Source organism: Pristiophorus japonicus, chromosome 6, assembly GCF_044704955.1.
Source record: "Pristiophorus japonicus isolate sPriJap1 chromosome 6, sPriJap1.hap1, whole genome shotgun sequence".
NCBI classification, from domain to species: domain Eukaryota; kingdom Metazoa; phylum Chordata; class Chondrichthyes; family Pristiophoridae; genus Pristiophorus; species Pristiophorus japonicus.
The window spans coordinates 35,958,827-36,030,915 of NC_091982.1; the positions used below are offsets into that span (position 1 = coordinate 35,958,827).

Sequence of the window (72,089 nt, forward strand, 5' to 3'; positions counted from 1 at the left end):
AATTTCTTCTCTCAGAGGGTTGTAAATCCATGGAATTCTCTGCCCCAGAGAACTGTGGAGGCTGGGTCATTGAATATATTTAGGACGGAGATAGACAGATTTTTGAGTGATAAGTGAATATGGGGAACGGGCAGGGAAGTGGAGCTGAGTCCATGATCAGATCAGCCATGATCTTATTAAATGGCGGAGCAGGCTCGAGGGGCCAGGTGGCCTACTCCTGCTGCTATTTCTTATGTTCTTATTCCCGGCCCCACGGGAAACCGCAGTGTATGTATATTGAACCTAGGGCAGAACCAGTGTATCCGGGTGCCCCACAAATTTCTGCCCATTCTGAATCCACTGAACATCGCAGACTTTTGGGATCCAAATTCTCTGCCATCTTGTCTGTGTTGTTACTAACTGAAATTAACACATGTCAGAATCCACCATATGAAATAAAAGTTGTGCACATTTTGAAATTTGAAAGGGGTTTTCAACAGTCAGCAAATCCAAATGCTGAATTATAAACAATAGCAGCAGTTTCTTTTTACAGCCCAGTTCATGCAATTACAATTCAGATGGCTCAACAGATTAGGCGGGTCGGGGTGGGGGGGTGGGGGGTGATGCTATAAAACAGCCCCCAACTTTGTCCTGTAACAGGTCATATCCTCAAGGCAATTAAATTGCTATTTGAGGATGCAACTGTTGTGAATCATAGAATGGTTAGAGCACAGAAGGTTACAGCCATTCATTACGTCGAACCCGTGACAGCTCTCTGCAAGAGCACTCCAACTCGTCCCACTCCCCTGTCCTTTCCCTGTAGCCTTGCAAATTATTTTCCTTCAGATCTAATTCCCTTTTGAATGCAATGATTGAATCTGCCTCCACCATCCTTTCAGGCAGTGCATTATAGATCCGAACCACTCGCTTCGTAAAAAGGTTTTACCTCATGTCGTCTTTGGTTCTTCTGCCAATCACCTTAAATCTGTGTCCTCTGGTTTGTGACCTTTCTGCCAAGGGGAACAGTTTCTTTCTATCTACTCTGTCTAGAACCCTCATGATTTTGTCCTCAACAAGGACCCTGATGCAAGCGATTGCTGCATTGTACCTCTCCTCAAGTATTGTGCTTGAGTATACAGTGCATATCTTTGGTCTCTCAGCAGCTATTCCTATAGTCTTCATGATCTTTCAAATAACATTGGCACCATTGATTACAGGATGAAGGGTCATGGGAGCTTCCAAAAGAAAGTTTACCGGAGTCTGCTGTGTTCTACACATTTTTAGCCAACAAAGGAATGATAGCCTTGGAGCAGGCATGCGAAGAAAGGCACCAGCTACTGAAAGAAGATTACTCAATCCCGTTACAGAAGAATTGCTTGCGCAAGAAACCACTCAGTTAACAAGAGTCATCAGGCAGAGGTCTAATAGACCAAACCTTTAATTAAGTGCCTTATATCACCAATGGACAGCAGTCATTTCCACATGTACCCAACCCCCTCACTTTCACTGGGGCCAAGCGTTTATCAATACCCATGAATACATCATCAATTTTCCCAAATTACTTTAATTGGCCTCACACCAAAAGAATGATGGAGACTCATTTCTGTGCCACTCAATCCAACTTTTATTCATTCTTACAATGTGTGATGCAAGCGTACTCAGTTTTTACCCAGTGCCACCCCTTAGTGAAAGTGTAGGATGTATGTTGTTTACTTTCTAATCATCTGTTTGGTCGAAGTGTTTCCCAGTAGGCAGAGAAAATGGGGTGGCTAGGTGTCCGTGTCTGCCTCTAGGGATGGAGGTAGCACAGTCCCTCCTTGTGCTGGGTCAGAAAATGGCCCTGCAGCCACATGTGGCACATGGATTGACATCATCATCATCATCATAGGCAGTCCCTCAAAGCGAGGATGACTTGCTTCCACACCAAAAAGGGATGAGTTCACAGGTGTTTCAATGAAGGATCTAATATTCCAGATCCTGAACTAAATCTTGAAGGGTGGAAGATGCCTGTGCGTGGATTTTTTTTCAAGTGTGGTGGCCATTGCACACCAGCCACACACAGGCTTGATAGAGCTAGGTCTTGGTCCAGTGGCAAGGATTACCCAAGACAACTGGAGACCTGCTCTGCTGCACGGACCTAGTGCGCACACATATCGCAGTGTGGGCTGGCCCGTGCTGCCCCTGGGCCCTCACCTGTTCTGAGCCCCAAACTCGCACCTCTCCTGAGCCCCGGTCACTTCCATCTACAAACTCATGCTGCTCCTTCGCCCCTCCTGTTGTGCCTGCCCGCACTGCAATCAGCGTCGCCCTCCTGCAGCAGCACGCTCTGCTCCCTGAAGTGGCATGCCGCCGCACGTTGCTTCCTCTAATGCCCCCCGCCTGCTGATGGTCTTGATGTAGTAGCCATCTGGCCTGTATGCTTGGAGACACATCTCTAGTCATTTGAGTAAAGTGGATGTTGCATCAGCCAAGGGACACCTCCACCATCCATGCACGTTCTGTGATTCCCTCGCTGTTGATCACTCCCTCAGCAGGGCTAGAAGTCTGCAGCAAAGCCACGATACTGTTGAAGCCTGCGTTTTGGCTAAAATCTGATTCCCTAACATGATGAATCCAAAGTACATTCTAAATTGACCCTCTGAGGTCTGAATCCCTGATCACATTAGCTGAAGGAGACCTTAAGCTGGGCCTCCAGCTAGTCGTTTGTGTCTTCACTGTGGGAGAGGGATATCTAGGATGCTGTGAGGCATTAGCTTGCCACCCCTCCTTCCCTTGATCACCAAGAAGTAGCAGCTAGATATATTTTATAATGCTTGCAGTAAGACACCCCTTGCAACATAACTTTGCATGGTAATTTCAGTGTGCTAAGCAGAAATGCTGCAACTTCTACTTGTGTGCGAGGGAGTGAATGAGGAGATAAAGAATGAAAAACAAAGAATACGAGCCATTAAATTGGGAGAGATCGCCAATCTCTTTATCTTCTACTCTGTCGTTTGTCGTTAGAACTAGAAAATCCTTTTGCTTACAAGTGTATGACAGTAAAAAGAAATTAAAAATACAGCTTTAAGGCACAAATTCCCGATACAGGAGGATCTGGCTGACCTTTAACATTCATTTAAAATAGATGAGATTAGTGAAAAGTACTTGATTTATAATATCAGAAAACTTATTTTCGTCCTCTCTCCTATGCAGCACTTAGAATCAATCTCAAGGCTAATGTGGGCCTTGCACATTTTATTAAACACAGCATGCTACTGATAGGCAACAAGGTCAGTAATTTGCAGGCAAAAAGTTACATAGAATTTATAGCACAGAAACAGGGCATTCAGTCCAACTGGTCTATGCCAGTATTTATGTTCAACATGAGCTTCCTCTCACCTTACTTCATCTCACCCTATCAACATATCCTTCGTCCCTTTATCCCTCATGCTTATCTAGATTCCCCTTAAATGTGTGAGCAAAAATGAGCAAGTGAAAGCACTTAAACTTGCAGGAATTTCCAGGACACCAAATCAAAAGAGAGCTGTTCACCTGTCGGCATTATTACTCCCCAAGTAGTCATTTTTAATGCGCACATTTGTTGCCAAATAATTATTTGTTGACTGTGTACACCAAGAAAGATTACACTACAGCGTGCAGCAGAGTAGATTTTATTTGACCGCTGGCAAAATGGAGGTGCTTCTGCCTGAGGTTGTAAATTACTGACCTTGTTGCCTATCAGTAGCGTGCTGTGTTTCATAAAATGTGCAAGGCCCACATTAGCAATTGAAATTGATTCTAAGTGCTGCATAGGAGAGAGGACGGAAATAAGTTTTCTGATATTATAAATCAAGTACTTTTCAATAATCTCATCCATTTTAAATGAATGTTAAAGGTCAGCCAGGTCCTCCCTTTATCGGGAACTTGTGCCCTAAGCTGTATTTTTAATGATAACCCTGTTTAGCACTCCAGACCACCCTTCCCAGAGAACAGCAGTGTGGCATGCCTGGGATGTGGTTTGTTCTTCAAACAAGAGGAAGTGAACAAGAGAGTTCGGGAGGTCTGAGATTTCGGGAGGTCTGAGATTTCGGGAGGTCAGGAGTCTGAGAGTTTGGGAGGTCTGAGAGTTCGGGAGGTCTGAGAATTCGGGAGGCCTGAGAGTTCGGGAGGTCAGGAGTCTGAGAGTTCGGGAGGTCTGAGAATTCGGGAGGCCTGAGAGTTCGGGAGGTCAGGAGTCTGAGAGTTCGGGAGGTCTGAGAGTTCAGGACGCCCGGAGGTCCGAGAGTTCGGGAGGTCAGGAGGTCTGAGAGTTTGGGAGGCCTGAGAGTTCGGGAGGCCTGAGAATTCGGGAGGCCTGAGAGTTCGGGAGGTCAGGAGTCTGAGAGTTCGGGAGGTCTGAGAGTTCGGGAGGCCTGAGAGTTCGGGAGGTCTGAGATTTCAGGAGGTCAGGAGCCCGAGAGTTCGGGAGACCCGGAGGTCTGAGCGTTCGGGAGGCCCAGAGGCCCAAGAGTTCGGGAAGCCCGGAGGTCCAAGCGTTCGGGAAGTCTGAGCGTTCGGGAGGTCAGGAGTCTGAGAGTTCGAGAGGTCTGAGAGTTCGGGAGGTCTGAGAGTTCGGGAGGCCCGGAGGTCTGAGAGTTCGGGAGGCCCAGAGGCCCAAGAGTTTGGGAAGCCCGGAGGTCCGAGCGTTCGGGAGGTCCGAGCGTTCGGGAGATCTGAGCGTTCGGGAGGCCCGAGAGTTCGGGAGGCCTGAGTGTTCGGGAGGTCTGAGTGTTCGCGAGGTCTGATCTGAGCGTTCGGGAGGTCTGAGCATTCGGGAGGCCCGGAGGTCTGAGTGTTTGGGAGGTCTGAGCGTTCGGGAGACCAGGAGTCCGAGGGGTAGGAGGCCCGGAAGTCGGCGAGGGGTTCACTTCTGGCGAGGAGTTCACAGCCCTCGTCCGGGCAGGGAAGTGATTAGCTGTTTGATTGGTAAGTATCTCTCTTTCTCTTTTATAATCAGATAAGTCTAATTAGAGGGATGGCAGGGCAGCTGAGTCCTGTGGAGTGCATGTCCTGTGGCATGTGGGAAGTCCTGGACGCTTCGCGCAGCCTAGACAACCATGTGTGCAGGAGGTGTCTCCAGCTTCTACTACTCGAGCTCCACGTTTTGGAGCTTGAGTGGCGGCTGGAGTCAATACAGTGCATCCGCGAGGCTAAGAGCTACGTGGATAGCACGTTTCAGATGGTGGTCACCTCACAGCTTAAAAGCATGCAGATAGAGGGAAGGTGGGTGAACACTAGATGGAGGAAGAATGCTAGGCAGGTAATGCAGGAGTCCCCCTGTGAGGCCATCTTGTTTTCCAACCGATATTCTCTTCTGAGCACCGGTGAGGGCGATGGTGCCTCTCGGGAGTGCAGCCAGAGTCAAGTTCAAGGCATCATGGGTGGTTCAGCTACACAGTAGGGGGGGACAAAGAATAAAAGAGCTGTAGTGGTCGGGAATTATATAATTTGGGGAAGAGAGAGGCGTTTCTGCGGCCATAGACATGGCCTCCCTCGAGCCAGGATCAAGGGTTGTCACAGAGCGAACGCAGGGCATTCTGGGGGAGAGGGTAAACAGCTAGCGGTCGTGGTCCATACCGGGACCAATGACATAGGTAGAAAGAGGGATGAGGTCCTGCAGGCAGAATTTAGGGAGATAGGAGAAAAATCAAAGGTAGTAATCTCCGGGTTACTACCGATGCCACGTGCCAAATAGAAGGATAGAGAGGATGAACGCGTGGCTGGAGAGTTGGTGTAGGAGGGAGGGCTTTAAATTCCTGAGGCATTGGGACCGCTTCTGGGGGACCTGTACAAACCAGACGGGTTGCACCTCAACAGCGCCGGGACCAATATCTTCGCGGGGAGTTTTGCTAGTGCTGTTGGGGAGAGTTTAAACTAGCTTGGCAGGGGGAATGGAACCTGAGAACAAATTCAATGGGGAAGGAAGTAAAGCTGAAATTGGAAAGCAAGAATGTAGAAAGTTAATCCGTAAGACAAAGGAAACAAGGGTTAGTAAATAGTAATCAAGGCGGTCTTCCTGTGCTAAATGGTGTATACAGGTTGAGTGTCCAAAATCTGGAGTTTTGGAATCCGAAATGTTCCAGAATTAGGACTCCGGATCGATTGGTGGCAGGGTCGTCCGAAATCCCTAAAATGTTCCGTAATATGGACCCGCCGACCCTGCCGACCTCGGGCCTTGCCTCACCTCGCTTGCCGCCGCTGCTCTTACCTCGGGGCCCCGCCGCTGCCTGACCTCGCCTCACCTTGCCGCTGCTGACCTTACCCCGCCACCCCTTGCCTCGCCCCGCTTGCCGCCGCTGCCCTTACCTCGGGGCCTCCTCACCGGCCCGCCCCAACACCTCCTCTGCGACGGGGCCCGCCAGCCCGAACACTTCCTTGGCGACGGGGCCCAGCCCGAACACCTCCTTGGCAGCGGGGCCCGCCCAAACACCTCCATGTTAGCTGGATCCCGCCCAACGATCTCCTGGACGAAGCCAGCGACCTGAACAGCTCCTCGGAGAGCACCACCCCCCTTTCTGACGTTCCGAAATCTGGAAATACCCGAACCTGAGCTCGGATGCTTCTGGATTTCGGATGTCAGAAACACATTCCAAAGTCCGGAAAAACACGAAAACCGGCTTGGCCTCGGTCCCCGAATTTGGGACGCTCAACTGTACTTCAATGCAAGGAGTATAGCGAATAAGGCGGATGAGCTGAAAGCACAGGTAGACACTTGGGAGTATGACATTAGAACCATTACAGAGACAAGGTTGAAAGAGGGGCAGGTTTGGCAGCTAAATATTCCTGTTTACAAGATTTTTAGATAAGACAGAGAGGGGGGTAAAAGGCAGGGGGGGTTGCGTTATTGATTAAAGAAACTATTACAGCTGTGAGGAGGAATGATATGTTAGAGGGATTATCAAATGAGGCCATATGGGTCGAACTGAAAAATAAAAAAGGGGCGATCACACTGCTGGACGTGTATTATCAACCCCCAAACAGTGGGAGGGAGATAGAAGAGCAAATATGTAGGCAAATTGCTGTGAAGTCCAAAAACCACAGGGCAGTAATAGTAGGGGATTTCAACTATCCTTATATTGATTGGGACAAATATAGTGTGAAGGGTATAGAGAGTGCAGAATTTTTAAAATGCATGTAAGAGAACTTTTTTAGTTAGTATGTAACAAGCCTAACATGGGAGGGGATGGTTCTGGATTTAGTTTTGGAGAATGAAGCTGGGCAGTGGGAGAGGACTTGGGTGCCAGTGATCATAATTCAGTCAGATTCAAGGTAGTTATGGATAAGGACAAGGATAGACCAGGAATAAAAGTTCCGAATTGGGGAAAAGCTAATTTTGCTAAGTTAAGGAGTGCTTTGGCCACAGTGGACTGGAACCAGCTACTTGTGGGTAAATCAGTGTCGGAACAGTGGGAGGCATTCAAGGAGGAGATCTGGAGGGCTCAGGCCAAACATGTGCCCTTAAAGAAAAAGGGTGGGAATAACAATTCTAGAGTCCCCTGGATGTCTAGGGACTTATAGGAGAGGAAAAAGAAAAACAGGGAAGCGTATATCATATACCGATGGCAAAATATTGTGGAATCTCTGGAGGAATATCGATAGTTCAGAGGTAAAGTTAAAAAAGATATTAAGAATGCTAAGAGAGAGCATGAAAGTTTTTTGGCAAGTAAAATTAAGGATCACCCAAAGATGTTCTATAAATATATTAAGAGTAAAAGGATAACTAAAGAAAGGGTAGGGCCTATTCGAGACCATAAGGGTAATTTCTGTGTGGAGGCAGAAGATGTTGGTATGGTTCTTAATGAAAACTTTACATCTGTTTTCACAAAGGAAAGGGGCAATGCAGACACTGCTATTGAGGAGGAGTGTGAAATCCTCGGTGAAATAAACATAGTGAGAGAGAGGAGGTATTAAGGGGTTTAGCAGCTTTTGAAAGTAGATAAGTCCCCAGGCCCGGATGAAATGCATCCCAGGCTGTTGAGTGAAGCAAAAGAGGAAATAGCAAAAGCCTTGACAATCATTTTCCAAACCTCTTTAGATTTAGGCATGGCGCCGGAGGACTGGAGGACTGCTATGTGATACCCTTGTTTAAGACAGGAGAAAGGGAAAGGCCGAGTAATTACAGGCCTGTCAGCCAACCTCAGTGGTGGGAAAATTATTGGAAAAAATCCTGAAGGACACGATAAATCTACATTTCGAAAGGCAAGGATTAATCGGGGACAGTCAGCACGGATTTGTTAAGGGAAGATCGTGTTTGACTAACCCAATTAAATTTTTCGAGGAGGTAACCAGGAGGGTCAATGAGGGTAATGCATACGATGTAGTGCATATGGACTTTAGCAAGGCTTTTGATAAGGTCCTACATGGCAGACTGGTCACGAAGGTAAAAGCCCATGGGATCCAGAGCAAAGTAGCAAGTTGGATCCAAAATTGGAAGAGGTTGGAAACAAAGGGTAATGGTTGATGGGTGTTTTTGTGACTGGAAGGATGTTTCCAGTGGGGTTCCACAGGACTCAGTACTGGGTCCCTTGCTTTTTGTGGTATACATCAATGATCTAGATGTGAATATAGGGGGTGTGATTAAGAAATTTGCAGATTACACTAACATTGGCTGTGTAGTTGATAATGAAGAGGAAAGTCATGGATTACAGGAGGATATCAATCTACTGGTCAGGTGGGCAGAACAGTGGCAAATGGAATTTAATTTGGAGAAGTGTGAGCATTTTGGGAAGGCTAATAGGGAAAGGGTATACACATTAAACAGTAGGCCACTTAGAAGTGTAGATGAACAAAGGGACCTTGGAGTGTTTGTCAACAGATCCCTGAAAATAGCAGGCCAGGTGGATAAGATGGTTAAGAAGGCTTACGGAATGCTTGCCTTTGTTGGACAAGGCATAGAATACAAGAGCAGGGAGGTTATGATTAAATTGTATAATACACTGGTTAGGTCACAGCTGGAAAACTGCATGCAATTCTGGTCGCTGTATTATAGGAAGGATGTGATTGCACTGGAGAGGGTGCAAAGGAGATTTACGAGGATGCTGCCTGGAATGGAGAATCTTAGCTATGAGGACAGATTGGATAGGCTGGGTTTGTTCTCCTTGGAATAGAGGAGGCTGAGAGGAGACTTCATTGAGGGGTCTGGATATAGTGTATAATGGATAGCAAGGGCCTCTGATGGAGGGGACGATTACGAGGGGGCATAGTTTTAAAGTGGCTGGTGGAAGGTTTAGAGGTGATTTGAGAGGAAGCTTCTTCACGCAGAGGGTTATGGGAACTCACTGCCTGGAAGGGTGGTCGAGGCAGAAACCCTCACCACATTTAAAAGGTGCTTGGACGGGCACTTGAAGTGTCATAACCTGCAGGGTTACGGACCTAGAGCTGGTAAGTGGGATTGGAGTGGATAACCTCTTGTTGGCTGGTGCAGATACGATAAGTACTTCAAGGAATCGAATATGACCAGAGTGATCGCCTGGACTAGTTTCAATCGTCTGGATGGTTTGGAGAGGAATTTTCCCAGATTATTTTCCCCAATTGGCCTGGGATTTTATCTGTTTTTTTGCCTCTCCCAGGAGATCGCATGGCTCCGGTTGGGTTGGAGTGTAAAATGTTGCGATGCATGGTGTATTGCAGTTCTGTGGGGCAGACTGGTTGGGCCGGATGCTCTTTACCTTTCCACCATTGTTCATTGTTTTATATGTAACCTTCAGGGCTGCGGACCGAGGGTCGTTTGGCTCTTTGTCAGCCGGCGCAGACACGATGGGCCGAAATGGCCTCATTCTGCACTGTGGATTTTTATGTTTCTAAGAGGCAGTGCCACCCTTACAGTATAGGTTGGTTGCAGGTATTCTTACAGTTGGTGGCACTGATCTACAACTGGCTCTGTGCTGACCTGGACCTATCAGAGGACATTGTCCTCAGGTCATTACCAGGTAGGGAATTGCGAGCCCGACAGACACAGTTGGTGGCATAATGGCATGTGCAGGAAGTCTGGCTTTGGTGATCTCATTGGCATGCTGTCTACCATCCTTCACCCCTGAAACACTGTGATCAGGGCATTTCTAAACTAACCCCATCATTAAGAGAACGTCATTTGCCATCTGCCTGGGACTTCACTTAGATGTCTTGTAGGTCCCATTAACATTTGTCATGTATGAGCTCCTTTTCACATCCCTTTTCTGTTCAGCTGTTCCAGTTCTGCTAATGTCTTGCAAATGCTTCATTTATAGATGGTTTTATGGGAATAGTCAGCTAGCCGAGGTCTATATAAATATACTGTTCAGAGAAAGAAAATAAATTCTCAAAATAAGGAAAAATTAAAAAGGGTGATGAAAATTATTTTCATAAATATGCCAAAAATAAACCGGTAGCCTCTATTAAAAACTGAAAAAGCTAAAAGCCTTGCTTCATCCCGATGGACTAAGTGAGCAGATGGAAAGTTGAGCTGAGCTTCATTTCAATGCATAACAATGTTGAAATGAAGCTGCGGTTAATTGTTGGCAAGATCAATTTAGGCAGCTCTAAAATGCCTGCTGGAAAATTGTGCTTGGTGCAAAAGTGGCACAGATTTGGCTATACCTGTATAGCTGTTCACCAAATTTTCAGTTCTCCGGTGTTTATTTTGTCCCTGCATCACTGGTTGCAGGGGGCAATAAAATCTATCTTACTGCGTATTGTAGTGTACAGATTTGCAATTCGGGTTTTGTATTGCTGATCTGAAGCATTTTGCTATGGCGACAGGTCAGGTATGTTTCAAAAGTATAACAGAATTGAACTTTTTTTAAATTCTGGACCGACATAAGAAAAAATCAATAAGAATGATATTTGCAGCACGTATAAAGGGCAATTACTGTGATCAAATCAAACCCAGAAGAAGTGACTGTTGGTGATGTTTAAGAGTCATGTTACATTGTTTCACTTTTACTATTGACCCACACGACTGAACAATGAGATTTGTCTCAGTCCGACAGTTCATGCAGAAAAAGTTATGAAGTGTCAATCTGTTTTTGTATTCAACCGAAATTCATTCTGGAAGTAGAATATTATTTAAATATCCCTCTGGACTGCTTTACGCTTCTGTGTCATAAAAGGTTTTCGTTTTATTTTACCAGATAGTCTTTTTTAAATTACCTTAGAGGATTAGCTTTCTAATCCACCACATGTAATAGACATCAGAACAGCTCACTTAGGAATAATTTCCTATTGCAACGGACTTATATATGTCTGAGTAAAATATCCTGGAAATATGTTATCCTGCTGAACTTTCGATCCCATGTGTATTAGTCATCGTAAGTATGCTGTGTGGTGTGGTATGGAGCTATGAAAACCAGGTTCAATGGCTGATCTGTGCTGTATTAGCTAATCACAGCTGGAGCAGCATGGAGGAACTGCAATTGGTTGCGGTACACCTGACCTGAGAAGAGAAATACAAATTAGTCAGGATTCTGACTCCTGTGTGCATATGTGGAAGTTGAGGATCAAGGTTTGGCTATAATGCCTGCCCCAATCTCTTCTCCCCACCATGGTAAAATATCCTTTCTTTGACTCACATATGAAGAATGCCCATTTAAGTGAATTAAACATTCCTTAATCTTTCCAATCCATCATTGTAATGTATGCACCTGTAAGTATGTTCACAGGTTAGCTCAGTTGGTTCGAGCATGGCGCTAAAAACTGTAAAGTCGAGGGTTCGATCCCTGTACGGGTCATTCAAATGTTATTCATGATTTTGAACCAAAAAGAGTTGTAGAGCTGTTGCAAATCCCCTCCATGCCTTTCAGTTCTGCGCGGAGGGGTTTCCTGTACAGGCTGTTCTTGCACACTCTCCACCTTGCCATCCTCGTCTGCCGTCTGGATACGCCATGGCGCACCATCTTGTCGTCTGAAGGAGGCGGGGGTCCCCAATGGAGTGTACTCTACGTGGGAGTCCTCCCTCTATTTATTGGGGGCTTGGCCTGGAAGGTGGTGCACTGAGCAGTCCCGTGCAATAAGTTTTTAAAGTCGATTCACGGGCTCCCAGGCCGCCTGAAATTTCGGCGGTCTGGAGGAGTCCATGTTCCATGTTTTTATGGAGTGTGTGAGGTTGCAGCCCCTATTCCATTATTTGAAGGGGCTGCCCCTCAAATTCTGGTTGCACTTCAGTCCCACATTCCTGATCTTTGGGCACCCTGTGCGGAGGGGAGCGGACGGGTCGGAAGGCCTCCTCGTAGGACTGCTCCTGGGCATGGCCAAGGGGGCCATCAGCCGGTCCAGGCAGCGGGCGGTCGAGGGGATCGTTCAGTCTGTCTGCCTGCCTCTCTTCCGCGGTTACATCCGAACCAGGGTGACCCTGGAAAGGGAGAGGGAGCATGCGGTGTCCACCGGTACGCTCGCGGCCTTCCGCGAGAGGTGGGCGCCAGAGGGACTGGAATGCATCATCACCCCCGGCAACCAAATTTTAATTTGATTTTAATGTCTAAAGTTAAATTTGTTTAAGTTGTCAGTTTTAGTTCCCTGCCCCCTGCCCTTTTAGCCAGGGGGCACTTGTATAATTTGTGTTTTAGTGTCCTAAAAAAAAGGAAAAAACAAAGAAAAGGGGGCACTTGAAAATTTTTTGGAGTGTGCCCCCCCCTTTAATCAGGGGGGCACTTGATTATTTGTTTCTACAAATATAGTTGTAGAGCTGTTGCAATCCCCTCCATGCCTTTCAGTTCTGCGTGGAGGGGATTCCTGTACGGGCTGCTTGTCATGTATCCTACATGGTTACTGCTTGCACTATTACAAGGTGTGCCACCAGAGGGCACCGCAGTGGGAGACTTGCAGGTTACCTGTACAGGTGTGACTGGCCTAGTATAAAAGGCAGGCCATCATGTGTGATTCTCACTCTACAGTTTTCAATAAAGGACTAAGGTCACTACAGTTCAAGTACAACACATCACCTCGTGGTTTGGGCGCCATCTTTCCTCCCATCCACAATGTCGACTGCGGTGATCCTCTTCTCCCCGGGCTGGCCTAGTATAAAAGTCAGGCCACCGTGTGTGATCCTCACTCTGGAGTTATCAATAAAGGACTAAGGTCACAACAGCTCAAGTACAACACATTGCCTCGTGGAGTCATTATCAGAGCATCTAAAGACATAACAATTGGTGACGAGATTACGGACTTTCACGTGAAAATGGCTACCCTTGGTACGTTGCAGCAGTTCGCCAATGGTGATGATTGGGATGCCTTTGTAGAGAGGCTCAGCCATTTCTTCACAGCAAACGACCTGGCAGGAGACAACCCAGCCACATTGGCTGATAAGCGCAGAGCTATCCTGCTAACCAGTTGTGGGCCCACCGTCTATGGCCTCGTCAGGGACTTGCTGGCACCAGCGAAGACAACGACCAAGACATACGAGGAGCTCATAACGCTGATCCAAGAGCAACTCAAGCCCAAGGAGAGCATCCTCACAACCAGACACCGGTTCTACACCCAACAACATCCCGAAGGCCAGGAAATCGCGAAATATGCTGCAGACCTCAGGAGACTGGCGGCACCATATGGTTTCGGCAACCACCTCACCAAAGTGCTGCGGGACATTTTTGTCATTGGAATCGACCATGAGGGCCTCCTTCATAAGCTACTGCCTGCGGATACCACAGTCACACTGCAGAAGGCCATTTCTGTGAGCCAGGCACTCATTACAATCATGGCTTGAAAAATTCTATTAAATTTGGCAAACACACCTTGCCGTCAACAGATGCATGGTGGCTGTCTTTGATTACCTCATGCATTTCTAAATGCTCACCAATTTGATCTTGAATTCCAATATACTCCTGACCGGTCACCCATTTTTCATCCTCCATGAACTTGAGCTCATACAAAACTCTGCTGCCCATATCCTAACTCGCACCAAGTCCCGCTCACCCATCACCCCTGTGCTCGCTGACCTACATTGGCCCCCAGTCTTGCCACGCCTCGATTTTAAAATTTTCATCCTTGTCTTCAAAACCCTCCATGGCCTTGCCCCTCCATATCTCTGTAACCTCCACCAGCCCTACAATCCTCCAAGATCTCTGCGCTCCTTCAATTCTGGCCTCTTGCACATCCCCAATTTTAATTGCTCCACCATTGGCGGCAGTGCCTTCAACTGCCTAGGCCCCAATTCTGGAATTCCCTCCCTAGATCACTCCACTTCTCTACCTCTCTCTTCACCTTTTTTGAGGATGTTTCCAGTAGAGTGGATAAGGGAGAACCAGTTGATGTGGTATATTTGGACTTTCAGAAGGCGTTCGACAAGGTCCCACACAAGAGATTGATGTGCAAAGTTAGAGCACGTGGGATTGGGGGTAGTGTACGGACATGGATTGAGAACTGGTTGTCAGACAGGAAGCAAAGAGTAGGAGTAAATGGGTACTTTTCAGAATGGCAGGCAGTGACTAGTGGGGTACCGCAAGGTTCTGTGCTGGGGCCCCAGCTGTTTACACTGTACATTAATGATTTAGATGAGGGGATTAAATGTAGTATCTCCAAATTTGCGGATGACACTAAGTTGGGTGGCAGTGTGAGCTGCGAGGAGGATGCTGTGAGGCTGCAGAGCGACTTGGATAGGTTAGGTGAGTGGGCAAATGCATGGCAGATGAAGTATAATGTGGATAAATGTGAGGTTATCCACTTTGGTGGTAAAAACAGAGAGACAGACTATTATCTGAATGGTGACAGATTAGGAAAAGGGGAGGTGCAAAGAGACCTGGGTGTCATGGTACATCAGTCATTGAAGGTTGGCATGCAGGTGCAGCAGGCGGTTAAGAAAGCAAATGGCATGTTGGCCTTCATAGCAAGGGGATTTGAGTACAGGGGCAGGGAGGTGTTGCTACAGTTTTACAGGGCATTGGTGAGGCCACACCTGGAGTATTGTGTACAGTTTTGGTCTCCTAACCTGAGGAAGGACATTCTTGCTATTGAGGGAGTGCAGCGAAGGTTCACCAGACTGATTCCCGGGATGGCGGGACTGACCTATCAAGAAAGACTGGATCAACTGGGCTTGTATTCACTGGAGTTCAGAAGAATGAGAGGGGACCTCATAGAAACATTTAAAATTCTGACGGGGTTAGACAGGTTAGATGCAGGAAGAATGTTCCCAATGTTGGGGAAGTCCAGAACCAGAGGTCACAGTCTAAGGATAAGGGGTAAGCCATTTAGGACCGAGATGCGGAGGAACTTCTTCACCCAGAGAGTGGTGAACCTGTGGAATTCTCTACCACAGAAAGTTGTTGAGGCCAATTCACTAAATATATTCAAAAAGGAGTTAGATGAGGTCCTTACTACTAGGGGGATCAAGGGGTATGGCGAGAAAGCAGGAATGGGGTACTGAAGTTGAATGTTCAGCCATGAACTCATTGAATGGCGGTGCAGGCTAGAAGGGCCGAATGGCCTACTCCTGCACCTATTTTCTATGTTTCTATGTTTACGTCGCTCCATAAAACCTACCTCTTTGATCAAGCTTTTTGTCGCCTGTCTTAATATCTCCTTATGAGCCTCGGTGTCAAATTTTGTTTGATGATGATTCTATGAAGCACCTTGGGACTTTTCTACTATGTTAAAGGTGCTATATAAATGTAAGTTGCTGTTGTTGAAATAGGGATGCTAAGAGTTTGCACACAACTGATGTTAGACTTGTCTGCTTCCTCACTTCCACAGCCCAGCCCAGCCCACCTTTTGCAACAGTGTAACCTCGGATTCCCCATGAGCAACTCCATGGGAGATCAGCTTGTAAAACTATAAGGAAAGGGTTAATCAGACTGTTATGACGTCTGCTAATGTTGTACTGTTATTAATTTCTCTATATATTATATTAATAGTAATCTTCAGCTTTTCCCTGTTAAGTGAGGTGGTGTAAGTCAATTTAGAAACAGTGACCACCGAACTGTTGAATTAAGACAGGCCTTAACGCAATGGTCAATTTAGACAATAAAGCTAATTAGAAAGACAATCTAGTGCGTACTGCAAAGAACTTTATTTAGTTGATAACAAGTTCTGCAGCTGGAACACATCTGCGACTACATCATCCTTTTCAGAAGCAGAAGATTGGTAGAGGTTGAATCTCTCTTATCCGGCATCCTCGGGACCGGGCCTGTGCCGGATAAGGGGATTTTTGCCAGATGAGGGGTGGTGACATTAAATTGGATGGTACAGGTACTGAGCATGGGGATATTGGGGCTGGCTGGCTTGGGGCTGGGAGTGCGGCAGAGAGATGGTTTGGGGCGGAGGGGGGTGCGGTGGATCGCATGGTCAGGCCACGATTACAGGAGTCAGCAGCGAGGAGAGACTTCAATTCGCTGAATTTGTTCATGTCGGAGTTCTGTGCATGTGCCACGCCGTGGCCGGGAATGGTGCTGGTCGAGGGGGGTGCCGGATAAGGAAGGTTCAACTTGTATCAACTTTTATTTTTTATTCGTTCCGAGATGGGCGTCGCTGACAAGGCCAGCATTTTTTGCCCATCCCTACTTGCCCTTGAGAATGTGGTGGTGAGCCGCCTTCTTGAACCGCTGCAGTCCATGTGGTGCAGGTACTCCCACAGTGCTGTTAGGGAGGGAGTTCCAGGATTTTGATCCAATGACGATGAAGGAACGACGATACATTTCCAAGTCAGAATGGTGTGTGACTTGGAGGGGAACGTGGAGCTGGTGGTGTTCTCATGCACCTGCTGCCCTTGTCCTTCTAGGTGGTAAAGGTTGTGGGTTTGGGAGGTGCTGTCCACGAAGCCTTGCCAAGTTGCTGCAGAGCATTTTGTAGATGGTACACACTGCGGCCACAGTATGCCGGTGGTGGAGGGAGTGAATGTTTAAGGATGGATGGGGCGCCAATCATGCGGGCTGCTTTGTCCTGGATGGTGTCGAGCTTCTTGAGTGTTTTTGGAGCTGCACTCATCCAGGCAAGTGGTATAGATTTATAATTAGAAGTTTCATTTGGTAGAATTGCAACAAAAGTGAAATTATCGATAAAATAAGAAAGTAGGGAAATTGTTTCGGTCAACGGAAATGTTCAATTACTGTATACAATGAATCTCTGACATCTGACATTCAATGTTGCGAACTCTATTGATTTGAAAAGTAAATTATAGGAAAGAACACACATTTACCTCTCCTCTACTAATACCATAAAATTAATGCTGTTTCATTTCCCATAAAAGATATAAACATCCAAATCGTAATAATAGTATAAACATTTTCAAGACCAGTGCCTAGAAACTGGATATGGCCCGAAAATGTCCGGTGTCAAAGCCCAGTGCCATTAATCTGCATCAGGTAAAACTGGTCTCGGCAGCACCCACAATTAGTGCTCAATCCTCATTAACATGATTATAGTACTGATCTCAGCACTAAAGCTGCTGCTCATTGGCTTAATGCTCAGCAGGTGGGCCAATATCAGGTGCAGTCTAATTCCCAGTCAAATAAAAGAAAAATACTGTGGATGCTGGAAATCTGAAATAAAAACAGGAAATGCTGGAAATACTCAGCAGGTCAGGCAGCATCTGTGGAGAGGAAGCATTTGTGCAGCCTCTCTCCACAGATGCTGCCTGAGCCGCTGAGTATTTCCAGCAATTTCTGTTTTTATTTTTCATTCCCAGTCATGTTTGACCTAGGCTTTATTCAGAACTGATGCAGCAGCACCTCATTGTCATTCCACTTGGAACTCCAGCTGGAAGCAGACGCAACCACAAAGAGCTGGCTGAACCTCAGCACGGGGAGAGAGCAAGCAGAATCTCAGACGCGGCTCTAGAGGCACTGGTGATGGATGTGGAGAGGAAGTGGGCTGTCATCTTCCCACAAGCCGGCAGGAAGCCATCGGCCCATACGCCCAGAAGGCTGTGGCGGGAGATGGCCAATTATGTGATGATCCCCAGTTCCTCCATACAATGCCGAAAGAGGTTTAATGACCTCATACGGCAGGTCAAGGTGAGTGAGGGCTTCAGCAAATGCCATATCCCACCATCTGCAGTAAAAACCTCACACACTGCTCAATGCACCACATCCCATCACACACCTACCAACAATCTCTCCCCACCACCACTCAGACCTCACAATCATAGCTTCACTTCACTCTTACAACCTTACCACTGCTGCAACACTCGCACCCACATCTCACACCTTGCGCACACTGAAGGTGATTCAACTATGGCAGGCACATCACCCAAACACATTGTACTACACTCATTCACACACTTCCTTTCTCTTGCAGGCCAAGGAGGCACATAATTGCCGGGAGCAGTGGCGGACAGGCGAAGTGGACAAGCTGCGATAAAGGACCTGAGCCAACTGGAGGAGCCAGTGTTGATCATCATTGGACGTTAAATCATGGTGTCCATGGCAATGTTCGAGCCCTTGGCGACAGCATGCTCACTCCTAATCCTTCTTCTCACATCGCACTTCCAGCTCACCCCACACTTTCTTCTCACTTACAAGTTGCTACTGCTGTATGCATGCATAATCTTGCTTTCCCCCCTTCCCCTCACAAACTAACACTTGTGCCATTCTCCTTTCAGATAATCAAGAACAAGCAGCAGCCCAGCTTGTCCCCGAGGCAAGTGAGGGTGGAGAAGAAAAAGATATAGCATCACTGCATCTGTCACTCGTAGACACCAGCTCAGAAACTAGCACTGCGTGTAATTTGGAGGGTAGTGTAGAAGTGGGATCTGTACAGGGTGAGGCACCAGGGATGAGTGGGCTGCAGCAAGGCCAGGGGGAAAGGATAGCTCGGGGTCCAGCTCCACGGAGGGCGTGTTTGCACGCAAGTTCTGCTGCACACAACTCGGATGAGGACCTCAATGGGGCGACCTTCAGAAGAAGGGTGATGGACACGCACATTGAATTGCTAGGTGCAATGGTAAGACGGCCAGAGAGCATCTCGGCAATGTCAAGGAGCATGGAGGAGTCCGCCTCCAATGTTGGCCGGGGCTTTGCACAGTGCTTGGAGCCCATGATTTCCAGGCTGGAAATAATGGAGAACTCCCGGAGAAACCATGTCAATGCAGACATGATGCTGACTGCGATGGCTGATGTCGTGGTTGCCATTTCAGCACAGGCGGAAGCAACCCAACATCTTAATGCTGCAGCTGAAGCATACACCGCTGTCCTGCTGCCTCAGCTCACTGCCATGCAAAATCAGCCTGTTCACATGCAGTCCTAGCTTGCTGCTACCCAACCTCAGACTCCTGCCATCGTGGCTGGGTTTACCAGTGTCGAAAAGAGGCTTGCCTTGTAAAGTCCTGTCCCCTCAGTACAGATTCACACGAGGCATGTAGTGAAGTCAAGGTCACTCTGGACCTGCACCTTTATTTCACTGCTCTCGAATGCTGCACTTGCCTGAGACCTGTCCTTATATACCTGTCTCTTGCAAGTGCACCCCTGGTGGTAAGGTATGCTGGTGGTTACAGGTCATATCTTATTACAGTCATGTATAGCATGTTAGGATACAGTTATATATAATAATGTAAGATACATGACACCTGCCATCATGCCTGGGTTTACCAGTATCGAAAAGAGGCTTGCAGGATTTCGCAGCAGGCCAGCAATCTGTGCTCCAACAGATTGCTAGGAATGCTGAGGCACCATTGCAGGGGAGTGGCAGTGGGTCAGTGGATCAGGACCTTACTATCCTCTCTCAGAATGACTGCATTCCTGTTTCCACCAGTGTCACCCTGACATTGCCCTTGCCGCTGCCTGTCAGCCAGCCAGCCCAGACTGCCGCTCCCTCTCCCTAAGATACTCAAGCAAGAGGGAGATGGCCAGTAGCGTTCCCATGGCCGTAAGCAAGTGTTGTGAGCAGAAGCTTTTAAATAAGACTTCAGGTGTTCTCCACTTGCCCCAACACTTCCTGTTACGATAGAGATTATAAGAGCCTCTACAAGTATGTGAAAAGGAACAGAGTAACAAAAGCAAGCATTAGTTCCTCAGAAATTCAGAACAAGAGAAATTATAATGGGGAATAAGGAAATAGCAGAAACTTTAACAAATATTTTGCATCTCTCTTCACAGTAGAAGACACAATAAGTATACCAAAAATAGTGGGAAACTGACGATCAAACAAGAGTGATGAACTTAAAGCAATTAATACCAGTAGAGAAAAAATACTTGAGAAACTATGGGACCAAAAGCCGACAAATCCCCTGGACTTGATGGCCTACATCCTAGGGTTCGAAAAGAGGTGGCTACAGCAAGTGGATAAATTAGTTTTGATCTTCCAAAATTCCCTCGATTCTAGAACAGTCTCAGCGGATTGATAGGTAGCAAATATAACATCGTTATTCAAGAAAGGAGGAAGAGAGAAGACAGGGAACTATAGACTTTTTAGCCTGACATCAGTCGTCGGGAAAATGCTGGAATCCATTATTAAGGAAATGATAAATCATGATATGCTTACACAGAGTCACCATGGTTTTATGAAAGGGAAATCATGTTTAACACATTTATTAGAGTTTTTTGAGGATGTAACTAGCAGGATAGATAAAGGAGAACCAGTGGATGTAATATATTTGGATTTCCAAAGGGCATTCGATAAGGTGCCACATAAAAGTTTGCTACATAAAAGCTGATGGTGCTGCAGAAAGTTCCACAGAGCCATTCAAACTGCAGAAACATGTCAGCTGCAAGTTGTTGCTGATGATCCCTTTAAATACGTTGCTGGAGCCTCCTTCCTGCTTGTCAACGCTTGCTCAGCTTGCCACACTTATGACATTCCGGTAAGTGGAGTGGCGAAGTTGGAAATGGCAGATTGGGTGTCAAGTGAGCATTGCACACTCACTGACATCACGATCTGCATAATCTACATAATTTTCATGAGCGCGGACATTAGCAGCGCTGCCGCCCAGTCGAAAATGGCGACCGCTGCATGACCTGCCGACAAAAGTGCGGTGCCCGCCATTTTTTCCCAAATTGGGCAGTAACACCCCCAAATCTTTACCCTAGATTAACAAAAGCCATAGGAAAGAAACTGCTGGTTCTTCAACTCAGAACAGGAGGAATAACGTTAGCAACATGTAGTTTGTCTGACTTCACACCCACATTTTTAAAACTACTGTTAATTTTGCTCGGAGCATAGAAAGCAAAAATACAGTTCATGTGGAGCTTGTAACAGCCTGCATTATTACTGTGGCATCTGTGCCTCTGTACAGGGAAAGCTTTAAACTGAGACCAATGCGGCAGGATCTTAATGTTACAATGACTGCTACATCATTGCTCAACAACAACAACTTGTATTTATATAGCACCTTTAACGAAGTGAAACATCCCAAGGCGCTTCACAGGAGTATTATGAGACAAAAAATTTGACACCGAGCCACATAAGGAGAAGTTAGCGCAGGTGACCAAAAGCTTGGTTAAAGAGGTAGGTTTTAAGGTGCATCATTCCTGAAGGAGGAAAGAGAGCTCGAGAGGCGGAAAGGTTTAGGCAGGGAATTCCAGAGATTAGGGCCTAGGCAACAGAAGGCATGGCCACCAATGATTGAGCGATTATAATTAGGGATGCTCAAGAGGGCAGAATTAGAGGAGCGCAGACATCTCGGGGGTGGGAGGGGGGGAGGGGGTTGGAGGAGATTACAGAGATAGAGAGGGGCGAGGCCATGGAGGGATTTGGAAACATGGATGAGAATGTTGAAATCGAGGCGTTGCTTAATCGGGAGCCAATGTAGGTCAGTGAGCACAGGGGTGATGGGTGAGCAGGACTTATGCGAGTTAGGACACGGGCAGCGGAATTTTGGATCACCTCTAGTTTACATAGGTTAGAATGTGGGAGGCCAACCAGGAGTGTGTTGGAATAGTCAAGTCTAGAGGTAACAAAGAAATGCATGGATGAACTGAGGCAAGGGCGGAGACGAGCGATGTTACGGAGGTGGAAATAGGCGGTCCTAGTTATGCTGCGGATACGTGGTCAAAAGCTCATTTCAGGATCAAATATGACACCAAGGTTGCGAACAGTCTGCTTCAACCTCAGACAGAAGTTGCTCTTCAATGTTTAATAAGTAGACATGCCTGATAAGCAACTCATTTTAATTCCTTTGGGGAATTCTATTAGTAATTTAATTCCTACTTGACAGCTACTCATTTTAAAGATATCCTTTTAACAACTGGAAATTCCAAAATTGTTGTGGTCTTAAAGTAATTTCACAATTTGAATGTATATTGCAAATATTTTAATACTGCACAAATATAATCGTTTAATGTATTATGGCAAAAAAATCACTACTTTTTAAAACTGTAAAATATTTCTGCTGTGAAATATATGAGGTTAACAGCATGTTCCAAAAGAGAAGCCTGCAAAAGCTCTTTAAGACAGAAACAGCTGCACTTGATGACCACATGGTTACTTATTTTGTTCAGTTTATTATTAATGGCCCCAAGCTCAGAATGGAAATAGGCCCACAACGAACAGAGCACTAAACTCAGTAAAATGCCAGTGACAATGGCAATAAAGGGCTGATAGGAATGTAGTGTCCAGATGTGCACGAGTGCACCTTGTGTCAGAAGTGCATGGAGTGGGCCTCGGAATAGTTTCTGAGATGCAATCATTTAAATAATGATTGAATGTTCTTAGCACAGTTTGGATCATACTGATGGAGGTGCAGCAGAGGAGGATGCCCCTCTTTGGGTGGAATGGGTGCCCACCTCATGATTATGTTGTCCAATTGCCTGGGAAGAGGTGAAATGCCTTTTCAAATGTAAGGAGCTAGTTGTCAAAGGTGAGGAAAACAGTGAACCATTGAGGAAGTTTGTCAAAGTAATTGTACCCTGACTGTAGCTGCTTCGAGTGCAATGCTTTGGCATGGCTGTGACAGATAGTTTCACCTGTCTCATCCCTGAGCCCTTGCATTACCCTTAGCCATTGTTTCAATGCAGTCCATACAATTTTTCCTGCTGCGTACTTCCATTGCATAAATTGTGTCTGTCTCTTTAAGACACACCAGCAGCTATTTAAATTTGCTGCTACACTGGATATCTTAACCCCACAGATTACACGCTCCAAATGGATGCCGAATCTTCCAGCTTCGAAGGAAAGCCTCCAATGATGTAACTCACCTCTCAGAACACATACGGTTTCCGCTAGTAGTCACTTGAATCCTCTGTGCTCATTGACTCATGTTTTGAGCGGCAGTGTGGTCATTTGCATAGCGATATACAGGCGCTTTAAATATGGAGCACTTCATCCATCTGTTTCTACTTGCAGGAAAAATAATCCAATAACAGAAGGGAAGATGTGAGTAACCAGCAGGGGTCAACTAAATCTGCAGCCCATATCTGCCTTGAGGAAATTATCTCGCAAATAGTTGGCCCAGAATCAGTCGAATCAATAGGAGATGGTCATGCAGGAGGGCAACTCCATCTCCAGGCTAATACCCATTATTGTTGGTCTCTCTTCTTTCTCATGATCTTTCGCACATTCCGGTACTCTGTCAATCACAAACTTAGCATGCATCACAGTTTCATAGCATGCCATGTATTGGCAAATTACATTTGTTACAAGTAATATATGCTGATATCATTGTAATGGTTGATTCATTTTTTGGGATGTGGTGTTTCTGGCAAGGCTAGCATTATTGCCCATCCCTAGTTGCCCTTCCGAACGTTGTGGTGGGCCTGCTTCTTGATCCACTGCAGTCCGTGAGGTCAAGGAACTCCCATGTTGCTGTTAGGGATGGAGTTCTAGGATTTTGACCCAGCGACGATGAAGGAATGGTGATATACTTCCAAGTCAAGATGGTGTGTGACTTGGAGGAGGACTTGGAGGTGAAAGTGTTCCCTTGCACCTGATGTCCCTGTCTATTCTAGTTGGTGAAGGTCATAGGTCTGGGAGGTACTGGCAAAGAAGCCATTGTGACTTGTTGCAGTGCATTCTGTCAAGGGAACATACTGCAGCCACGGTGCGCTGGTGGTTGAGGGAAGGTATATTTAGGCCAGTGGATGGTGTACCATTCAAGCAGACAGCTTTGTCCTGTTTTTCCATACTTGTCTTCGAAGAGACATCAGTTGTGGAAATGCAGAATGCTGAGTCTATCACCTCACTGCACATAGTAGTACTCACTCCATCTGCCACAAGCATCAGCACAGGAAGATCTACTCCAGGAGATTCAGATTCAAACGTCAAGAGGTGAGCCATGGGAAGCATATGGCATGCAGCCAACTCAAGGCCATCTTCAGTTCTGGGATTCGTACCCTTCCGGGCCTGTGTCCAAAAGAGTGCTGTTTTCTGAGCATTCTCAATTCATGCAGGCATTTGAATGAGTGTGAAAAACACAATGGAAGGTATGACGACTAGTATGGAGGAGTCCACTAGCTGTACCTGTGCAATGGTATTTGACCACGTCACAGAACTGCAGTTCACCCCTCAGTTCATCCCTCAATAGAAGATCTAAGTGCAGCCATGAATTTTCTTGGGAATATTCTAGCTGAAGCTATTAGGCTCCACTGTCAATGACTGCCGTTCCCTGACTTCATGCCAGATCTGTTTCCATGCAGGTCACAAAAAAAAATACTGAGGGAGTGCCCAACAGTAAGGGCATGGCAGGAATGGCCATGGAAGAGTGTGATATGCCTCAAGGCTACTCAACATTCATGCCCTACTCAAATGACGCTTGCTCCGTTAGATGTAGGCAGGCCCAGACAGCCACCAAAGCATCAAACATCAAGTTTCAGGAATATCTTATGGCCGACAAAGAAGCTACCCAATAGCAACTGTCATCCACCTCACTTTCAGCTCCTATTTGGGAAACACCTAAAAGGAGCACTAGGTTAGGTATTAGAGAAAACCCACTGTACAAAATCGCAAAGGGGACGCATCAGAGAAAATGCCCCAATTTGCAACGCACCAAGCATTGTTAGGATAATATACTATTAGGCTTGCTTTTCCATATTGAACAGAGAGTTAATTTGTACAGAGGCAGATTTCTATAGCAGGAGATAAATGGATGGGTACGCATGGTAGCTGAGGTCAAGTCGAGGATATTGATGAGCCAGTTGATTGGGAATATTAAATCAACAATTCTTGTGCTGGGTCGACTGATTTTTGAATGAAATTATTACATATTAGACGTTGGCAGAATTGTTTTCCTTGCTGCGGCTGGCAATTCTTTAACCTCAGGATCATTCTCATCATCCTCTGCAGGACATGCTTTAATATCCATTTCCACCTGCTGCATGGTGACTCCTGGAAGCATAATTGTGCAGCATGCAGCACGCCACTGTCATTTTGGATACCTATGCAGGACTGTACAATAGAACATCCCAAGATCTGTCCAAGCAGTGAACCTTTGCTTCAGCTCTATCCTATTCTCATTCAGGCATATGTCTCATTATATTTTTTTGTAACTGTGGATTTTGGACCAACATCTTGAGCCATGGCATCCATCTATCAAGTCTTGATATTCCATTAAATAATTGTAACACTGTTGTGTGCCATGAGATAAATGTACCACATAAGCTTCTAGAGTACCTGACACCCATCTGCATGATGTGCTGATAGGCACCTACAACCTGTATCTTAATTGATTGTAACACCTTATATTCTTAAAAGCCATTTCATTGTTGAAAAGGGACTGTATGCCACAAGTTCTATCAATCATATCAATCAGCCCTGGCACTTTTAGAAGCCCAACTAACCTGAAAAATGCACAGCCCTTGGAAAAAATATTGAAGCCATTAATCCTGGCAAACAAGGCTTCAGTGATCTCATGTATGCCGTGGTGCACTGTAGACTCTCTGACAGATATCACCCGAGGCAGCTTACATAAGAACATAATAAGAACATAAGAACTAGGAACAGGAGTAGGCCATCTAGCCCCTCGAGCCTGCTCCGCCATTCAATAAGATCATGGCTGATCTGGCCGTGGACTCAGCTCCACTTACCCGCCCGCTCCCCGTAACCCTTAATTCCCTTATTGGTTAAAAATCTATCTATCTGTGACTTGAATACATTCAATGAGCTAGCCTCAACTGCTTCCTTGGGCAGAGAATTCCACAGATTCACAACCCTCTGGGAGAAGAAATTCCTTCTCAACTCGTTTTTAAATTGGCTCCCCCGTATTTTGAGGCTGTGCCCCCTAGTTCTAGTCTCCCCCACCAGTGGAAACAACCTCTCTGCCTCTATCTTGTCTATCCCTTTCATTATTTTAAATGTTTCTATAAGATCACCCCTCATCCTTCTGAACTCCAACGAGTAAAGACCCAGTCTATTCAATCTGTCATCATAAGGTAACCCCCTCATCTCCGGAATCAGCCTCGTGAATCGTCTCTGTACCCCCTCCAAAGCTAATATATCCTTCCTTAAGTAAGGTGACCAAAACTGCATGCAGTATTCCAGGTGCGGCCTCACCAATACCCTATACAGTTGCAGCAGGACCTCCCTGCTTTTGTACTCCATCCCTCTCGCAATGAAGGCCAACATTCCATTCGCCTTCCTGATTACCTGCTGCACCTGCAAACTAACTTTTTGGGATTCATGCACAAGGACCCCCAGGTCCCTCTGCACCTCAACATGTTGTAATTTCTCCCCATTCAAATAATATCCCCTTTTACTGTTTTTTTTTCCAAAGTTGATGACCTCACACTTTCCGACATTGTATTCCATCTGCCAAACCTTAGCCCATTCGCTTAACCTATCTAAATCTCTTTGCAGCCTCTCTGTGTCCTCTACACAACCCGCTTTCCCACTAATCTTTGTGTCATCTGCAAATTTTGTTACACTACACTCTGTCCCCTCTTCCAGGTCATCTATGTATATTGTAAACAGTTGTGGTCCCAGCACCGATCCCTGTGGCACACCACTAACCACCGATTTCCAACCCGAAAAGGACCCATTTATCCCGACTCTCTGCTTTCTGTTAGCCAGCCAATTCTCTATACATACTAATATATTTCCTCTGACTCCGCAAACCTTTATCTTCTGCAGTAACCTTTTGTGTGGCACCTTATCGAATGCCTTTTGGAACTCTAAATACATCACATCCATCGGTACACCTCTATCCACCATGCTCGTTATACCCTCAAAGAATTCCAGTAAATTAGTTAAACATGATTTCCCCTTCATGAATCCATGTTGAGTCTGCTTGATTGCACTATTCCTATCTAGATGTCCCGCTATTTCTTCCTTAATGATAGTTTCAAGCATTTTCCCCAATACAGGTATTAAACTAACCGGCCTATAGTTACCTGCCTTTTGTCTGCCCCCTTTTTTAAACAGAGGCGTTACATTAGCTGCCTTCCAATCCGCTGATACCTCCCCAGAGTCCAGAGAATTTTGGTAGATTATAACGAATGCATCTGCTATAACTTCCGCCATCTCTTTTAATACCCTGGGATGCATTTCATCAGGACCAGGGGACTTGTCTGCCTTGAGTCCCATTAGCCTGTCCAGCACTACCCCCCTAGTGATAGTGATTGTCTCAATCACTTGATTGCCTCCCTTCCCACATTCCTATGGCCAGCAATTTTTGGCATGGTTTTTGTGTCTTCCACTGTGAAGACCGAAGCAAAATAATTGTTTAAGGTCTCAGCCATTTCCACATTTCCCATTATTAAATCCTCCTTCTCATCTTCTAAGGGACCAACATTTACTTTAGTCACTCTTTTCCGTTTTATATATCTGTAAAAGCTTTTACTATTTGTTTTTATGTTTTGCGCAAGTTCACCTTCGTAATCTATCTTTCCTTTCTTTATTGCATTTTTAGTCATTCTTTGCTGTTGTTTAAAATGTTCCCAATCTTCTAATTTCCCACTAACCTTGGCCACCTTATACGCATTGGTTTTTAATTTGATACTCTCCTTTATTTCCTTGGTTATCCACGGCTGGTTATCCCTTCTCTTACCACCCTTCTTTTTCACTGGAATATATTTTTGTTGAGCACTATGAAAGAGCTCCTTAAAAGTCCCCCACTGTTCCTCAATTGTGCCACCGTTTAGTCTGTGTTTCCAGTCTACTTTAGCCAACTCTGCCCTCATCCCACTGTAGCCCCCTTTGTTTAAGCATAGTACGCTCGTTTCTGACACAAGTTCCTCACCCTCAATCTGTATTACAAATTCAACCATACTGTGATCACTCATTCCGAGAGGATCTTTTACTCGGTGATCGTTTATTTTTCCTGTCTCATTACACAGGACCAGATCTAAGATAGCTTGTTCCCTTGTCGGTTCTGTAACATACTGTTCTAAGAAACAATCCCGTATGCATTCTATGAATTCTTCCTCCAGGCTACCCCTGCTTAAAGGGAACCAGTTGGGTAGAAGGTCTAGACAGTCATAATCTTCCCTGCTATGGGCATAATTGTCTCAATCCTGGATAATATTTGCAGATTACAACTTTACAGGATATAGCAAAGTTCTGAGATTGCCTCCCAGGTGATTTGTTGGCAGCAGAGGCAAATTTTCTTGGATATGCCGTAGTAATTCTGGTGGGATCTCTACTCACACCTCCTTGGGTAGGTCCAGCTCCTGGCAGACTCACTTAGAAGCAAACACACCTGCCTCTGTTCATTTCTGTGGAACGCATCCTCATCATCCACCTCCATGAGGATGAGGGGTTCCCAAAGGAATGGCCACCTTAAAGGTCTAAGGGGCTTAAATTGTGATTTGTGATTAAACCTCTGTTCAATAATAGGCGGTGAAAAAGAACATAAAATACAAAAACGTAACAATTAAGTGTAAGATGGAAAATTAAAATAATGCACCAAACTCTGACAAAAGCAACTCAACAAACCAAGAATTGTACTAGCTCACACATACTCTCAAATCAGGTAAACACACCATTAAGAAATGCACTCTCAAAAACCAGTAAGTAAATCCATTTGAAAATGCACCTATTTTATATGAGCACAGCATGTATAGTGCAAGGTTTGGAAAACCTTGCACACGGTAACAAATTTCCCAACCTTTTTTTGAGGCCTGCATGCACCAGCAGTGTGAGTCACCTGCAAAACAAGTATAGCCCAACAATAAAAAAACAGCAGTGCAATTCAAGGCACATTAGGCATGAAGCTACCTTCCAGGATCTACCACCCGTCCCCTCCACAGGCTGGATGTCCATATGCCCAACCAGTGCATTCAATCTCCCCTAGAGTCACTCGTTTCACTCTCTCTGGGCAGAAGTCTTAAAAACATATTTTAATGAAGATGTGCACCTCTCCCCTATTTCCACACACCAGTACCCTCTGCCATTGTAATAATGTAAAGTCCAACTCACCAGCAACAATGCTGCAAGGGATTTGTGTAGTTTTAATATATTCGATGATTAATAATCCAGTTGTTTTGCAGTAGACTAGTGGCTTTGCCAGCTACTTAGCTTCTCCTGCTATATTAACTTTAAGCACTGTTAGTGAAGATTGTGTTACCATCCCAATAATGGCTATTCGTATTAACATTCCCCAGAATGTTAGCATCAATCTATGACTGTGACACTGTCTAGCACAGTTGTCTTTCTTATTTGCCTACTGATGCCACTTACTATGGTTTAATGTTTGAGTTTATCTGGCATTGTAGTCTTTGAACAAGCCTGAAATGTAAGTGTTCTTGAAGCCAAGCCTACATTTTTAACAGATTGCCAAGGGTGTAGCACATTTAAAATGTAACATGTTATCACATAGCAGAAATGTCTCAAAGTGCTTAACACAGTGAATTGCTTTTTTAAATATGGCAACTATTATAATGCAGGATCTATTTTTTTTCACTAGATTGCCATTGATTTCCTTTCACCAATTGACAGGATTGCTCTAGCAAAAAGCTGGCACAGACAGATGCACTGTATGGCCTCTTTCTATGTTCTCTTTCGATTTTGCTGTCAGTACCAACGATGCCCCTAAGCTGCAGGGGCTTGCGGCCATACAGCGACCAGAAAGTCACATGCAGACCGCTCACCAGCTATTCCGCTGGAAAATAGACTGCGCATCAGCCACGCAGCAAATTTAAAGGGACCGCACACCAAATATAGAAATTAGCAGGAACATTGGTCAAAATATTCTCAAAATATTTACCCTTGACCCCTCTATTCTTCCAAATTACTACCCCATCTCCAACCACCTTTTCCTCTCCATAGTCCTCGAACTTGTTGACACCTCCCAAATGCATGCCCATCTTTCCCGCAATTCCATGTTTGAACCCCTCCAGTCAGATTTCCGCCTCTCCCACATGGCCCTGCTTCAGCATTGAAAAGTCACAAATTACATCCTATGTGATTGCAGCCATGGTGAACTATCCCTCCTCATTCTTCTTAACTTGTCTGCAGCCTTTGAAACAGCTGACCACACCATCCTCCTCTGACGCCTCTCCTCCGTGACCCAGCTGGGTCGGACTGCACTCGCCTGGTTCCATTCTTATCTATCCAGTTGTAGCCAGAGAATCGCCTGCAATGGCTTTTGTTCCCGCTCCTGGAGTGCCCCAAGGATCTATCCTTGGCCCCCTTCTATTTCTCATCTACATGCTGTCCCTCAGGGGCATCATTCAAAAACACAAGATCACACTCAAAATGTACATGACACCAAGCTCTACCTCACTACCGCCTCTCTCTCGCTCTCTCTCTCTCTCTCGAGCCCTCCACCTCCTCTGATCTGTTATGCTACTTATCCGACATCCAGTGTTCGACGAGCATAAATTTCCTCTAATTAAATATTGGGAAGATTAAAACTAGTGTCTTCGGTCCCCATCACTAACTCCATTCCCTAGCCACTGACTCCATCCCTCTCCCTGGCCACTGTCAGCGGCTGAACTGGACTGTTTACAACCTTGGCATTCTACTTGACCCTGAGTTGAGCCTCCGACCCCATATCCTCTCCATCACCAAAACCACTTACTTCCACCTCCGTAATATCGCCCGTCTCGGCCCTTGCCTCCGCTCATCTGATGCTGAAACCCTCAACGATGTTTTTGTTACCTCCAAACTCAACTACTCCAATGCTCTCCTGGCCAGCTTCCTACCTTCCACCCTTTGTAAACATGAACTCATCCAAAACTCGGCTGCCCTTATCCTAACTCGCAGCAAGTCCCGGTTACCCATCACCCCTGTGCTCTCTGCCCTACATTGGCTCCCGGTCTGACAACACCTAGATTTTAAGATTCTCATCCTTGTCTTCAAATTTCTCCATGGCTTCATCCCTTCCTATCATTGTAACCTCCTCCTGTCCTCCAACCCTCCGAGATCTCTGCGTTTCTCCAATTCTGGCCTTTTGCGCATCCCTGATTTTCATCCCTTTACCATTGATTGACATGCCTTCAACTGTCTAGGCTCTAAGCTCTGAAATGCCCTCCTTAAACCTCTCCACCTCTCTCTTCTCATTTAAGTTGCTCATTAAAACCTATCTCTTTAACCTAGCTTTTGGTCACCTGTCCTAATATTATATGGCTCGATGTCAGATTTTGTCTGATAATGCTCCTGTGAAGCGTCTACTACATTAAAGGCATTATATAAATACAAGTTGTCATTCTTCTGAACTTCTATAGTTTCATGGAACCATTTACCAGGGCAAGAAAGGAAATAATGGCAAAATTGCGTTTTGGAGGCTTCCTGCGGGCGAACGTCTCCGACTTTTACGAAAATACCTGGTGGTCCCGGAGAAACGTAGACTTGCGCTCTGAAATCTAGTTTCGCAATCCAGCGTATGGGCCCATGTCTTCCAGGATCGTATGCATATCCTGGGATCATGTGGGCCTGGACCAACAATCACTATGTAGTATTCTCATTCATAGTAACGGGGGCTACTTTTCTTAGGTTGAATGAATTTACTGTATATCTGGCCATGTTAGGTGGTCTTGTTCTGGGAGTGCTAGACAATCCTCACTATCAACATCTCTTGCCTTAATGGAAATAAATAAAAATCATAAAAGAATGTAGAATTTAACAAAGTGGACTTCACTTTCTGCTCAGAATGGCACATGATTGTAGTTAAGCTTTAGCAAAGTTTCAAAACACAAATGCTGAAAATCTAAATAAAAAGCTGGACATCCATAGTGAGTCAATCAACACCTGAAAATCAAAGATTCGCTTTCAGACGTTGATTGACCTGCTGTGCATTTTCCATTTCTATATAAACTTTGGGAATATGTTTCTGGGGCTGTTATCGTGACATTTCCCTTTCAAATATTGTTCGACGCCCACAGAATCACAAAAGAATCTAAACATACACAGATTTGTAGTTAATCACTTGATGGCTATTGTGTTAGCATGAAAGAGCTTTGAAGACACAAAATGACTCTTTTAGTCTGTGCTGCAGGACACAAACCAGGCTGGTGTGCATCAAGAGTGATGAATGACTGCAAATGATCAGAACTCCTTCCCAGACTTATGCTGTTCTATTTGGTGATAGTCGGTCACTGGCAGCCATTCAACCTGCAATTGACACCATTATTTTTTTTGCAGAATGTACATGTTCAGAATGTGCAGAATTGTGCTTTAACTGCGCACCCTGCATTGGCATAGCCCAAAAAATGTTTGCAATGAATCATCTGGAAAATTGTGATTAAAAGTGACACGACTGCATTGCCATAGCCAACATCACTGAAACAACAACTCTTTCCGAGCTCCCATTTCATGGTGGAGCAGTTGCCAGCTGTAAGGCTTATTTCCATTTAAACTATCTGCATCCATGTTTCTTATGGCAGTTGACTCCACATAAAGGCATACCTGATCCAAGCAAAGTTCATAGAATTCTGAAACACCAAGTCACTTCCCTTTCATTCCTTTTTGTATTGAATTTCTTATCGAGCATAACATTTAAATAAGGAATCCTTGTCCAAGCACAAAATGTCGCCCAATTATCAGTTCTAATGCTGAGAATGCTGACTAGAATCAACACACTGAAAAAAAAATCTGCTTCTTAATTAACTGATTAGCAACCTAATCACATCTGTGTGATTAAGAACAATGCATCGAAATTCTGGTGGTGCTGTTGCTGTGGATGGAGTAAAATCCCAGAGACAAGGTCATCTGCATAACAGGAGTGGGAACCCGCTCCAGTGGCAGTGCTACTGGGGTTCCCACCTGTCAGAATTTTGGGAGTGTGACCCTGCTGTTCCATTAGGATTTCCCAGGCCAGATCCGCTGAAGGTTTCTGTGGCCCATGTTTGCCATTTTGAATTCTACTTCTAGCACACAGGGCACTAAGAGGCGTGTAAACCTGTAGGATTATGTACTGTTGGCCACTTTAGAACCGTATCCAGTGAGATTACTGGTGGAGCTGAGGAAACCCCCCCAAAGGTGATATCAGGATGAAGGGAAAGAAACTCCCAGCAGCCCCGCTATCAGAAAGGATCATGCCAGTGATTAACTGGTGACATGTTTCACCTCAATTTCTGGCCCCTCCTTTCCCAAGATACCAAACTTGCATCCCTGGAGCAGCACCAGGTGTACCTGAAAAAGAGGTGCCAACCTGGTGAAGCTACAACACAGGACTACATGCGTGTCAAACAGCGGAAGCAGCATGCTATAGACAAAGCTAAGTGATCCCACAACCAACGGATCAGATCAAAGCTCTGCAGTCCTGCCACCTCCAGTTGTGAATGATGGTGGACAAGCAAACAACTAATGGCAGGAGGGGATGCCATGAATATCCCCATCTTCAATAATGGCGGAGCCCAGCACGTGAGTGCAAAAGATAAGGCTGAAGCATTTGCAACCATCATCGGCCAGAAGTGCTGAGCGGATGATCCATCTCGATCTCCTCCTGAGGTCACCACCATCAGAGAGGCCTGTCTTCAGCCAAATCGATTCATTCCACGTATTATCAAGAAGCAGCTGAATGCACTGGATACAACAAAGGTCATGGGCCCCAACAACATCCCAACTGTAGTGCTGAAGACTTGTGCTCCAGAACTAGCTGCTCCTCTAGCCAAGCTGTTCCAGTACAGCTACAACACTGGCATCTGCCTGACAATGTGGAAAATTGCTCAAGTATGTCCTGTCCACAAAAAGCAGGGCAAATCCAATCCGTCCAATTACTGGCCCATCAGTCCACTCTCATCATCAGCAAAGTGATTGGAGGTGTCATGGACAGTGCTATCAAGCGGCACTTACTCATCAATAACCTGCTCACCGATGCTCAATTTGGGTTCTGGCAGGACCACTCAGCTCCAGATCTCATTACATAAGAACATAAGAAATAGGAGCAGGAGTAGGCCATTTTGCCCCTCGAGCCTGCTCCGCCATTTAATATCATGGCTGATCTGATCATGGATTCAGTTCCACTTCCCTGCCGGCTCCCCCTAACCCTTTATTCCCTTATCGCTCAAAAATCTGTCTATCTCCACCTTAAATATATTCAATGACCCAGCCTCCACAGCTCTCTGGGGCAGAGAATTCCATAGATTTACAACACTGAGAGAAGAAATTCCTCCTCAACTCAGTTTTATATGGGCGGTCCCTTTTTCTTAGACTATGTCCCCTAGTTCTAGATTCCCCTGCGAGTGGAAATATCCTCACTGCATCCGCCTTGTCGAGCCCCCTCATTATCTTATATGTTTCGACAAGATCACCTATACACATGGGTGAAGAAGCTGAATTCCAGAGGAGAGGTGAGAGTGACTGCCTTTGAAAACAAGGCAACATTTGACCGAGTGTGGCACCAAGGAGTCTGAGTAAAATTGAAGTCAATGGGGATCAGGGAGAAAACTCTCCACTGGCAGGAGTCATACCTAGCCTAAAGGAAGATGATTTGGTTGTTGGAGGCCAATCATCTCAGCCTCAAGACATTGCTTTAGGATTTGCTCCAGTTCCTCAGGACAATGTCCTAGGCCCAATCATCTTCAGCTGCTTCATCAATGACTTTCCCTCCAGGTCAGGAGTGGAGATGTTCACTAATTATTGCGCAGTGTTCAGTTCTATTCACATATAATTCAAATAATAAAGCAGTCTGTTACCCCACGCAGCAGGACCTGTACAATATCCAGGCTTGGTCTGATAAGTGGTAAATAATATTCGCGGCACAAAAGTGCTAGGCAATGACTATCTCCAACAAGCGAGAGTCTAACCATCTCCCTTTGACAATGCATGGCATTACCATTGCCAAATCCCCCACCATTAATATCCTGGGGCCCACCATTAACCAGAAACATAACTGGACCAACCACTTAAATACTGTGGCTACAAGAGCAGGTCAGAGGCTGGGTATTCTGTGGTGAGTGACGCGCCTGAGTGCTCAAAACCTTTCCGCCACCTGCAAGGCACAAGTCAGGAGTATGATGGAATACTCTCCACTTGCCTGGATGAGTGCAGCTCCCACAACACTCAAGAAGCTTGACACCATCCAGGACAAAGCAGCCCGCTTGATCAGCACCCCATCCACCACCTTCAACATTCACTCCCTCCACCAGCGGCTGCAGTATGTACTATCTACAAGATGCACTGCAGCAAGTGGTTTAAGAAGGGGGCTCACTACCACCATCTCCAGGGCATCTAGGGATGGGCAATAAATGCTGGCCTTGCCAGCAACACCCATTTCCCAAGAATGAATTAAAAAAATATATACATCTACCATTGTAACGTCAAATGAATGATATTCAGAGGCTCCTCCTGCTCCTCCAGGCTCCATGTTCAGATAAGTTTATTTTAAAAGCTTACCATTTCGGTTGCGGCCTAACAGACAATCCCTTTAAGGATATGTAGACTTGGGTTTCCCGAGTACAGCCGGCAGACACGGGCTGCGTTAGGGCAAATAAATCATACATTAGGGGCCCCCAACAGCTGCAAAGCCCCTTATTTGCATATGCAATGGGTCTAATGCGTGTTTGAGGTGTGGGCAATGCACGCCGATTTATTGGCCTATACCAATATGGTGGGCGACACACTTACGGCTTATAATTAATGTGCGCTTCCTGCCCTATTGAAGGCTAACAAGGTCATTTAGCACCCGAGAAACAGGCGCTAGACCTTGGAGTCCTTAAGCCTTGGCTCTACCAATTTAAACCTAAACTCTCTGGACTTAACTACGTATGGTATATCCCAGCATGGAGAGAATGGCAAAACAGAAAGTCTACAGGAGTAATTTTGACTTTGCGCAAATAGGCATCTCTCATTTTTCTTTCCATTGACCTCAATGTACAGATTTCTCAGTAGCTTGTCTCTGGAGGCTCTTAAACAGGATTCTGCAAATGTCAGACACCTCACCAAAAGAAAGGCATCAATTGACCCAGAATTAATTACTTTTTCTAGGATTGTATTCCACTTAGTCACTACCCTGTAGGGGAAAGAATTCTACTCATTTCACCTCTTTCTCAACCATGTGAGTGTTTACTTAAGTTTTCAAATTCTATGTTCTCCGTCGCAGCTACCCACCATGCTTAGCTCCACCTTATCTGTAGTTTTCATTATTCTAAATACCAGTATTATGTCTTCTCTCGGTCTTCCTTTCTCAAACAAAATTAAATTACATTTTAAACTTAGTTCTCCAAGACATGAAATCATCCTTCTCACACTTCACCAAACCCTACTAATGTATCTGTAACCTTTTTGAGGTAGGATGACTCAAAGTCTGAGACACACTCTTGGGCTCAATTTTCCCCAGTGATTTGCGCCGTTTTTTGGAGCAGACTGCTTTTTCTGGCCTAAGTTAAAAATCCACAGTTTCCCCAATCAATTTGCACCAGCGAACTCATTTAGTTCTGTCTTTTTCAGGTACCGTTTTTTTCATCCATAGGGGGCGTAACCAGCCACCTACGCCAATTTTGGCCATTTAGTGAACTTTGGCCACCTGATAGTTACGCCATTTCTAATTAGGCCAGCGTATGTGGCCTCTCAAGAAAACCCTTGCGGAGAGTTAAAGAAATCTGCGCAGGTAGGTACATCAGAGGCCATTTGGCCTGGGCTAGGGGTGGGAAGCGGAGCGGACCGGGAAGGCACTCACTCAGGGCCAGGGTCGGAGCAGCCGATCAGAAGGCTTGGTGCCCGGGGAGGAGGAGGGGTAGGGAGAGAGAGGTCACAAGACTCAAGGGGGGTGGAGAGAGAGGTCACAAGACCTTCGTGTGTGGTCCATCCATAAAGACCGTGGGAAGAGAGAGAACTGCGAACCTGTGCTGCCTGCTTTCCTGCTGTTTTGAACTTCTTTGAAAGTTTAACTTTAAGTATGGGGACAATACTGACAATGCCATACCTTGTGCGAGCGATCTGCATCATGGTGCTACGTAGGAGACAATTGATTAGAGCTCATCGCATCAGGAACTTCAGAGCCCGTAGGGTGCTGGGCAGGAGGCCTTACCCACCTCGGGTATATTGAGACAGGCGTTCGTACCTGCACCTGAGTGATGCAGACTGTGTCAGAAGGCTGCGTTTCCACAAAGAAGTCGTCCGTGAGATCTGAGTTGATGGAACCAGACCTGCAGCCGAGAAGCATCAGGAGGACAGCTTTGTCAGTTGAAGTGAAGGTTACAGCTGCACTTTCATTCTATGCCTCCGGATCATTTCAAGCTACAACTGGAGATGTGTGCGCCATCTCTCAGCATGCAACACATGTCTCCATTCGCGAGGTCACGGCCGCAATGTATGCGTGGAGGAATGACTTCATCAAGTTCCCCACGACCTCCCAAGAAATCCATGACAGGGCTGTGCGGTTCTCAAGGACTGCTGGATTCTCAAAGGTACAGAGCTGCATTGATTGTACCCAGATCGGCTTGCAAGCCTTTGGAGGATTCCGAGATGTACAGGAAGAGAAAGGGCTTCCACTCCGTTAATGTGCAGCTCGTGTATGATGACATGCATCGCATCATGTCAGTCGATGCAAGATACCCTGGCAGCACCCATGATGCATTCATCCTACGCGGCAGTGTTATATCTGCCATGTTTGAGCAGCAGTCAGAAGGGCAGAGCTGGCTACTGGGAGACAAAGGGTACGGCCTCGCCACCTGGCTTATGATTATGGGGTACTTCTGCATGAAACGCAAAAGGATAGTATGCAGGTATAGCAAGTTATCAGGAAGGCCAATGGTATCTTGGTCTTTATTGCAAAGGGGATGGCGTATAAAAGCAGGGAACTCTTACTATAGCTATATAAGGTATTGGTGGGGCCGCACCTGGAATACTGCGTGCAGTTTTGGTTTCCATATTTACGAAAGGATATACTTGCTTTGGAGGTAGTTTAGAGAAGGTTCACGAGGTTGATTCCAGTGATGAGGGGGTTGACTTATGAGGGAAGGTTAAGTAGGTTGGGCCTCTACTCATTGGAATTCAAAAGAATGAGATGTGATCTTATCGAAACGTATAAAATTATGAGGGGGCTTGACAAGGTGGATGCAGAGATTATGTTTCCTCCGATGGGGGAGACTAGAACTAGAGGGCATGATCTTAGAATAAGGGGCCGCCCATTTAAAACAGAGATGAGGAGAAATTTCTTCTCAGAGGGTTGTAAATCTGTGGAATTGTCTGCCTCAGGGAGCTGTGGAAGCTAGGACATTGAATAAATTTAAGACAGAAATAGACAGTTTCTTAAACAATAAGTGGATATGGGGTTATGGAGAGCAGGCGGGAAGTGAAGCTGAGTCCATGATCAGATCAGCCATGATCTTATTGAATGGTGGAGCAGGCTCGAGGGGCCGTATGGTCTACTCCTGTTCCTATTTCTTATATTCTTGTGACGCTCCTACGCGTAACCCGGACGGAAGCTGACCGTCAATACAACATGTCACACATTGCGACCCGCAGCATCATTGAGAGGACCATTGGCATATTGAAACATCGTTTCTGATGCCTGGACCATACCAGAGGCTACTTGCTGTACTCCCCTGAGATTGTCGGTCAGTTCACTGTTGTGTGCTGCATGCTGCATAACTTAGCCATCATGAGGCAGCAGCACCTGGTAGTGGAAGACCCACCTGCAGTGAGAGTGGCTGATGATAATGATGTGGAAGATGCAGGTGATAAGCAGGAGGAGGAGGTGGATGATGATGACGAGGATGAGGAAGCCATGCAAATGCCTGAGGCCGAGTACGACAGCGGTGGAGGGCAGGCCATCGGTCTCCTTTAACGATTGCTCAAGCCTTGCGCCAGCTGCTCATCCGTGAATGCTTTACTGATGCCTGAGGGCTCAGAGTCAACTATTCCACTTGGACATGTTTATTGTTTGGAGCTGTTCCGTAATGTTGTGTTGTGTTAATGGAACATGATTCAGTTTTAATGTAAAATAGATCTTATTTAAAAGTTTACAATGCACTTAACCTAACTTTAATAAAATTATTCTTGTATCAAACTTTACTTTAATATCACTCTTTAAGATCACTTAAAAACTTTAAGATCACTTACAAACTTGTAAATTTACATAACTTACAAAAAACTTTTCATTTGAGTACAAACTTGTAAATTTACATAACTTACAAAAAACTTTTCATTTGAGAACAGTTACAACAGTAACAATAATAATAACAACAACAACAACAGCAAAGAAAGGCGGCACCCATCTCTCATGCCCCTTAGTGTAAGACCGACCACCCGCTGGGCTTGGACTCTCCATTATCCCTGCCGGCAGGCGGTGGCACAGTGATTGTGGGCTTGGTACCAAGCTTATTCCTTCTAACATCTCGGGTACTGAGCACCTCTTGACGGTGGGGGGCTGTCAGCAACAGGCAGCAAGTCGGAGGGCCCTGCTTGGGGCTCTTCAGAGGCTGGTGTGGGGATTGCAGTGGGAGTGGTAGTTGATTCTGTCAATAGGCGCGGGGTCTGGGCGTGTTCCCTTATTGCAGCAGCTAACTCACACATGCCGTTCCTCATGCACCCAGAGTGCTCAGCGGACTGAAACATTCCCTCCCTAATGCCCAGTACTACTCCTGACACTCCCTCCCTCATGGTCATTGACATGGTTTGCACTACCTCTGACATTCCCTCCCTCATGGTCATTGACATGGTTTGCACTACCTCTGATATTCCCTCCCTCATGGTCATTGACGGTTTGCACTACCTCTGATATTCCCTCCCTCATGGTCATTGACATGGTTTGCACTACCTCTGACATTCCCTCCCTCATGGTCATTGACATGGTTTGCACTACCTCTGACATTCCCTCCCTCATGGTCATTGACATGGTTTGCACTGCCTCTGATATTCTCCCCCCTCGTGGTCATTGACATGGTTTGCACTATCTCTGACATTCCCTCCCTCATGGACACTATTCCCTCACTGATGGTCCCAGCAAATGTTGTTACTTCTCCCAACAGTCCCTCTATCTCATCACTCACCCCACTGATGGTGTCCAGGAGTGATCGGGTCAGGTCAATGCTCTCTGTACTCAACGACATCATCTGAACCACATCTGTTATATCCTGCATCTCAGGAGAGCGTGGTCGAGCTCTCCTTCCCCCCACCCTGGGTCTGCCTCGCTGCATCTCAACAATGGAACCCATAGCCTGGAACAATGGGGCCCTGGGTGTGCCTTGCTGCACCCCACTACTGGGACCCACAACCTCGGAAGGTGCAAAACCACAGCAAGTCCCACCAACACTCAAACCGCTAGCCACGGAATGGGCTGTCGGCATCACCTCCTCCAAAGTCAGTAAAACAGTGGGAGCTTCATCCAGCTCCATCCCCTCCCCCTCTCCCCCCATGTTCTTGACCTGGAGGGTGGGATTGGAAGATGTTCTCCTCTTCAGGCTCGTCCGCTTCTGAATCTTCTTCTGCATCTTCAGGATTGGCCTCAAAAGTTCTACAAAATATACCGGAATAGTCAAATGGTTAGCAGCAGAGGAGGGGGCAGGGTGGGTGGCATGAGTAGGCTCACACATAGAAGGCCAGGCAGCAGGTTGATTTGAAGGGCCACGATGAATTTGCAGGACTTCCCCTCTCCCTCGAGTGTGGGCCCAGCTTGTGCAGTACTGATTGTTTTTCTCCAGACAGGACCCATCAAAGCAGCGACTCTCTCTTCCAAGGGTGTCAGTGTGTGCAGATTTGCCGGGCCTCCTCCTGTTCGAGTTCCTTCCCTTTTGTTGTGAGCCACTTTCCTCTGCAAAGATGAAAATACAACTTTTTAGCGAGGGTGTCTTTCTGCTGGGTGGGACATACAGATGGTCACATTTACAATTGCAATTCCATTGAATAAATGAAAATATTACTTACACTAACTACTCGACCAAGGTCCTGCCATTTCTTTTTATACTGGCTTCCAGATCTCTTGGTGTTCACCACTGCGCAGTAATCTTCTGCAACTTGGTTCCAGTGTTTCTTCATTTCTTTTGGTGGCACTTTTGTGTGACCTCTGCTGGTATCCAGCTCCTGCCATCTGTTCTCAATCCCAGTAACTAGTGTCTCCACTTCTTCCAGAAAGAAATTCTTGGTCCTTGGTCAGTGTTGTATCTTCTATTGCTGCAGCTGTTCTCAGACACACACAGCACTTTTTCAAATGCTCTAACACACACAGCACTCCTTCTGTCACACACACAACTGGCTCTTTAAAAATGGCCAATTGCCAACTCGGAGCTGTACTGCGCTTGCATGTCCATTGCAGCAACGTCAAAAACGTAAGTTTTTTTTCCTGCGCATCTGCAGAAGGCCCGGCTGCGCTTTTCGGCGCAGACAGCAGGCTCCACCCTCCAAGGCCACTGGCCATGCTGTGCGGCTCTGGATTGCAGTATAAAGATTGGGGAAAGTTTGGACATGTTTTTCTGGCACATTTCTGGACCTGAAAACCCGGCATAACTCTGGCAATATGCCAGAAAATGGGCTTGGGCAAAATTGAGCCCTAGAACTGGCCCCAGCAGTAAGAACTGGCCACACCAGTGACTTATACAATATAACTTGTGCTGACTTCTAATCCACTGGCCTCCAGATGCATTACAGTACCCAGTTTGTCTTAGAGAACTGCTTCACATTGGCTAGATACTTTTAGGGTATAATAAATGATAATATCCAATTATTTTTTCTTCACACAAAGAAAAATGTTTTCGTAACTTTATAATATCCAATTGTGAAAAGTCATTGGGCGAGGTTTTCCACTTTTTTTTGCATGCTTAACGCCCACTTAACATCAATTTTACTGCTGAATATAACGCCCAGAAATCGCCCAGTTAGCCACAAAATGGCATTTTTCGGACACTTATCGGCAAGTGTTACTTTCCCCATGTGCGTAACGCCGAGAAAAAATAATACCGCCCGCCCATTTTTTGGGCGGAATCATCAGAATGGGCAAAATCAACGGCCATAATATCGCCAGCGTTACTTTCCACACGGAATTAACGCCGAGATTCAAAGATACTGACCGCCCACTTTTTTTTGTCGGAGGTATCACATTTGCCGAAATTAACGCCCAGGAGATCGTCCAGTGTCACTTTCACCACCTCGCACACATCTCGCCCACAATATCGCTCGCCCAACGAACCGCCCAGAAAAAGTGGAACTAACCGGAACTGCTCACAGCGTTCTGGATGCCATGTCACATCATTTAAAAGGCTGCTCTGCTTCAACCTCAGATGTACTCTGGAGGTCTTTGGAGGTGATGTGAACATCTGTACAAACATCTTTATCATACTGTGGACGATTGGAATTGAATAGGTGTCTTCGTCGGGACATTCCTTGTTTGTGACCAATCGGTGGAAAACAGAGAGCTACTGCAATGGGGCTTGTCCTTTCTCACACTCGCTTGATGACCAATTACATGCTGCAGACTCGAGATCAACGAAAGGGACGCTCCACTGCATTATGTGCCCAATGTAAGACGTGCCAGACTGATGAGAAAGACTAGACGTTACACCCTCCGCAAGTACAGGGACAGGCATTCTTACCTCGACTTGCCCGACACCACCTGCCTTCGGAGACTGCGCTTCCACAAAGAGGTTATCACTGAGGTATGCCAGCTCATAAGGGGAGATCTGTAGCCTGCCAGCGCCATCAGTACTGCACTGTCCGTCGAGGTCAAAGTCACCGCGGCACTGTCGTTTTACGTGTCAGGTTCTTTTCTGGCCTCAGCTGGCGACATTTGCGGTCTGTCTCAGCATGCCACACATTGCTGCATTAGACAGGTCACTGAAGCCCTGTATGCACGCAGGAGGGACTTGATCAGCTTCCCTATGACCAGGGAGGCTCAGACTGAGAGGGCTTTAGGATTCTACCGAATTGCTAACTTCCCCAAGATGCAGGGAGCAATAGACTGTATGCACATCGCGATGCGGGCACCTTTTCAGGATGCAGGGGTTTTCAGGAACTGCAAGGGATTCCACTCCCTGAATATGCAACTCATTGTCGACCACCAGCAAATTATTATGGCAGTGAATGCTAAATTTCCGAGCAGCATCCATGATGCTCACATCCTGTGTCAAGCACTGTATCTGACTTGTTTAACAATCAGCCACAAGGTCAATGCTGGATACTTGGTGACAAAGGATATGGCCTCACCACCTGCATGACATCCACACCGAAGCTGAAAAGCGATACAATGAGAGCCACAGAGCCACTCGCAATATCATGGAGAAAATCATTGGCGTACCTTAAGCAGCGTTTTAGATGCCTGGACCAATCAGGAGGCGAGCTCCAATACCACCCTGAGCAGATAGCTCAATTCATGGTGGTATGCTCCATGCTGCACAACTTGGCCATCAGGAGGGGACAAGAATTGCTTGAAGGGTCTGACAATCCACCTCACCAGAGAGAGGAAGAGGAGAACGAGTAGGTGGACGGTGACCTCGGGCCAGACAATCAGGCTGACGCTGAAGCCATGCCCCCACCCCCCTGTAGACCACGTGAAAAGGCCCGTGGTGGCATGATAGCTGCAAGACTCTTACGTCAGGAGCTCATCAATGATCGCTTTGCCTGAAAGAACGTTGGTGGTATTTACAAAGCTGACACACTGCTGGGTGTGCAGGTCATACATCAATATTGGGCATCACCTTGTTGACAGTTAAAGTTTAAGTTGATTCAAGTTAAGTGTAATTATACCTTTTGATGTTAAGGAATCACCAGCGTGTAACGGTGCAGCTATGTGAGCCAATGCGCAACAAGGTTTTGTTAAATAAAAAACATTTAAACCGAACATTTGTCTGAAATCATAAGTATATCTGTAAAAACCAACCCTCCCCCCACCCCCACAGTTTCTCATCCCCACCTCTACCCCTTCCCCTTCCCCTTCTGACTCCAAGCCGCCTGGCCGAGGAGCTCCTCAGGCGATGCATCATTGGGGGGCGGGGGGATGACGGCCGAAACGCTGCTTGGATGGATATGGGAGAGGATGGTACCAAGGTGGGAATGTGCTCCAAGCTAGAAGCAAGATGTTGCTCCTGGCTCTCATATATCGTTGGCAATGGGGGTGTGGCACCTTGGGCTGCAGTGCCGCGCTCCGGGACCACTGGGAGCTCTTTGTCACCAATGATCCTGGCTACCAGCTCCAGGGCCCACTCCATCCTTTCCATGTTATATATTATTTGTTGGACAAAAACTCAGTGCCAACTATGTTCTTGGTGCTTAGTAGGCTTTTTGCTGCTGGTGAATCTCCCTTGTGCCTTCCACAACAGCCAAACAAGCACACACCACAGCCACACATGCCTTCAGTCCCTCTCAGCTCCCTCTCTCTGTCTCCTCTTCTGTGCACGTCATGATGACCCTTGACTTCCTGAATCGCGGGAATCGAACGTTGCCATACCGTTGCTAAGGACGGCGACACTTTACGGCAGAAAGTCAGAGAGATTTAATGCTACCGCCCATTTCATATTGCTCGTGGTAACACCCAATTTCAAAACTGGAGACTAGGGGCTTTGAGAATGGGCGACAAGCCAGCGATCTGAAAACCCATTTTTACCGCCCATGCCAGAAATAATGCCCATTTTTGGGCGATCTGCACAAAAATGTAAAATCTAGCTCTTTGGCTTTAATTTGCATTACACAGAGAATAACTGATGACTGAGAGTGTGCTACAAAGATGTTACACATTTGATAAATTACAAATCTCGGTTTATAACTATAATGCCTAACCATTTTAGAATATATATAAAGTAGAACTTTTTTTATTTTGCATAGGTAAGCTCTCATGTTTGGATGATGACATTAGCATTCATGTCTGTTGTTACTGCTGCTGATTTTGTTTTAACTGCAGTCATTTTGAATGCTGAACTTTAAATTATCTGATAAAAACATTTTAGGGCCAAAATTACCCTGTTGAGCGCCTCCCGCTAGTGCCTCTGGGGAGCGCTAACGGGGCGTAAAAGTTTTTTTGCCCAGGCGGGGGGAGGTGGGGAGAGTCGGGGGGGAGTGCTACTGGCTCCCGCAAAATTGCGCGGGAGTTAGCAGAGGCGCAAATCCATTAGCGCCGCGCCTGGCTGGAGTGCTCTGGGCTGCTGCATTGGCGATGATGACTTTATCGCTGTGCACAGCAATCCCTTTTAGCACCATAGCAAAAATTAGCCAGCGCCCCGTGAGGCTGCCACAGGCATTGCCCATGTCAGCCTTGTGGATCGTGAACCGGGCCGCACACCCATCGTGGGGCGAAAGTTAAAGGAGAGGTGCACTGCGCTGCCATTGTTTTTTTCTTCCCGTCTTACTTGTCAGGCTGCTGTGTAATATTGTTGTGGGGTCCAGGCCGCGATCGTGCAGCTTGGCTCTCCGTTTTGGTGCCGGGCTGTGGCCACGGCACCCCCTAGCTCTGGTGGCTCAGTGGAGGCTATCAAAGGGCCTGCAGAGCTTGCAGCATCCCTCCCCTTTAATTGAAACGCGTCAGCACTACGCGATGTGCCTGGGTAGCATCCCCAATCCCACCCCAAGAGGAAGTGGGGCATGCAAAATTGCGTTCCACTTTCTGTGAGGGACGGATTACCCCAATTCTGCTTCCGGGGTGGGACAAGAATGTCCAGCCCCGGAGAGGTTACCGATAGCCAATTTCAACCCCTTTGTTTTTCTTGGTTCTTTTACAAAATTATATGGCATTACACCAGGATTGCAATTGTGCCACCTAGGAGGAAGAAACCATTTTACTGTTTTATACTATTCCAGTATTACTGTACATATTTTACATATGGGATACATTTTCATCTGTTTTCTATTTTAGCAAGATGTATAATGTGTTGTTTTACACGTTATACTTGCTTGTTTTTCTGATAAAATTAGCAAATAGGGGAATATAACCCTATATAGAACTTCAAATGCATTCTCTTTAAAATAACGTAAAATATTCTCAGTTCCGACTTTTATAAAACAACCCAAGGCTTTTGGATGCTTTAGGTCCTTGTAAAATATAAATGACCTTTTTTATTCTGCAATACTATTTAGTAAAACTTCCTCATTATGACATGACTTATTGAAACATGTACATTCAATACAACTGTATGTTTTTATCTGTATTCACTATACAGTGACATATTTTAACTTAATCATATTATTTTTGAAGATATCGAACTACTAACCAGCAAATGGCAAAACTTCAGAGAATGTCAGCTGTATTTAGTGATATTTTTAGATTAGGATGACATTAAAGCTGAAATTACATATATGAAACTACAATGAAATTCTTTGAGATGGAAGAAATTAATTTAAAAATTGAATTGATAAAATTTAAGTATCAAGAAAGATACAATTAAAAAACAGTTGATTGAGTCATTGTGAAATGATTGTTTAATTCTGCAAATTGTGTGAATTATAATGTTGTAATCTAAAAGGTTCACAAACAAATTAAGATTTCATGAGGTACTAGCATTTCAGTCTGGGATAGTGTTAAGACAGCCAATTATTAATGCATACAGTTCATTAAATTTGGCATTTACCTTCAATGAAGGGGCCTTCTAAAACCATCTGGGAAAACCTAGCAGGAATTCATCTGAGACCAATGACATTTAATGTGAAAATCATAATAGAGTCAATCAGGAAGAATTTCAAAGCTTTTAAACTCTTAAAATTGAACATAAAGTTGCCGCAGGGTGCACATATTCAGGCATCAAGGTCTCTTTGTGGGCCAGCCCTATGTGAGTACAATTAAAACATGGTATATAACAGAAGCCCTCCAACGTGTCATCACACTGATAGAAGACTACACCACATTCTCGGCAGCTGTGCATTTCCAGACTGGTTTATGATGAGTGAAAATGCAGATTTATAATACGTTTTCAAAGCAATTTGACAAGAGCAAAACCAGTGACTGTAAGGAGGATGGCGGAGAGTGGAGTACAACACCCTCCCCCTGTCCCTCCAAAAAATATATTGTTGCTTTTGCTGTTGTCAAGGTATTTTTAAAACCTTATTAAAAACCTTTGAAAGCCTTCATTAGTTGCCATTTAAAGGGTAGCAATTCCGTTCTGAGGAGTATTTCGGCATGGTTCATGCTTGTAGCAGGCATGCTTTGAAAATTCCAAAACAGAGGCAGCTAATCGTGTGTCTTACCAAGTTAGATGCTGTACACCATGATTTTTTTCAATATGGTTTTTATACTCCTACCTTAGTTATTGTTACAAACAATGCACCACATGTGCTACTAAAGTCACTGGAGCCTAAATTCAACATCGTTGCATCCACTTTACAGGCTTAAAACTGGCACAACGATGACAAGTTTGAGCAGCGGGAAGGCCTGCGCCTCATTCATTTAAACTAGTCAGAGCTGGTGCTGTGCAAGTTCCGACTACCTTTCAGCCTCGACAGCGGCCTAACCGGCGGTCCTTAAAGGGAGGCTGTGGAAGAAGCCTGCAGGTAAGATTTTTTGTAAACTTGTGCGCGCCTCCTGCCTCCACATTGAGACTACGGCTGCAGCTGGCCCAGGCATGCTCGCTTGCTCCCCCACCCCCCGGACTCACCTGTGGGTCTCAGCCGGCCAGCCGAATGTAGTCAGGCTCCACGCGGGGAGCTGCGCAGGGTGCCCGGGTGGTGCCTGCAGCTTGCCACAATTATGATGAGAAGGCCCCAGTGACACTTTCAGTATTGACAAAAGCCAATCACTGCGTCACCTACAAAAGTAACAGGTATGCAGGTTTGAATGAAACCCACACCTCATGTACCAAATTTAATATAGAATGGATAAAAGGACATCAATCAATGAAAAAGCATTACCAATATGAATTGTGCAAAGAAGCCAATTAAAATGTCTTTATATTATGATAGCTGACATATGATTCATAATCAGGTCAAAGATCTCTATAGATAACTAGCTAGCCCAAGATGAAGAGCTAGCATTGGCCTCCTTATATGTTACAACTTCTAGAATTTAATGAAACAAAGAAAATTTGCAAAAACTGGGAAAACCATTGGCCCGGGATTTGCTGGAACAGAGCAATACTCGATGTATGCCTTTAATCAGGCATTTGCACTTTCCATTCATCTCGAACTATACTTACATCAACAATTGACCTGACTTCAAGGTCAGGAATTTGAGCACAAACATCAAGGCTGACACTCCAGTGCTGAGGGAGTGCCGCACTATCGGAAGTGCTGTCTTTCAGATGAGACATTAAACCAAGATCCCGTCTGCTCTCTCAAGTGGACATAAAAGATCCCATGGCACTATTTTGAAAAAGAGCAGGGGAGTTATCCCTGGTGTCCTGGCTGATATTTATCCCTAAATCCAAATTATTTAACACAGATTATCTGGTCATTATCACATTGATGTGTGTGGGAGTTTGCATATGTGCAAGTTAGCTGCCACGTTTCCCACATTACAACAGTAACAGTATCTACACTCCAAAAGTACTTCACTGGCTGTAAAACGCTTTGAGATGCCCGGTGGTTGTGAAAGGCGCTATAGAAATGCAAGTTTTTCTTTTCTTTTAAATTTAGAACCCCATAAATCAGTGTGAAGCTTAGCACTGGGAGTAAATTGAATGCCTGTTCTGAAATTACATGAAATCAATTTTTCAAAGTGAATTTCAGTTAAAAATTATTTTAAAATGCTGTAAAAAAATGATTTCCAGAGTCGGCACATACCCAGCTCTACAGAAATGTTGCACAAAGAATCAAATAAAAGGTACAGAAGTTTAGGATGAAAACCTTTGGCCCATCCTCGATGAGATGGAGCTAAGGCGAGACCAGCTACTGGGGACATCAAGGGCTGGATTTTCAGCTCACTTGCGCCTCTGTTTGCGCCCTGGAGGGGGCGGTAAATGGTGTTTCTAGGTGTTCCGGCAGGTGTCCAGCTTTTACTCGGCCGGCAAATTTGGTTCATGGTTTGCGGCGCCGCAAAAACTTGCCGCCCCGCCCTCTAGTTTCACTGAGATCATGATGTCAATCATCGTGCAACGCTCCGCTAGCGCCCCGGATGCAAAATTAGGCCCCAAGGCCTCATTTAATGCCCGCCCCAAGGAACGTCTGAAAAGCCAGGTGTTCCCAGGGTGCAGCAGGTGGTATTGGCGGTGTGGTTAAATGGAGGGAGAAGGAGCCTATATCGCTGGTCACATTGACTGCAACGGTTGCGCACATCACGCTGCCTGAAGCTCCGACTTGAAAGCAACACTTTTATCTGCCATTAGCGTGTCCTTACAATGTCAGTGAGAGAATTTAAAGGGTGCATTACTAGTTCGGCAGTTATCATGTTGCATGCTATTGTCAGGCGCGTCAAGCTAGAAGAAGGGCTCTTGGCCATGTCGACCCACGGATGAGGAGAGGCTGAAGACGTCCGGGGAGGAGGGCTTACCCCCCACAGACTTACGGGCACCAACGTTCATACCTCCAGCTCTTTGAGGAGCAGTGTGTGAGAAGGCTGTGCTTCCAAAAGGAAGTGCTGACAGAGATATGCCATCTCCTACAGGCAGATCCATGCCTGCACCGCTCTGGAGGCAGCCTTCAATACTCCCCTCAAAAGGTATCCAAATTCATTGTGGTGTGCTGCATGTTGCATCATGATCAGTGGGGATTGCAGGCCCACCTCAGGAGGAGGAGAATGATGAAGAGGAGCCTGACGAGACCCCCATTAGATAGCCACACCATGCACAGGGGAGGCAGCGTGGAGATGCTGCCGGACCAAGAGTTGCACGTTGTCAGCTCATAAGGGACCGGCTCTCCCAAATGGAGGAAACTGAGAGATGGAGCTAATACTGGACACGTTATGTGCCCCCATAAAGGCACATCTCCAGTGAACGTTGGAATGATACACATGGTACTTTGAATGTAATCTGAGGAATGGACATACGGTACCATTGTAGTCCTTCCTTCGCACGAGTACAAACTAGCTGGAAGACACCTGAGGAGAGGGCAAGATGCAGTAGGAGAACAAGGAACAAGGAAGCTGGGAGGAGGATAAGGAGGCTGTGTGCCCCAGGGGAGAAGACGGGTGAAGTGGAACGGGCCTTCATGTCCTCACACAGCACTGTGAGGGTGCTGATGTGGAATGGAGGTAAAACCATGACCATCTTCCTCCCACCCTACCTGAGAGTACTATCTCATCGCCAACTTCCGGCCTCTCCCACTCTGCAGCAGACGTATTCGCCTCCTCACTCGCAGACAGCCGTGCTGTTGCAAGCACCCCTGTGGTGTAACATTGGGGGAGGAGGGTGATGAGGGCTTGTGGGGACCATCATTGTCCTAATAGCTGAGCCACCAGCTGCTCTCTGCCTGCTGCCAACATGCATTGCTGTGAGAGGGATGTGGATGGGATGGGCACCACCCTTCAGCCCAGGGAAGTGCAGGGAAAATGTCATTTTTCCCAATAGGAATGGGTACCACTCGCTAAATATAATAATTGTCTGCAATGTCCAAATGAAGACCCTCAGAGCAGTGGGTAAGTGCTCATGTCACCTTTGTCCTTTGCCACTCTGTCACCTATGATTTATTCAACAAGGAGAGACAAGGAGGCAGATGGATCAGGGGTCAAGGTCGACCTCCTGAAGTCCTGACTGATGACACTGTTCTGAATCACCAACACAGTCCAGGAAAGGTACAACTGTATGGACACAGCGACTTGGTCGGTGATCTTCTGGTTCCATGGTCATCTCATCTGCCTAAGCCCTTCCTGCACAGTAAAATTGTGTAGTGCATAGAACGCCACTACAATCTTCACCAATTTATCTGGGCATACTGTAGGACATCACCCTGACCTGTCCAGACACCTAAAGTGTGCCTCAAAGTTCCTCTCTGTCACCTGCCAAGTCGTTGTGTCCGTGCAGTTGTACCTTTCCTGTAATACTGTGTTGTTAGTGATTCAGAACAGTGTCCTCAGTCAGGACATCAGGGGGTAGGCCTTGACCCCACGATCTATCTGCCTCCTTGTTGAATAAGTCATAGTTGGCGGAATGGCAAAGGACAAAGGCGACATGAGTGCTTACCCACTGCTTTGAGGGCCCTCAGGCATCGCAGGCAATTATTATATTTAGCGAGTGGTACCCATTCCTATTTTCCTCAAGTAGAGCCTTTAACGGCATATGGGTCCCATCGACAGCCCCCTGCACCCTGGGGAAGCCAGCAGGCCTGTGGAAGTCTTTTTGCTATGCAGGGGACATGCCGTATTTAATGAGGTTGGATGCCTTGTGGAAGAGGGCATCTGCCACCTGTTCACGCAGGCCCTCAAAGCTCCTTGGCTGAAATTAGAAAGGTCTCCAATGCCTGACTGAAATAAACCAGAGCTGTAGAAATTAAGAGCCCTCATTACCTTAATTCCCAATGACAAGGGCCTGTGGGAGGTAGATTGCAGCTTCAGGTTTTCCTGCGGCCATTTCACAAGGGTGGGCAATTGCTTCCTGGGTGAAGAGCAGCACCTCCGACAATGCCTCGAATGACTTTCACTCTCTCTGTACAATCTCTAGGGTGGTGGAGGGGGGTGGGGTTTAAAAACACCGATTGTCAGCTGCCTAGCAATTTCTTCACCACCAGTTAGAGCAGTGGGAAGTAATAAGTTTAAATCTGATAGTCATTTTGAATAAGAAAGTGATGTGTCCTAGATTCAATATCTAACATGCATCTACACATAATTCATGGGAGTGGGACAATTGGCTAGCTCTTTCTGGCACAGGCATGATGAGCCAAATGGCCTCCTGTGCTGAATGATTTTATGAAAACACGCCAATACCAATTCACCTGCACCATTATATTTCATTCTAAGTGGCTGTGGCAAGCAAACGTATACATATCCTAGAAATTCACAATTGTAATTGACTGCAGATTTTCGAGGTTTTGGCAAGGGCATCAGTGGAGTGGTGCCAAAGTTCCAGGAAATTATGGTGCAGTGTAAATAATGACATTAATGATTTCGGCCTTTATTTCCTGGAACCTCTATGCTGGAATAATGCCACAGAATGTTGAGTCGCCATTACTATGGTGCAATGTTACAGCAAATGTAAGGTTTAGATTTATACAAGAAGGTAATTTGCTTTTCGGTGTCAAGGGCACTAAATTAAAAGTCCTGGGGCTAGCCACAGGCTGGCGTCAACTGGACACGGAGAACTATCACTGGCCTGAACAGATAGGCTCAAGGTGCACCCGAGATGGAAAGGAGGGCTCCTCCTGACCTACAAGGACCCTATAAATACATTTTAAACATCACTTTTTGTGGGCCATAGTCGGGCCCACGGTTAAAATGGCACGCGCATCCCAAAGACTTCATCGGGATGCAACACTGCCATTTATATTAAGCTTCCCCACCTCTGGGATGTCAACCTTTCCATGTCTGAATTCCTCCCTATATATATCTGAATAGTAGGCCAGAATGCTTTGGGAACACAGCATGAGCCCACTCGACATCTTACCCCTCCCCGTCCCCTGCCTTCACTGTCCCCGTCAGGCATGGGGGGGTGGGGGGGGGAGGGGTGTACGGGGGCGGTTAAAATTGTAGAATCATACAATCTTACAGCACAGGAGGCCGCCATTTGGCAACTCTTTAAAAGAGCTATTCAATTAGTCCCGCTCTCCTGATCTATCCTCCTGGCCCTGAATTTTTTTAATTTTCAAATATTTATCCAATTCCCTTTTGGAAGTTACTATTGAATCGGCCCTAATGAAACTGTTAAGATATTCTGAAACAAGGTTAAAATTTGAAATGTCATTTTGCCCTTGACACCAAAAAGCAAATTATCTTCTTGTATAAATCTAAACCTTACATTTGCTGTAACATTGCACCATAGCAATGGCGACTCAACATTCTGCGGCATTATTCCAGCATAGAGGTTCCAGGAAATAAAGGCCGAAATCATTAATGTCATTATTTGCTTCTTCCTTATTGTTTCCTCCTTTATTTTTCTTTCGTGTTTCTTTTCATTTTTTCATTTGTGCTTTTGGTTGGTTATCTCTCACTTTTGCAGTTCCCTGTTTCTCAAGTGTCACTGTTCCCTGCGTCTCTCTGCATCAATCTTTCTTTCCCTGCTTCTCAGCATTAACAAGTTAGTATATCCTCTTTTGTTTGGGTGAAACCATTCTGTTATAGAATTATTAAAGCACTTCAATAAAGGGCATGACATAGGCTTGCTGTGCTGCAGTCTAATATTAGTGATGCCTGCACTGGACAAAGGAAATAAGATTAATAAGGCTGAGCCAGAACATTTTTTTTAAAATCAGGCCACTCCCCCATGAGTTTGACAAAGTGGAGACTGATGTAAGCTGCCTGTGCCTGCGTGCATATCAATGTTATCTGCTCCTACCCAATTCAAGCAACTCCTGTAAAGCCGAGCAGTGCCATTTTTTTCTGCCTTCATTTCCCACTGGAGCCATTCTCCAGGATCAATGACCTTACTCCAGTGAGGATTTGCAACCTTCAGAAGGCCTCAAAGGGTTTCATGCCCGCTCTCAACTGATGTGAGTTCCACTGAGGCCATTCAAAGGCATAAAGGTTGGTACTCCTAGGGTAGATTGGGAACTTTTCCAGACACAGCCTCCAAACATGGGGTGGGGGAAGCCCCCTCCTCATGTTAAGAGGCTGTTTCAGGAAAAGTTCGACTGGGGAATTTGCAGATAACACGAAACCTGGAAGTGTAGCAAACAGAGAGGAAGATAATAGACTTCAAGAGGACAGGCTAGTGGAATGAGCAGACATGGGCAATTTCAGCTCCCTCATCTTTGTTTGCAAATCCCTCCATGACCTTGCCCCTCCCTACCACTGTAATCACCTCCCCCCCCCCCCCCCACCTTAGACAAGTTAAAATCTCAGCAGATTTGGTCCCAGTATATGAACTGTGTTTCACTTCATATACCAGTTCCCGGCCCCCCTCCCCACCCCCCACTCCCCACTCCAGATAGAAATTAGAATACTGCTTCAGTCCATGACATCTTCGGTGTCATTTAATTTGAAAAGCATTACAAAGGAGCTGAATAAATTAATGCCATAATATAACTTCAATGCTCTGAAAAATATGAATCTTAATGGCTGCAAGCTACAGATTGAAACTATTAACAATGTATTACATGCCAGGGAACATATTTCTTGATACTGCCTCAACTGTATTGTAAACAGGTTGATCTATGGGTACAGTCCAAGCTTTGAAAACTGAAATGTTTACGAACAAACGTCAGTGTAGATTTCTTGGTGCTACTCGGTCATAGAAATACTACTGCAATAATTACAAAAGTTCCTTTGATCATATTGTGCAAAGTGTCTGTATTCTAAAATCAAAGAGAATAACTGGCATTCAACCAGAAGCAGAGTTTTAACTAAAAGCGTGTTTTCGGCAAGTGCGTTGCGGTGAGTCGAACTGCAATGTTGTGCCTTCTATATCCTATATTCGATAGACATTTCAGAAATTCAACACAATTAAATAAAATGTGAGTTAAATCTTTAAGGACATGAAGTAGCTGCAATTAAAAAACTATAATATGATGCTCAATAAGTGTTTCATATTTGCATTGGAGACAAAAACAGAAAAGGCAAATTTAGGACTTCTTGGGTTCAATGACATTAGTTCCTCCCTTAACCAATCGGAACATCTTATTTTTATGGGGATTGACTCACACGGCTATGTATCTATTTGCATGATAGCATAATTTTGTTACAAAGCATCCCTTTGTGATCTGAGTTGGATATTCATGTCTCGCACACGTATTTCTTCAATCTTCCCAACCCAGATCAAGTTAGCACTGAGTGAGATGAGGCTTGATAAGAAATGTTAACTGGCTAAATGCCACAAAAAGATGAAGATAGAGACAACAGTTATGATAAGTTTTATTTTTTCCCAACAATTCTACCTGTCTTTGTTTAATCATTAAAAAAATAATGAACATGCTACATTACCCCACTTCAGTGGGTCATCTTGAATGACTTGAAGCTAATTTTCTAAATCTTCTCATGTGTTCTGTCCTCCTTACAGCCCTTTATTTTCTGACTGCCCCGCCTCCCCACCCCCAGCTTTTCTCTTGTTAAAAGCCTGACTCCAGTATTAACTTTCATGAACTGATTTGAACTCCGCTTGCCTCGCAGGAAAGGGGCAGGCAGGTAGTTAAAATGGCACACAGCTTTCCACTGGACTTCTGATGTGCTCCCACCCACCGCCATTTTAACCGCGCAGTTTTTGATTTCGGGAAAGGTTCCATCACTGGTAGATGGGAGTGGTGCCTCATAAATATATTAATATCGGGGTCCTATAATGTAATTAGGATCCCAATGCCATTTTAAATCATGGAAGTGCCGCCCAATGCTTAACCCGCGAGTAAAGCCTGGTGGTATTTGTGTCTCAGAGCTCTATATAAAAGGGGCACTCAGCTGCAGGTCAACCTATCCTCACATAATAATATAAAAATAATGAACATACTACACAACCCCACTTCAGTGGGTTGCTTGCTTGACCTAAATCTCATTTTCAAACTTATCGTTCCTGCATTCTATCCTTCTCTGTTTTTTAGTACAGTTCTTTGTACTAAAAAACATTTTGCTGTGCCTCGGTCCCAGCCTCTATCTTATATCTCTTTTCTAGGCTGGGGGTGATTATAGAGATAGGGAGGGGCGAGGCCATGGAGGATGAGGGAACCGAAATTGCCCACTGCCGGAAGCGGGGCACACCTACCGTTTTTGACGTGTTCTGGCCACCCCTTGCATTAGGGCGGCCTAGGTGTGGCAATTCACTGCTTCAGGGACTTCTTTTGAGCGGGACGAAAATGTCATCACGATAGGGGCGGAAGTGGGGACAGGACTGAGTGGCAGTCAATAGCGGGGCGGGGCGGCTTATCCGAGGCTGTCAGTCATCAGCGACACGTGCCACAACATCTCTCCCCTTCAGTTAAAGGGGAGGGCCGCTGCGAACTCTGCAGCCACTTTAAGGGCAAACACTGGGCCACCAGGGAGGGTTTTGGCCAGGCTGCCTGTTGGCGGTCCGGCTGAACCCACGGTTATAACTGTCGGACCAACCTGGCAGTCGGCGGACAAAAAAAATCAACGTGGCGGCCGCAGCAGTGTGCCCTCCCCTTTGAGGGCAGCCAAGCCGCCATGCCACAGAGAGTGAACCGACAGAAAATGCTGTCTGGGGCACCCACCAGCAGCGGGGCTTCTCCCATGTTGCAATACCGGGAACGGGGCAATTTCCGAGGGCAATTTCGGTCCCCACCGGCCAGTAAGGGGTCGGCACGTGCACGCCTCTGCGGGAAAACAGGCAGAGCGGTCCTGGGCACCACTCTGAAACTCACAAAGGGCAATTCCTTAAATGGCGGCCCCACCGCGGAGAGTCGGCAGCCATTTCGCTCCACCCCGTGGCCGCCAGCTTCAGGCAGCCAGAGGACCCATCGGGAGGGGCAATTTCAGCCACGAGAATTTTTAAAATCGAAGCATTGCTTAACCGGGAGCCGGTGTAGGTCAGCAAGTACAGGGGTGATGGGTGAACGGGACTGGGTGCGAGTTAGGACACGGGCAGCAGAGATTTTAAAAGAACTCAATGTGGAATGAATCACTTTTGTTTGAAACTGACATAGCAATCATTCAAAATTTTGTTAATTCCTCCATGAAATTAGACAGCATTTGTTGGAATGTAAATCTCACTTGGCAGCCAATTTTTTTCCCCCAAGTGTTTTGACTGTAGCATTAACAAGTTTTAGTTCAAAGGAGCAGGAAGCATGATTACACATACTAACATCTTTTACCAAAGTCAAAAAACTCAACACATGCAGAAATTTTAACTGTAAAAAAAAAATGTCTTACATTATGTGGCAATGTCACATCAAAATATCAGTTCATTTCCAAAAACCACCAGCGATTAACTAGCATCATATTTGCCACATAATATCCTAGTAATCAACCACAAATCATTTCTCCATAAATTTGCAGCAGTGGCCTCCATTAGTTAATCCTTCAGTGCAGCATTGTATGCCATTGACAAAAAACACACCAGAGGTTTCAACGCTCACGCCAAGAGCCACTGTCAACAGAGAGAACCAAAAGCTGAATAAAACCCACTCTATAAACTTTATAGCACACATTACTTAAAAGTAACAGATTGCCTTGAGTTGTTCTAGGCAGAAATACAATCCTTGGGGCCTGAAATTAGTCAGGACATAAGGTCCGCCCATTTCTCAGCGGTATGTCATTTCGAACCGCTGGCATACCGCCGAGATCGAAGAGCGCAAGTTTGGTGGATTTTTATTCGGCAGTATGCGAGCGGTGTGTAGCAGGAGGTATGCAGTATTATAATCGATCCAGATCGACTTTCTTGTCGATGGATGGTGCGGCACTGCACTGCAACATGCGCAAATTTTTGGGGGGGCTTTTTTTTCCAGAGGTGCTTCTTACCCGCGATTTCGGGGGTCAGGGGTCACCCGCGCATGCGCAGAGAGGTTAAGTCGAGGGAGAGAGAGTGAGAAGGAGCAGCAAACTATTCGAGGATCAATTGGTTTAATCATAGATTCCAGAGTTAAAAGATATTAATAACAAATAATAATTATACAATATCAACATTAATAATAAGTATTTTATAAATCAAAAATCATATACTAATTTAAATATAATGGAAATGCTGAAAAAGAAGTCGAAGCACAGGAACATCGAGAAGGACGGGAGATTGTGGGTGCCCGCCTTCGACGAGACAGAGCTACCTGCTCTTCTCGAGAATATTACGGAGAGGTACTCCGACCTTTTTATGTAAGCAACCGAAGGCAACCTGTATGATACCGCCACCAGAGGGCTTACCTGGTGGAGTCCTAAGGGATCCCAGCATCCCTAGGGAGCACTGTATATAAGCTGGCCTCCCACACTGTACCAACACTCTGGAGTTTGAATAAAGGAGCTAAGGTCACACTTACTCATTGTCTACAGTATTTGGCTGCATTACTTTATTTTGAGCTTAACAGACCTAACGAAGGGTGGTCATGGAAAGCCCACCCCAAAGGAGTACAACAGGATATGGGACGAGATTGGGGAGACTGTACAAGTACCATGGTATGCACCGGGGAAAGGTGCTGTAAGAGATGGAACAACCTGGTTAGGGTAACAAGAGTAAGTAATGATTTTATTTATGCACTCCCCATGTGCCATGTACCATGTAAATGTAGGTTCAGTGTCACACTGATGATGTTATTTGTGCTTTCAGGCAATGAATGACAAGAGAATCAATGCAGTGTTTTGATGTGTGTGTGTGTGAACCTGTGTATCTGTGATGTTAAATGGATAGAAGATTTTTACTTTCATTTACTTCACTTTCTGCAGAAGAAGACATCTGCAATAGCAACTAATCAGCAGCGTAGTGGGGAGGACCCACAACACAAGAACTATTGACGGAGATTGAGATCCCTGCCCTGTCGCTGGTCGGGGATAGCAACCGTGCCACCATCGGCGTTGGAGCTGACCCACCCACACAGGATGGTCAGTTCAATACAATCCCCGGTCTGTGTTGCGGTCTTGTAATGTTATGAAATGTAACTGTAACTGTAATGTTGGCTTCGTGAAATGTAATAAGTGTATTGCACTGTAATGTTGGGCTCTTGTGATGTAACGCAATGCATATGTATATGCATATATGTATTGTCTGTTTGTGATATGTAATGCAGTAATGCAGCAGTGATAGACATTCAAGAAAGACTGTGCTACTTCACTGTACTATGTACTCATGTAACCCTGACCCCTCCCCTGGTGCCAAGCACTTTTAAATGTTGTTTTGTACTTCCAGACTTGGAGGATTCAGATGAGATCTCCGGAAGAGAGACCAGATGACAGTCCCACTGCCTCTACCTCTGGCGTCACCCAGCCCTCTCCCAACTTCACCCCTGCCAGAGATGATGAAGAGGAAGAGGAAGAGCAGCTCATCCTGGAGCCAGTGGAGGTAGGGGTAGAGATGGAGGAGGATACACCAGTTCCATCTGGACAAGCTGGAACATCCTCAACCACCGACTCTATATTCAGGGGATTCCCCTGCACCTCCTCTGATTCTGTGGGACCAAGTGGTGCACAGTAACGCAACCCCAGCGTTGCAACGCCTTTGCCGCAGCACGGAGGTTGGTGCAGAAAAGGTCTGTTGCTGCAAGACAGATAAGCATAGATCAGGACGCCCAATGACAGCTACAGCACTCGGCATGTGGTACCACCACGGGGTGGTCTGGGCTCAGGGGTAATGGGAAAAGGAAGGATGGGAGTAAGAGGGGGTGAGTCCCAAGGGTGATGGAGCACACGGTCAAGGTAGAGGACAGTAAAGGGGGTTTTGTTGTAGTCAAGTGTTCATTGAAATTAATTGAAGTTTGATTTTGAAAAGTTTATTTCAAGTTGTTAAAGTTTTGTTAAAGTTGTTACAGTTGTTCAAAGTTATATTTATAAGTTTTACAAAGTTTTAAAATTGTTGTATATTTTAACATTTTTACATAAACGTTTGAATTGAATTTAAGCACTGTCTTGTACAGTGTCAAACTTTTGGGGTAACAGTCATCAGGCTCCCAAAATGCAGCTCTCCACATTCAAGCAAAACCTTCATTTATGAGCTGCTGACATAACAATTTTGCAGTGGCATACACTCCGCGTGCCCTCCACCGTGGTGTTGGGGAGATGTGGTGCCATGGGTTCATCTGGAAGCTCCTCCTCATCCTCCTGCCCCTCATTGTCCTTTTCTTCCTCCTCCATCTCCTGCACTCTCTCCTCAGGTGGTCCCACAGTCCCCTGTGGCAATTCCTGTCCCCGCATGATTGCTAAATTCTGCAACATGCAGCACAGCACTGTGAACTGAGCAACCTACTCAGGGTAGTATTGCAGTCTGCCTCCCGAGTGGTCCAAGCATCGAAAACGTTACTTCAGCACTCCAATTGTCTTTTCTATAAAATTACGTGTGGCTATATGGCTCTTATTATATCGCTGCTCGACTTCTGTCTGAGGGTTCCGCAGAGTGGGTCAAGAGCCAGGTGACAAGGCCGTACCCTTTGTCCCCCAGCAGCCAGCATTTACCTTGTGGCTCAGACTTCAACAGGTTAGACACAGTGCCCTCCCGCAAAATGTGCGCATCATGGATGCTCCCTGGAAAGTAGGCATTCATTGCCACTATGCGCTGTGTATGGTCGCAGACGATCTACACATTGAGAGAGTGGAATCCCTTACAGTTTTGGTACACCTCCGCAGGGCAATATGGGTACAGTCAATGGCACCCTGCACCTTGGGGAAGCCGGTAATGCGTGCAAATCCCAAAGACCTGTCACTCGGTGCCTCCCTGGTCATCGGGAAGTTTATAAATTTCATCCGGCGTGCATACAGTGCTTTGGTTACCTGTCAAATGAGTAGTGTACTGAGAAATACAGAATATGTCCCCAGCTGATGCCTGAAAAGGGCCACATGCATAAAAGGAAAGTCACCTTCATCTCGACAGAGAGTGCAGTAATGTTCGTGGTACTGGGCTGCTGGTCGGCCTTAGTGAGCTGGCGAATCTCATTGATCACCTCTTTTCGGAAGTGCATCCTTCAAACGCACTGTCGATTGGTCAGGTCCAAGTATGAGCACTTCTCCCTGAAAATCCTTTTGGGGTGTGAGGCCTCCTCCTCCATTACCCTGATAACTCTGCTCAATAAACCTTCTCCCATCTGGCCCCATTCTTTTTAAATCCCCAGAATCTCCTCAAATATCCTGAGATAAACTCAAATGATTTTTCAATGAAGAAAATATAACTCAAATGCCTTCTATCTTAATAATGAACTCAGTACCAATAAAAATACATTTCTTACTGTAAATCGTACTGTAAAGTCACTGTTCACCTCAGAAATACTGAGGTGCTGCTTTTGCTGACGGTTCTCGATTTTAAAATGGCAGCTCCAAGCACTACCGCCCACTTAAGATCGAGTAAAACCAACTTTTCCAGGACGGTATGCAGCTCCGGTGGTATGTATGCAATAACTGTTAGACTGAGTACTGTTTAACTCCAAGAGGTATGACCTTGGCTCTGCTTTATTAAAGCCCAAAGTGACTAATATACAAAATGGCTGGCATTTTATACTTGGGCGGCACAGCCCAATGGCCTCCAACAGTGATGCCACCTAGTGGCTAGTGATCCCAAAAGTACATACATTGCAGGTATGTAATGAAAATTGCACTTTTTGGGCGGTATGCGGGCGGACTGCACGGCGGACGGTGTGATGAATATTCCGCCGAGCGGTATGCCGGCGGTATGCACCTGTTTTTTCACCAAACTTGTATTTTTGTGCGGTAAGTGGGCAGTTGTGGGCGGGATGTCGATGAATTTCAGGCCCTTGGGGTTTAAATGATGGCTATAAATTGTTGATTTTGAGCAACAGTTGGCAATTTCCCTTTCTCTTCTCGGACACAAGAACGAGGAAAGACTATTTCTCATTTCTTTGACAGACCCAATAGTGCAGCCCATTAGGGATTCTATTCCATTCATTTAGTTCCCTATCGGAACATTCTGAATACAGGGTTCTGTTCCGTCAAAAGCAATCAAGAAAAACGCCATCAAACTATTTGTTAATGCCCACCTCTGACCCTTTCCGACCCTTTATTCTGAGAAACATAAGAACATAAGAATTAGGAACAGGAGTAGGCCATCGAGCCCCTCGAGCCTGCTCCACCATTCAACAAGATCATGGCTGATCTGGCCGTGGACTCAGCTCCACTTACCCGTCCGCTCCCCGTAACCATTAATTCCCTTATTGGTTAAAAATCTATCTATCTGTGATTTGAATACATTCAATGAGCTAGCCTCAACTGCTTCCTTGGGCAGAGAATTCCACAGATTCACAACCCTCTGGGAGAAGAAATTCCTTCTCAACTCGGTTTTAAATTGGCTCCCCCGTATTTTGAGGTTCTGCCCCCTAGTTCTAGTCTCCCCGACCAGTGGAAACAACCTCTCTGCCTCTATCCTGTCCATCCCTTTCATTATTTTAAATGTTTCTATAAGATCACCCCTCATCCTTCTGAGCTCCAACGAGTAAAGACCCAGTCTACTCAATCTATCATCATAAGGTAACCCCCTCATCTCCGGAATCAGCCTCGTGAATCGTCTCTGTACCCCCTCCAAAGCTAGTATATCCTTCCTTAAGTAAGGTGACCAAAACTGCAAGCAGTACTCCAGGTGCAGCCTCACCAATACCCTATACAGTTGCAGAAGGACCTCCCTGCTTTTGTACCCCATCCCTCTCGCAATGAAGGCCAACATTCCATTCACCTGCCTGATTACTTGCTGCAACTGCAAACTAACTTTTTGGGATTCATGCACAAGGACCCCCAGGTCCCTCTGCACCGCAGCATGTTGTAATTTCTCCCCATTGAAATAATATTCCCTTTTACTGTTATTTTTCCCAAGGTGGATGACCTCACACTTTCCGACATTGTATTCCATCTGCCAAACCTTAGCCCATTCGCGTAACCTATCTAAATCTCTTTGCAGCCTTTCGGTGTCCTCTACACAACCCGCTTTCCCACTAATCTTTGTGTCATCTGCAAATTTTGTTACACTACACTCTGTCCCCTCTTCCAGGTCATCTATGTATATTGTAAACAGTTGTGGTCCCAGCACTGATTCCTGTGGCACACCACTAACCACCAATTTCCAACCCGAAAAGGACCCATTTATCCCGACTCTCTGCTTTCTGTTCGCCATCAAATTCTCTATCCATGCTAATACATTTCCTCTGACTCCGCGTACCCTTATCTTCTGCAGTAACCTTTTGTGTGGCACCTTATCGAATGCCTTTTGGAAATCTAAATACACCACATCCATCGGTACACCTCTATCCACCATGCTCGTTATATCCTCAAAGAATTCCAGTAAATTAGTTAAACATGATTTCCTCTTCATGAATCCATGCTGCGTCTGCTTGATTGCACTATTCCTATCTAAATGTCCCGCTATTTCTTCCTTAATGATTGTTTCAAGCATTTTCCCCACTACAGATGTTAAATTAACTGGCCCATAGTTACCTGCCTTTTGTCTGCCCCCTTTTGTAAACAGAAGCATTACATTAGCTGCTTTCCAATCCGCTGGTACCTCCCCAGAGTCCAGAGACTTTTGGTAGATTGTAACGAATGCATCTGCTATAACTTCCGCCATCTCTTTGAATACCCTGGGATGCATTTCATCAAGACCAGGGGACTTGTCTACCTTGAGTCCCATTAGCCTGTCCAGCACTAACCCCCTAGTGATAGTGATTGTCTCAAGGTCCTCCCTTCCCACATTCCTGTGACCAGCAATTTTTGGCATGATTTTTGTGTCTTCCACTGTGAAGACCGACGCAAAAATAATTGTTTAAGGTCTCAGCCATTTCCACATTTCCCATTATTAAATCCCCCTTCTCATCTTCTAAAGGACCAACATTTACTTTAGTCACTCTTTTCTGTTTTATATATCTGTAAAAGCTTTTACTACCCGTTTTTATGTTTTGCACAAGTTTACCCTCGTAATCTATCTTTCCTTTCTTTAGTGCTTTCTTAGTCATTCTTTGCTGTCGTTTAAACTTTTCGCAATCTTCTATTTTCCCACTAACCTTGGCCACCATATAGGCATTGGTTTTTAATTTGATACTCTCCTTTATTTCCTTGGTTATCCATTCTCTTACTGCCCTTCTTTTTCACTGGAATATATTTTTGTTGAGCACTATGAAAGAGCTCCTTAAAAGTCCTCCACTGTTCCTCAATTGTGCCACCGTTTAGTCTGTGTTTCCAGTCTACTTTAGCCAACTCTGCCCTCATCCCACTGTAGTCCCCTTTGTTTAAGCATAGTATACTCATTTCTGACACAACTTCCTCATCCTCAATCTGTATTACAAATTCAACCATACTGTGATCACTCATTCCGAGAGGATCTTTTACTAGGAGATCGTTTATTATTCCTGCCTCATTACACAGGACCAGATCTAAGATAGCTTGCTCCCTTGTAGGTTCTGTAACATACTGTTCGAAGAAACAATCCCGTATGCATTCTATGAATTCCTCCTCCAGGCTACCCCGTGCGATTTGATTTGACCAATCGATATGTAGGTTAAAATCCCCCATGATTACTGCCGTTCCTTTTTCCACATGCCTCCATTATTCCCTTGATTATTGCCCTCTCCACCGTGAAGTTATTATTTGGGGGCCTATAAACTACACCCACCAGTGACTTTTTCCCCTTACTATCTCTAATCTCCACCCACAATGATTCAACATTTTGTTCATTAGAGCCAATATCGTCTCTCACAACTGCCCTGATATCATCCTTTATTAACAGAGCTACCCCACCTCCTTTCCCTTCTTGTCTATCTTTCCAAATCGTCAGATACCCCTGTATGTTTAATTCCCAGTCTTGGCCACCCTGCAACCACGTTTCTGTAATGGCCACTAAATCATACCCATTTGTAATGATTTGTGCCATCAACTCATTTACTTTATTTCGAATGCTGCGTGCGTTTAGGTAGAGTGTTTTAATCCTAGTTTTTAAACCATGATTTTTAGTTTTGACTCCTCCTGCAGCCCCTTTATATTCAGTGGCCCTTTTTTGTTTTTTTGCCTTGGGTTTCTCTGCCCTCCACTTTCACTCATCTCCTTTCTGTCTTTTGCTTTTGTCTCCTTTTTGTTTCCCTCTGTCTCCCTGCATTCAGAAAGGCCCCACTATCAGGGTTTTTGGGGCTCTACTGCAGCCCCGGAACTGTGGACACGTGCAAAGGAAATGATGGGAAGATCAGGAATACCCTCTTCTGCCTCATTTACATAAGAACATAAGAAATAGGAGCAGGAGTAGGGCGTATGGCCCCTCTAGCCTACTCCGCCATTTAATACGATTGTGGCTGATCCGATCATGGACTCTGGTCCACTTCCCTGCCTGCTCTCCATAATCCCTTATTCCCTTATCATTTAAGAAACTGTCTATTTCTGTCTTAAATTTATTCAATGTCCCAGCTTCCACAGCTCTCTGAGGCAGCGAATTCCACAGATCCACAACCCTCTGAGACAAGAAATTTCTCCTCATCTAGTTTTAAATGGGCAGCCCCTTATTCTATGATCATGCGCTCTAGTTCTAGTCTCCCCTATCAGTGGAAACATCCTCTCTACATGCACCTTGTCAAACCCCCTCATAATCTTATTCACTTCGATAAGATCACCTCTCATTCTTCTGAATTCCAATGAGTAGAGGCCCAACCTACTCAACCTTTCCTCATAAGTCAACCCCCTCATCCCCAGAATCAACCTAGTGAACCTTGTCTGAACTGCATCCAAAGCAAGTATATTCTTTCATAAATATGGAAACCAAAACTGCATGCAGTATTCCAGGTGTGGCCTCACCGATACCCTGTACAACTGTAGCAAGACTTCCCTGCTTTTATACTCCATCCCCTTAGCAATAAAGGCCAAGATTCCATTGGCCTTCCTGATCACTTCCTGCATACTATCCTTTTGTGTTTCATGCACAAATATCCCTAGGTCCCGCTGTACTGCAGCACTTTGCAAGTTTTCTCTATTTAAATAATAACTTGCTCTTTGATTTTTCCTGCCAAAGTGCATGACCTCACACTTTCCAACATTATACTCCATCTGCCAAATTTTTGCCCACTCATTTAGCCTGTCTATGTCCTTTTGCAGATTTTTGTGTTCTCCTCACACAGTGCTTTTCCTCCCATCTTTGTATCATCGGAAAACTTGGTTACATTACACTCGGTCCCTTCCTCCAAGTCGTTAATATAGATTGTAAATAGTTGGTGTCCCAGAACTGATCCCTGCGGCATCCCACCGGTTACTGATTGACAACCCAAGAAGGAATCATTTATCCCTACTCTCTGTTTTCTGTTCGTTAGCCAATCCTCTATCCATGCTAATATATTACCCCCAACCCCGTGAACTTTTATCTTGTGCAGTAAGCTTTGTCAATTGCCTTCTGGAGGTCCAAATACACCACATCCATTGGTTCCCCTCTATCCACCCTGTTCAGTACATGCTCAAAGAATTCTAACAAATTTGTCAAACATGACTTCCCTTTCATAAAACCATGCTGACTCTGCCTGACCGAATTTTGCTTTTCCAAATGTCCTGCTACTGCTTCTTTAATAATGGATTCCAACATCTTTCCAACCACAGATGTTAGGCTAACTACTTTATCATTTCCTGCTATTTGTCTGCCTCCTTTTTTAAATAGGGGCATTACATTTGCAGTTTTCCAATCAGCTGGGACCTCCCCAGAATCCAGGGAATTTTGGTAAATTACAACCAATGCATCCACTATCCCTGCCGTTACTTCTCTTAAGATCCTAGGATGCAAGCCATCAGGCCCAGGGGATTTATCCGCCTTTAGTCCCATTATCTTACTGAGTACCACCTCCTTAGTGATTGTGATTGTGTTACGTTCCTCCCCGCCTATAGCCCCTTGACGATCCACTGCTGAAATATTATTAATATCCTTTACCGTAAAGACTGATACAAAATATTTGTTCAGAGTTTCTGCCATCTCCATGTTCCCCATTACTAATTCCCCAGTCTCGTCCTCCAAGGGACCAACATTTACTCTAGCCACTCTTTTCCTTTTTATATAGCTATTGAAACTTTTGCTATTTGTTTTTATATTTCTATGTGAAGACTGGACCTGCATCTGTTGCAGGTGCAGGTCTAGGTATGCCCACTCTAAAATCACTGGAACTCCTGGGGCAATACAGTGGCGGCAGACACTGACATAGGGTCCACTGTCCCTTCTTCTCTCTGCAGTGCCTGTGTTTCCCAGGCTCTGCATTGAGGAATAGTAGCCCTACAAACAGTCAGCACTACAGCCAACTACAAATAAAGACAAACCTAATACATGCATAGTATTCTAATATGGCAAACTGTTGTTTTTCAGCTCAAATTCTTGATCAATATATAAATTATTCCATGACATCTTTTAATGCTTGTTATATATGCAGACTATAGATATACTCTCTGTGTAGTCACTGTATAGTTGCATAAGATGGAGACTGGTTTACCTGAAGTATTATCACTGTGTATATACTATGCTGGCACCATTAGAGGGTGCAACTGGTGGAGACCAGCGTTTCCTGCCGTGGTGGCAGGGGCAGGAAAAGGTTAGCCACCATGCGGCTGCCTCACTCTGGAGTTACGAATAAAGGACCAAGGTCACTATAGTTTGAGCACAATACATTGCCTCGTGGAGTCATTCAGAAGTACATTACAGACATAACAATGCTCAATACACTAAATGTAATCAAATTGCTACCAGAGCTCACTGAGAACTAGCAGCATCTTGAAACATGAAAACAAAATGTTAACAATTTCTCAGGAACAATGTAAAGGAAAGGAGCACAGACCTGTATTGACAGGTCTGCATTGCACCACACCTCTGTTACTCTCAGAATTCCTCGAGCATTGTGATTGGGGTGCTATTATTAGCACCTGAATCAGGCATTAGTAAATTGGAGTTAAATTGGAGTAATTCCTGCCTGTGACCAGCTTTCTATCTACTTCTGCAGGTTATAGGTCAAGTGCAGGTTTCCCCCATATAAAATGGGCTTTGAAGGTACTAATGCTGCACTTCATTATCAGCAATTGGCATAAATTAGCTTTTCGCTGCTTGTTGCCTGTACATTTAAAAAGGTACAGGCAACAAGCAGCGAAAAGCTAATTTATGCCAATTGCTGTTTCTAAATCACTGAAGGAACCTCTGATGAAGGGTCACAGATCTGAAACATTAACTCTGTTTCTCTCCACATATGCTGTTTGACCTGCTGAGATTCCTCGCATTTTCTGTTTCTGCATAAGCAGGAATCATTTGTGTTGTTTTGTTTGTTGGGGTAACATCAGAACATAACATAAGAACATAACATAACATAACATGAGGAAGTGTTTGGCGTCAACCATACCCCTCAGATTACTGGGGACTCCTTTGGGTATCCATTAAACCTGGCATATTTGGAGAAGAGGAGGACAAAAAGGATGCAATTTTGGATGGCAGGGAGGCGACGTATCATTGTAGGAAGAGAGCATCACCCCACCATTACACTCTTAGATAAATCTATTGACGCCATAGGACATTCCTGGAGATTACAGAAGAGCAATATCTTCGCATGTTTTGATTTTCCAAGGAGGTCCTTTGTGAGCTTTGTGACCTGCTGTAGGAGGACCCGTAGCCAATGCCAGTCAAGATTATCACAGCCTTTTTTTTGGCCTTGGGACCTTTCCAATCAGCAGTGCATCATTACATTAAACAGATGTCTGACACCTTGTTCCAAAGAGTCAACAGTTGCATCAAATTCCCCTGTGGACACCAGTGAGCGGCTCCAGCTGCTGGTTTCTTTAGAATTGCAGGAATACCAAAGTCTAGGAGGTGATAGATGGCTCACATATTGCTCCTCACACTTCACCTGAAAAGAGCTCCCCGTACATGAACCATAAGGGTTTTGACTCCATCAAAGTGTAGCTTGTGTGTGATCATTTGCGCCACATTATGCAAGTCATTTCTAAATTCCCAGGCTGCAGTCATGATGTCTTCATTTTACCATCATCATCATAGGCAGTCCCTCGGAATCGAGGAAGACTTGCTTCCACTCTTAACATGAGTTCTTAGGTGGCTGTACAGTCCAATACGAGAACCACAGTCTGTGTCACAGGTGGGACAGACAGTGGTTGAAGTAAAGGGTGGTCGGGAGTCTGGTTTGCCGCACGCTCCTTCCGCTGCCTGCGCTTGATTTCTGCATGCTCTCGGCGATGATACTCAAGGAGCGCAGCTCCCTCCCGAATGCACTTCCTCCACTTAGGGCGGTCTTTGGCCAGGGACTCCCAGGTGTCAGTGCAGATGTCACACTTTATCAAGGAGGCTTTGAGGGTGTCCTTGTAACGTTTTCACTGCCCACCTTTGGCTCAGTTGCCATGGACAAGTTCCGAGTAGAGCGCTTGCTTTGGGAATCTCATGTCTGGCATGCGAACTATGTGGCCTGCCCAGCGGAGCTGACCAAGTGTGGTCAGTGCTTCAATGCTGGGGATGTTGGCCTGGATGAGGACGCTAATGTTTGTGCGTCTGTCCTCCCAGGGGATTTGTAGGATCTTGCGGAGATGACGCCTGCGTCTGCGCACACACATAGGCTGAGCTCCAGGACATAGTCGATGTATTTACTGAGGCGTACGAAAGCATGGGCCTTACGCTAAACATCAGTAAGACAAAGATCCTCCACCAGCCTGTCCTTACCGCACAGCACTGCCCCCTAGTCATCAAGATCCATGGCACGGCCCTGGACAACGTGGACCACTTTCCTTATCTCGGGAGTCTCCTATCAACAAGAGCAGATATTGATGATGAGATCCCACACTGCTTCCATTGCACCAGTGCAGCCTTCGGCCGTCTGTAGGAAAGAGTGTTTGAAGACCAGGCCCTCAAAGCTGTCACCAAGTCATGGTCCACAGGGTCATAGTAATACCCGCCCTCCTGTATGGCTCAGAGACGTGGAGCATGTACAGTAGACACCTTCATTTTACACCAGTCTTCCATTTGACCACTCTTTGATGCCTGCTGCTGCATAGCTCATGACCCTTCTGCAGCATGTATACAGGAGGAATTTATTTACACAGAAGTGGTGATAATGTGGAAATCACTAACAGGTGGAGTGGTTGAAGCAGATAATATTGACACATTTAAGGGGAGACTGGATGCATACAAGGGAGTTGGGAGAGGGTTGTAAAGAGGCAAACTTAGACTGGGTGGGGGCTCGTGTGCCGTATAAATACCAGCACAGACCTGTCACGCTGAATGGCATGTTTCTGTGCTGTCGGTTCGATGTAATGCAAGGGCAGCAGGTGCATGGGAACACCACCACCTCTAAGTTCGCCTCTAAGTCACACACTATCCTGATTTGGAAATATATCGCCGCTCCGTCATCATCACTGAGTCAAAATCCTGGAACTCCCTCCCTAACAGCACTGTGGGAGTACCTTCACCTCATGGACTGCAGCAGTGGCTCACCACCACTTTATCGAGGGCAATAAGAACATAACAACATAAGGACATAGGAATAGGAGTAGGCCATACGGCCCCTTGAGCCTGCTCCGCCATTCAATAAGATCATGGCCAATCTGATCATGGACTCAGCTCCACTTCCCCACTCACTCCCCATAACCCCTTATCCTCTTATCATTTAAGAAACTGTATTTCTGACTTAAATTTATTCAATGTCCCAGCTTCCACAGCTCTCTGAGGCAGCAAATTCCACAGATTTACAACCCTCTGAGACAAGAAATTTCTCCTCATCTCTGTTTTAAATGAGCGGCCCCTTATTCTAAGATCATGCCCTCTAGTTCTAGTCTCCCCCATCAGTGGAAACATCCTCTCTGCATCCACCTTGTCAAGCCCCCTCATAATCTTATACGTTTCGATAAGATCACCTCTCATTCTTCTGAATTCCAATGAGTAGAGGCCCAACCTACTCAACCTTTCCTCATAAGTCAACCCCCTCATCCCCGGAATCAACCTAGTGAACCTTCTCTGAACTGCCTCCAAAGCAAGTATATCCTTTCGTAAATATGGAAACCAAAACTGCACGCAGTATTCCAGGTGTGGCCTCACCAATACTTTCTATAGCTGTAGTAAGACTTCCCTGCTTTTATACTCCATCCCCTTTGCAATAAAGGCCAAGATACCATTGGCCTTCCTGATCACTTGCTATACCTGCGTACTATCTTTTTGTGTTTCATGCACGAGTACCCACCAGCCCCGCTGTACTGCAGCACTTTGCAATCTTTCTCCATTTAAATAGTAACTTGCTCTTTGATTTTTTTCTGCCAAAGTGCATGACCTTACACTTTCCAACATTATACTCCATCTGCCAAATTTTTGCCCGCTCACTTAGCCTGTCTACGTCCTTTTGCAGATTTTTTGTGTCCTCCTCACACATTGCTTTTCCTCCCATCTTTGAATCATCAGTAAATGCTGGCTGTGCCCAGAGACGCCTACATCCCGTGAAAAAATAAGGAATAAAATGCTATTTAGAATCCAAGCACAGATAATGATGAGTGACATGCCTTCACCGGGACCATCATTGAAAAAACTATTGACATTCTGAGGCAGCTCTTGTGGTGCCTGTACACTTCAGGGGGCATTCTGTAGCATAAGCCTACAAAAGGCCAAAATTCTGCTGACCTGGATGGGTCCGGTGCGGCCAGTATCTGTGGCGGGTCGTGGCCCCGCTGTTGGCTCCATCCCGCTGTTGAAAATGAACTTACCTTAATGGGGCCTATTAAGCCCCGCCCAGCGTGTTACCCGGCCCAATGAGATGGAGTGGGTCTGGTGACATCATTCATGGCCCGTTTTCAGCCTGGATCCTTAAAGGGATCCTGACCACATTACATTTGAAGTTTAATCTGACAAAGTGGATGTTGAATCTTTATTCTACAATAATATTATAAAAGTTATATGAGTGACAAATAAATATTTAAATAATATTACCAGTAAGTAACATGATGCCATCTACAAATACGATCAAGAACATAATTAAAAAGTACAATGGGGCTGAAATTGATGGCCTTACCGCCCACTGTCACCGACTGCCACCAAGATCTGCTGGCATTGCTCTCCGGATTGTGCTCAATGCCAGTTTGCACTTGGGCCGGAGCAGGCGGGAGGCGAGAACTGCCTGGAACTGCCCACTGACGTCAGCAGACGGCCAAGTAGCATAAGTGACCTCCCGTCCACCGAGATGCCAGATTGGTGGGGCGGGAGTCGGCGCCAGCAGGGGGAAGGACTGCTGCGTGGAGGTTGGTCTAACCCCCAAGGTAAGGTTAAAAAACTGAAAAAAAAGTTAGTGAACTTTTTAATAATTTTTTTTTCACAGCAACTTACAAAGTCTTCCAGGTAATTTTTTATTTCCAATCATTTTTATTTGAACATTTCCGACCCTCCGTGGGCCCGATTCCATCCTTGGCGGCAAGAGCCTTTGCCACCAAGATTGGGAGCTCCCACTCGCTGCCGCCCAGATTGACGGCGAAC

General features: G+C 45.7%; 1 long non-coding RNA gene across 1 annotated transcript; it reads left to right on the forward strand.

The window, feature by feature from the left end:
- The first annotated feature begins 4,718 nt into the window (after positions 1–4,718).
- On the forward strand, positions 4,719–59,367 carry LOC139265115 (uncharacterized). Its single transcript, XR_011593472.1, has 4 exons — positions 4,719–4,923; positions 47,384–47,547; positions 58,388–58,543; positions 58,848–59,367. It is a non-coding gene; the product is annotated as an uncharacterized lncRNA (long non-coding RNA).
- Positions 59,368–72,089: the final 12,722 nt, after the last annotated feature.